General features: G+C 36.1%; 10 protein-coding genes across 17 annotated transcripts; 5 read left to right on the forward strand and 5 right to left on the reverse strand.

Moving 5' to 3' along the window:
- Positions 1-2,006: 2,006 nt before the first annotated feature.
- LOC18055996 (homogentisate phytyltransferase 1, chloroplastic) lies at positions 2,007-9,143 on the reverse strand. Of its 5 annotated transcripts, none has more exons than XM_024178047.1 (13): positions 8,804-9,142; positions 8,290-8,301; positions 7,143-7,432; positions 6,882-6,965; positions 6,717-6,791; positions 6,245-6,328; positions 5,900-5,989; positions 3,980-4,081; positions 3,494-3,589; positions 3,270-3,341; positions 3,079-3,174; positions 2,533-2,637; positions 2,007-2,321 (listed from the first exon to the last, which is right to left on the reverse strand). In XM_024178047.1, the coding sequence occupies exons 1-13, from the start codon at positions 8,853-8,855 to the stop codon at positions 2,280-2,282; spliced, it is 1,200 nt and encodes a 399-aa protein (XP_024033815.1). In that variant the 5' UTR covers positions 8,856-9,142; the 3' UTR covers positions 2,007-2,279. The 5 variants fall into 5 exon arrangements, with proteins under 5 accessions (XP_024033815.1, XP_006453332.1, XP_024033817.1 ...); XM_006453269.2 differs by having other exon boundaries at positions 8,290-8,337; XM_024178049.1 differs by lacking the exon at positions 3,494-3,589 and having other exon boundaries at positions 8,290-8,337; positions 8,804-9,143.
- A 3,308-nt stretch (positions 9,144-12,451) lies between these two features.
- LOC18055997 (pentatricopeptide repeat-containing protein At2g18940, chloroplastic) lies at positions 12,452-16,152 on the forward strand. The gene is made up of 2 exons (XM_006453273.2): positions 12,452-15,379; positions 15,793-16,152. Exon 1 carries the CDS (start codon positions 12,619-12,621, stop codon positions 15,091-15,093), a length of 2,475 nt encoding a protein of 824 aa, XP_006453336.1. The 5' UTR covers positions 12,452-12,618; the 3' UTR covers positions 15,094-15,379; positions 15,793-16,152.
- Positions 16,153-17,894: 1,742 nt separating this feature from the next.
- Positions 17,895-23,336, forward strand: LOC18055998 (adagio protein 1). The gene is made up of 2 exons (XM_006453274.2): positions 17,895-18,560; positions 21,291-23,336. The coding sequence occupies exons 1-2, from the start codon at positions 18,313-18,315 to the stop codon at positions 22,891-22,893; spliced, it is 1,851 nt and encodes a 616-aa protein (XP_006453337.1). The 5' UTR covers positions 17,895-18,312; the 3' UTR covers positions 22,894-23,336.
- Positions 23,337-25,095: 1,759 nt separating this feature from the next.
- LOC18055999 (formin BNI1) lies at positions 25,096-28,005 on the forward strand. The gene is made up of 4 exons (XM_006453275.2): positions 25,096-25,572; positions 25,954-26,051; positions 27,505-27,573; positions 27,653-28,005. Exons 1-3 carry the CDS (start codon positions 25,305-25,307, stop codon positions 27,556-27,558), a joined length of 420 nt encoding a protein of 139 aa, XP_006453338.1. The 5' UTR covers positions 25,096-25,304; the 3' UTR covers positions 27,559-27,573; positions 27,653-28,005.
- Positions 28,006-35,852: 7,847 nt separating this feature from the next.
- Positions 35,853-36,733, reverse strand: LOC18056001 (WEB family protein At2g17940). Its single transcript, XM_006453280.2, has 2 exons — positions 36,488-36,733; positions 35,853-36,320 (listed from the first exon to the last, which is right to left on the reverse strand). Exons 1-2 carry the CDS (start codon positions 36,629-36,631, stop codon positions 35,853-35,855), a joined length of 612 nt encoding a protein of 203 aa, XP_006453343.1. The 5' UTR covers positions 36,632-36,733.
- Positions 36,734-37,490: 757 nt separating this feature from the next.
- Positions 37,491-45,024, forward strand: LOC18056002 (WD repeat-containing protein 75). The gene is made up of 16 exons (XM_024177528.1): positions 37,491-37,836; positions 37,916-38,101; positions 38,332-38,529; positions 39,034-39,442; positions 39,685-39,803; positions 39,910-39,987; positions 40,510-40,650; positions 41,028-41,072; positions 41,182-41,348; positions 41,476-41,554; positions 41,636-41,715; positions 42,367-42,496; positions 43,067-43,199; positions 43,435-43,601; positions 44,113-44,311; positions 44,430-45,024. Exons 1-16 carry the CDS (start codon positions 37,717-37,719, stop codon positions 44,633-44,635), a joined length of 2,457 nt encoding a protein of 818 aa, XP_024033296.1. The 5' UTR covers positions 37,491-37,716; the 3' UTR covers positions 44,636-45,024.
- Positions 45,025-48,593: 3,569 nt separating this feature from the next.
- On the reverse strand, positions 48,594-51,920 carry LOC18056003 (probable receptor-like serine/threonine-protein kinase At5g57670). The gene is made up of 7 exons (XM_006453283.2): positions 51,596-51,920; positions 51,222-51,476; positions 50,964-51,121; positions 50,788-50,867; positions 50,554-50,689; positions 50,200-50,349; positions 48,594-48,917 (listed from the first exon to the last, which is right to left on the reverse strand). The coding sequence occupies exons 1-7, from the start codon at positions 51,804-51,806 to the stop codon at positions 48,747-48,749; spliced, it is 1,161 nt and encodes a 386-aa protein (XP_006453346.1). The 5' UTR covers positions 51,807-51,920; the 3' UTR covers positions 48,594-48,746.
- Positions 51,921-55,040: 3,120 nt separating this feature from the next.
- Positions 55,041-57,993, forward strand: LOC18056004 (U4/U6.U5 small nuclear ribonucleoprotein 27 kDa protein). The gene is made up of 2 exons (XM_006453286.2): positions 55,041-56,006; positions 57,755-57,993. Exon 1 carries the CDS (start codon positions 55,388-55,390, stop codon positions 55,967-55,969), a length of 582 nt encoding a protein of 193 aa, XP_006453349.1. The 5' UTR covers positions 55,041-55,387; the 3' UTR covers positions 55,970-56,006; positions 57,755-57,993.
- Positions 57,994-59,118: 1,125 nt separating this feature from the next.
- On the reverse strand, positions 59,119-62,512 carry LOC18055630 (ribulose bisphosphate carboxylase small chain clone 512). Of its 3 annotated transcripts, none has more exons than XM_006453291.2 (4): positions 60,494-62,512; positions 59,813-59,971; positions 59,616-59,747; positions 59,119-59,454 (listed from the first exon to the last, which is right to left on the reverse strand). In XM_006453291.2, the coding sequence occupies exons 1-4, from the start codon at positions 60,551-60,553 to the stop codon at positions 59,215-59,217; spliced, it is 591 nt and encodes a 196-aa protein (XP_006453354.2). In that variant the 5' UTR covers positions 60,554-62,512; the 3' UTR covers positions 59,119-59,214. The 3 variants fall into 3 exon arrangements, with proteins under 3 accessions (XP_006453354.2, XP_024048126.1, XP_006453352.1); XM_024192358.1 differs by lacking the exon at positions 60,494-62,512 and adding an exon at positions 60,413-60,438; XM_006453289.2 differs by lacking the exon at positions 60,494-62,512 and adding an exon at positions 60,201-60,368.
- Positions 62,513-62,937: 425 nt separating this feature from the next.
- On the reverse strand, positions 62,938-67,933 carry LOC18055632 (VIN3-like protein 2). 2 transcript variants are annotated; one of them, XM_006453295.2, is made up of 5 exons: positions 67,623-67,933; positions 67,372-67,494; positions 65,327-66,005; positions 64,624-64,934; positions 62,938-64,352 (listed from the first exon to the last, which is right to left on the reverse strand). In XM_006453295.2, exons 2-5 carry the CDS (start codon positions 67,391-67,393, stop codon positions 63,160-63,162), a joined length of 2,205 nt encoding a protein of 734 aa, XP_006453358.1. In that variant the 5' UTR covers positions 67,394-67,494; positions 67,623-67,933; the 3' UTR covers positions 62,938-63,159. The 2 variants fall into 2 exon arrangements, with proteins under 2 accessions (XP_006453358.1, XP_006453357.1); XM_006453294.2 differs by having other exon boundaries at positions 67,585-67,933.
- Between the last annotated feature and the right edge of the window lie 984 nt (positions 67,934-68,917).

A 68,917-nucleotide genomic window follows, 5' to 3' on the forward strand; every position in this document is an offset into this window, starting at 1 on the left:
AGTAAAAATATATTTTGAATTTTAAATATGATTTTACACATTTACCCTTTTATACTGATGCCATACGTATTTTTATACTAATGACAGGGGAGGTTGCTGTAATTATATCAATACATTCTATCTAAGTGTTAATACACTAAACCTCAGGGGAGGTCTCTAAAAATAACCCTTTTTAAAAACCTCCTTGAGGTAAAATTCAATTTTCTCTCGACTAATAATTAATTTTGAAAAGACAATCTTATCCCTGATGACTGTACGATCCTTGTGAACCGAAAGCTGGAGTGTTTAATCAAATGGTTTAATGTTCTTCACTTCATTTATTTTCATTTCTTGGTTATCCTGTTCTTATTTATTTATTTGAAATCCCACATCAAAGATTGGATCACTAAGTACCAAGGTGCGCCACCCCAAGCCCCTTCCTGTTTTGCAGTATTCATAAAACAAAGTCTAAAAAGGATGTTAATGAAATCAAAGAGAATAGCCCAATTGAACTTTTCCCAACATAATCGCATTACACCAGGCACAACCAATCCTTTTCAGACCATCACTTTCAACAATTTCAACCAAAAAAAACAAAAAAAAAATCCCCCATAACTATAATCTCTTCAAACTCTTCTTCCTAGCATCTATTTTCTTTCTGTCAGCCTGGACTTTTGCCAGCCCAACTTCTTTCTTTTGTGTAGTGGCGGAAGCGGGTGTTGTAGCAGACCCGCCGATTCCTCTCTCCACTGTTGGAACAGCAGCGGATGGCTGATCCTGATTATTTCCTCCTCTAGTGGCTGTTGCGGAAGGAGCTAGTGGTTGCGCCAATGGCAATGGTATTGCACCACCAGATGGTGTGTTGTTCTTCTGGTCCATGTTGGTGATAGTCTGGTCAACATTCAGTGCCGTTGTTGATTCAGAAATAACTCCTGACTTGAAATTTGGTTTTGGCTTTGCATGAATCCCAGTGCAAATCCTGCAGAAAACTTACAATCTTCAGTGAACCGCGTAAAACGAGACTTACTTGAGTGGGTTGAGACGCTTCTCGAAGACTTTCTTGGCTTCGTCGATGTCTTTGGAATCTTCCAAACATCTGTTATGACACTCAAGGAAGAGCAGTTTGCTGCCAAAGTTGCTATAAGGAAAAAAGACGACGCAAAGATAGCTTCGTATTTGAAATCAAGAAAAAGATTGGCCAAAGAGATGCTTAAGCTTGTCAGTGCAATTCGGTGTATCGGCCAATACCAGGTACCGCCACCAATGCTGGCGTCCGTTATAGATTCTGAGTTAGCCGGTGTCGTCACTGATGCTGTTCGAGTGAAATTTCTCCATCATCATCTGATTCTAGTACGCGATCAAGTGGCAGTCTTTTCTTTCTCAACGCCAAAAGGTGAAAAAAAAAATATTACAACCCATTACAGGCCAGCTAAGATTTTCGCGCCAAGGATCTTACTGTAACTAGGGATAATATTGTCTTTTTAAAATTAACTACCAGTCAAAAGAAAATTTTACTAACGACATAGGGTTATTTATAAATAAAATAATTTTGACCATCTACTTGCAACAACCTCAAACCTTAAGGGAGGTTTTTTAAAATTACACTTTCTGTGAGTGATGAGTTTATGCCGTTTTTTTTCTTTTATTAAATACGGCGCCCACTGCAAAATCTTTGAACACCCACACCCAGCTCCATTTTGCAAATAACGATATTTCTGGGGGTTATTACAATAATAGCCAACCTTCTAGCTTAAGCTTAACGCAAAAGTTATTTGCTGTACAAGTTTGTTGACCACCTAATTTTGTTGAAATATTCTCGCACAGCGTCTACCACAATCACTCGTCAAGGCATTAGGCAAGACCTTCTAGTATTAGTATTATTAACTTGATGGCAACTCAATTATTTCTCCACTCATATGATGTGAATGAAGTTCCAAATTGCAGAGTTCTTGTGCCAAGTGCTCTTTAAACTAGCATCCGCCGGCAATGGTGAATAATTGAATATGATAACTAATCAGAAGTATATATATTCTCAAACACCCGTAACATATATATGAAATCCAATTTTGGCCACAGATCATAATAATTTTATAATAGTTACTAAATGGCAGTTAGAATCTCATGATTTTCCCAACCGGGCTTATTTGAATTTCATGGTCAAGTATCGATAGCAGAAATGGAGATGATACAAGTTTGATCATGTCTCAGTTCTCATGTTTTCTCTTGGGATGAAACAGAGAATTCTAACTAATAAATGGGTAACCATTAGGGCCATTTCTCTGTGTCCTATTCTTCAATGCTCATCTTACAAATGGTATGAGCAAATACTCTGCGTAAAAGAGCTGCAAGAAGAAAAAACAAGCCATCTTAGATTCAACTGTGCGCGTGTATTCAACTTCAAATGTGAGAGAGATACAGACAAGGCTGTTGAGGGTTCAAAATGATATTAAGAAAGCAAAGAAAAATAATAGTTTCTCCAGCACACTGACATGCTAGATTGACACTGTTGGCCATTCCGAAGACCAAAAATGTGTGGCTAAGATAGATGGTTACCTTCCAGATGAACATATAACAGGAAGTTATTGCCGTTTTACTCCCTATATCAACTGATTTTGCGCGGTTCCATAGTATTAAGGCCAGAATACTATGACCCAAAACCTGAACAACAACACAGAGACAGCAAATCATGCCATAGCGCTTGTGGACTACTTACAAAACATGATGGAGTGAGCGTTTTTTAGCCCCATCATAGGGGTCGTTGCATTTACTTTTTTAATAATAACATAGGAATTTTAAAAGTCCTTATCTTTCCTTAAAAACAGAAGTAACTAAATATCTATCTAGCAAGTTAGTGTATGCCAAAATCTAAGGAGGAGCAAAACATGTTGGCTAAGATAACATTGTGAGTGAAAAACCTCTGCTGCTTATGGATGAAATGATATCATAATATCAAACTAAGTGAGTGAAATCTCACTGCCTATGAGGTAACAACACAAAATACACAGCGCGTAAATTGTATAGGCAAAAAAAGCTATCATTCAATGGAATAAAATTTAATGGACAGCAACTAATATGATCCAGAGTAAAACTAAAATATACTGTGATAAGTTTGCTCCAGGCAAAGGGAGACGTTGCTCCAACTAAAATTGCAACAGTATAAGCTACTTCCAGTAGAGAAATACAAGTCCAGAACACCTGCCAAGGTCAGTTAGGCAGAAAAGAATAATCAGGTAAAAGAAAGAATAACCTGTGGGACACTTGCATTCAGAAGATGAGTGAACTGAACTAACCCGCTTTTGACCCAAACGTACAGTAAAAGTTCGGATCCCAAATGTTTTGTCTCCTTCAAGATCAGGTACATCCTGTATAAAATCCATTTTGAGCCAAAAAAAAAAAATGCTGGGTCAAAAAAATTGTAGAAATTATCTTTCTGAACAATTTCAAGAAAAAGAAAAATTACCACAATATTTAAATTAATTTGACCTACATTTTCCCATATTAAAACATCACATACCTTAAATAATGCTATAACTACTGAAAAGAAGCTCATGAATGCTGTCGCAAAGATTAGAGGCTTTGAAAATACTGCTGGTCTTCTGTACACATGAGTCTGGAAATTGCCACTACATCAGTATCCAGGCACTCAAGGTATCAGACAATCCAAAAGGAATAACTCCAAGATTGACAGACATGCTAGTTGGATAATATTTGGGTCCCAGCCATCCATATCAAGTTAATTAATTTTTGAGGTCCCTGTTCGAGTTCTCAAACGCTTACATTGGAACAAGTCATCCACTGAGACCAACCCTGTTTCTGCATATTCTAATATGTGTGAGCCAGACACGCTGCAATTTTCTTTTTAAGTTTGTCTGTTTGACATCATTAACTATATCAGCTTTGTTATAGAGACATCCTGATTTGTCTCAGAAAAAAGGTCTATGAGCCATGTGGTCATACTGTGAGAGAGAGAGAGAGAGATGAGAGGCAGGATAATAACGACCTGCATGTGAAGATAGAAGGCAAGTTGGACAACCACTGCTCGAACTGCTAGGATGCACATCGCCGCAGCCACTGCAAACCTTTTCCATCTCAGTAGTGGCAACTGAAATAGCACGGAGTTTCAAAGACCATTAACTCTTGTAACCAACTCTGTAAGCTATCATCATGTATAACATGACACTAATTTTGAAGATGCTTAACTGTTAACTGCGATAATTGAAAGTTCCAAAAGACCGTCAAGTGATAAAACCATCTATCAGTATATTTAACCATCATATTTGGTTTTCTATGCATCTATCATGCAGAATTTAGGTAGGAACAAAACCCTCTGCCTAGCCTTCAGAGAAATCTACGTGTACCATCTGATATCATTCACCTAATAAGCACAAGTTGATGAGTAAAATACATCGACAATCATTCCCCTATTAACAGCTGCCTAGACTCTGTTTGAGTTATATAGAGACCAACCATTGGTGAATAGAAGGTACAATAGAGCAAAATCGATAGATGCTCTGATATGTTATGTTATGAACTTTGCATGTCTGTCACTAGTTTCTCTCCAATCAGCCTGTTTCGGGTCTATTTTTGCATATAAAATCCCTGTCTGGCATACTGGTGACTTTGCAATATATTATGCAGAGACATGTTTTGACACATACCTTGGATAATTTTTTTATTTTCTTATTTTCCTAAACCATTTTTTTCTTTTGATAAGTTCAAAACATATGTTTCATAAACAAACTTGCACTATGAAGATAGTAAGTGTTTTCCGTGTGCAAAAGACTGCGACCTTTTTATGCTTACGTTATTCAACAGGAAACATTTCAGCCATAGTTTTTAGAAGAATGAACTCAGGTACTCATAATTCAAAACATTAGAACTTCTTAAACCCCCAATCTCAGCAATCATCTAATACTGGCATGCATGTTCAACTCTGTCAAGCTCAATAAAAACTCACTCCCCAATAGTCCTTGATCTTAAAGTAGAAGCAATGTTTCTCCATTCGATTTTTCCAAGGGAATATAAGCAATCAATTGAACCCTCAAAAATATATGACGTGGGAAAAATTGATTGAGATACCAACACCGCATTTGATATTTGCATGAGAGTTCCAGCATAGTGTTTCATGGTCAACAGTAACACAGTACCAAGCCCAAAGGTCCAGTTTCCCTCAGTGACTGAGAAGAATATTGTTAACTTTTGCAACAGGAATTTACATATATGTTTTCAATACATCACTTTTAAATATCAAATTATGAAATTCAAAGAAGAAAAGGAATAACATGAATAACAATTATCTCAAAAGAGCCCTTTTCCTTTTCTAGTTTGTAAGTTTCTCACCTTCAAAATTAGTGAAGCTGAAGAAATGAGAAATCTGCCTAATCTCATGAGCTTGACACTTTACTGAGAGATCTAAAAAGGTTTCATCACCGAAATATCAATAATCAAGCCTCTAGAACCTTGCAAACAATCCTATTGTACTTCCACTTTAATAGATAGTATTTTCAGTAACTAATTACACAAGAGTGGAAATATTATTTGGGATGTTCCAGATCAAGCACTGAAAACAAATATGGAGTGGGCATTATATCTAAGATCCTTGCAGATTACTTTGGAGGCATGAAGCAATGCATTGCAACATTAAGTTCAAAAGCAATTTATACATATAGAGCATTATGAGTAACACATGCTCCTTTTAGGAGTTTCAGAATGATTTGTATGCTCATAAAACCAACTAACATAGTTCTCCTTTTAACATTTATTGCGAGAGATATTGGAAGCATGACAAAAATCATAAGAGCAGGATCAAGCATTGACCAATTGTATATAGACTGCACTGTAACACATAACGAGTTATGCTTTCCACAGCTAGTTGAGGAATGTAAAGAACTCAAATGTGAATAAAGCAATACCAACTCACATTGATTGAATACGCAGTTCCAAGCACAAAACTAGTAAAAAGAGCCCAAAATAATGGCCATGAACCAACAATCCACCCAAGCCAAAAGCTCTGTAAGTGAAGAGAGGAAATGATTAGAACACTAAAGAATCCAGATGCACTGCTTGAACATCCGATAAAAATAAAAATGCTAAACAGGACAAGATGTATTGTTTCTTTAATGGTAAGCTTAGTAAGCAAGTGATAGCAACATTAGGTAAATTTCCTTCTGCTGCTTGCATACTAGAATTATATCACTACATAAAAGTGCTGCAATATTCATTCATGTTTAAATTCAAGTTGATAATGTGAACTCTCCACTGATACCATGATGGAAAACGATGCAACAATTAGCACACCAGTCTTGAAGGAATATTCCCCTGATGCTAATGGAAGATATGGCTTGTTAACCTGCAATGAAACATCGTTCATTTATCATTAGATTATCCAGATACAATTATCTTGAACCCTTTACAAGGTAAAGAAAGTCAAAAGGAGCTCTTAAGAACAACTCAACACAAACAACTTCATTTCCGATGTCCCAACTACAAGCCAAAAGAGTATACTAGGAAGAATAGAGAATAGGTGGAACACCTAGATTGTTTGGTTGGTTCAATACAGGGTCAGATGAGATATTCAGAGAAATGATTCAACAAACAGATCCTCCCAGCAGTTGCATATATACCCTATCAGCTGCTAGTGCAATAACTTTCAGGTCTAAAAGGAGGCAGTCTGAAATTACATTTTCCTCGCAAAAAGATTCTTAAGATACTATGGAAAGGTTTATCCTTAGTAATACCTTGTCTATCTCAATGTCAGACAACTGATTTAGACCAACAATATAGATATTCATCATGAGTGCAGCTGCAATGGCCTGAAAAAGAAAGCAATTAATGTTTACAAATTGCATTTATCCAGTGCAACACAAAGCTCTTCAAATGATCAAAGATGCTTGGTGTATTACCTCCAAAACTCCTGTGAAGAATAGTGGAGAAATATCTGACACCTTTTCAACTGCAAGGAGAGCAACTGACACAATACTCAATGCCTGTTGAGAAAAAAGTAAGGTTAGCTTTAACTTTGTCCTTTCCCTATAGAAACCAAAAACACAAAAGCAAGAAGAACCAGTATAAGTCGGATTTGTGGATAAATACAAGTGGAATCTTGGAGATCAACCAATCACCCTTAACTCTAGTGAATCTATATCATTAAACAAAAACTTAACTGTGCCTATAACTGTGTGAGGCCTTGAAAACCTGTAAAAGGCATCTAATGCATTTATAACAGAGTTCAAAGGGCTCTTGGGTTTGTAATCGTCAGGCTGATTAGACTGCAGTGGGTGACCAGAGGCTGCATTTGCCAGATGCTTAATCTTTATTTTCTGATGGTATATGGATCTATCCTTTGCACCTCTAATGTGATGCTTCAAATGATACCGCTCTAATTTCACAACAGTAGTCCTATCTATGATATTCCATACTTTGCACCTTGAAACTTGGAGTCCTTTATAAAAACCTGTTATTTGAAGGACTAGAATTGAATCAGATACTAAGGATAAAGGGAGTGAAGAAAGAAATCATTTAATCCAATTCAATGTTAAATATAACAAGAAAATTTCATATTACATGCTTATATATGCATTTCTAGTAACAAACTGATGCTCAACTATTGCAGCAAGGAACTAGGATTAGCATGTTAGAGATTTTATTGAATAATTAACATCAAATATTATGGAACAGTTACTTGAATGTGACAGAAACAGTTTACCCATACAATTAAACTAAAGATTGATGAAATAATGAATAATCACGTGTGGGAAGCAACTTCAATCTTTTGGATGCATTGGTCTTATGTAGTTATGTTACTTATCACATATCTTAATGGCTTTGTAAGACTAGAAATGGGCCAGCTAGGATTGATATAATAAACATGTCCGCCAAATTAGCAAAGATGAAATGGGGTTATTGAGATTGATTGCAATCAACCTGCAAGCCCCAACAAAGTAGCACTTGGTAAATAAGCTTTCAGCTAATGAGCTGCACAGTTTTAGTTATCAGTTTTTCCAATGTTTAATTTGAGCTAATATACTAATTTATTGACAGCCAGAGTAGTTGGTAGTCGAATCTTAAAGCAGAACCTTAAGGGGTTAAGTCTCTGTACCACAAGTTTGACATTGGTAAATAATTGAATATGCTTATTACCCAACTTTTGGCATCATGAATATCATAATGACACTTTTGGGAAATGAAAAATAATCCAAACTTCAATTCCTTCTACGAAATTTTCCAAAGTACAGACTTCAACACAGAATTCTGCAATTATCTTTAATGTCCATGCAACTAATATTAGATGGTGAGAAGTGAAAAACTTACTTGGAAAATGACCTGCCATTAAATCTTTATTCCTCCAACAACTACTACCTTCGTAAATTTTGCCATGCATGAGGTGAAACATATAAAAATGTACATGAGCATTAATTTAACACTTTCCGAAGAACAGACCACACCCAAAAACCAGAAAGAATAAGACTTGAAATTGTACCCTATGGCACAAGATAAAATCTAAATGGTAGATATTTGAGACTGTCATGCTACTGCTTACTTTTAGCACATTTTGTTTTGCAGGTAATGTAATAGGCCCAACACCGTGATCCCAAAAAAGAAAATAAAACTCTAAATTACTCCCCTAAGCTTGTAAAATTTTTTTCATGATTTCATATATTGATTTCTGCAACATTTAAATAAAATTAAAAAAAATCTCATATTTCCTGCGTTGACTTGTAGCCAACATAAACTAACCAAGATGTTCAATAAACAAATTTTTTTTTTTAAAAAAAAAAATCCAGATAACAAGAGTCAAAATGAAGGTAAAAAAAACTAATCTTACCAGAGGAAACTAAAGCAGAACTGGGAGAGAACCCAACAAGCAAAGACTCCATTAGATTAATACGTGCCCTCTGCGTCAGCAAATAAGGAACACTTTGGTACGGTTCATGAACTGAAAGCTGAAAACTTTTGGGCTCCAATTTAACCTCTCTCTATACAAAGTTAGAAAAAAAGCTGCATTTTAATTGGAATAAACATTTTAAATCAAATTTGAAGTGGTATTTGAAGCTGCAAATGAGTCTACAGGGAGCCATTGGCCTGTAGTGGTGGCCCTGGGGAGCGCCCGTTGACCCACTAGAGTTACGTGTAACGGTGTACGCTTCGGATTCGCGATGTTAACTTTTTGTTGCTGTTCGGATCTATACTCACTTGGATCCTTGACGGGCATCCACGTCATTTCAAAATCTCTTTGCTTTCTAGTTTTTAATTTATCAAATTTTATATTTATTTATTTTTTAAATTAAATAAAACTATTTAAAAATCACTGACTCAAGTATTTTTTAGGGTGCACTTCACCAATAGTTAATGAATAACATAAATAAATAAAAAATTATTTATCACTACCATTAATTAAGTGTCCAACAAGAATTCAATTTAACATTGAATTTTAATTCCATACGTTAGTTGATTAAAAAACTCTTTAGTCAAGGGATATGCACTTTGTAATGTCCAGACGTCATTCGATCATTCGCAGTAGCAATAAATACGGATTTGTCGTATTATTTTACAATTAAAATATCAATAAGATTCTATCAAGATCAGAGTCAATTTCAATTCGCACTCAAAATTAAGTGGAGTACTCTCATCCAATTAAACGTCATAGAAGCAAATTATGGACAGTCATAGTAATTAGCAAATCCCTAATGATATTTTGGAAAGAGTTTTCTTGCTTACAGTGGTGCTTGGCACTTTGGTAGCCGTCCGTTATAAATACAAATGAGTAGTTACAAACATTAACAATTAAATAATAACAGGTACTTGCTGACAGTTGGCCGTGGGCACCCAACCATGCACTTTTGTTTTTTTTGAAAAAGATTTCTCTTATAACTTTAGCACAATTTCGTAGATTTGGCGGACGAGCAAAATGACAAAATAGGAACAACTAGACCCTTTTTTTTTTTTTTTTTTTTTTTAAGGAAAGTAAACCTTTCATTCCATCACAACACATCAATTACAGATTGCACCTCTGGTATAGGTTTTAGCGAGACAGGAGGTGTATTTTTTCTTAATGCAAACTTTGCTAGGGAGTGGGCATTAGCATTACAGTTTCTACACACATGCTGGACTGCAACTTTTTGAAAGTATTTCATCTGATTTCGAATTCCTGAGATAGTCCAAAAGATTTCTGTTCTGTTACCATTTGTGTTGTTAATTAGTTCGGCCACCTCCAAGCAATCTGTCTCTATGATCACCGAATGTAATGCTGCTTCTCTAGCGACTTTGATACTCCACTGAACTGCTTCAGCTTCAGCCCAGCTAACATTACCTGTTAATTGAACTTGATTAATTCCAGCAGCTACAGTATTGCTCCTGGAGTCTTTTATCACAACTCCAAACGCAGCCCTTTGGTCCCTCATGCTAACAACTGCATCTACATTGATTTTGAAGATGTTTTCTGGAGGAGGAGTCCACTTTTGATCCCAACCATGCACTTAAGGACGGTCAAATGGTCCGACCTGGCCCTTTTTTCGATTGACTCGATCATAATTTTTAAGGCTTTGGCTAAAATTTAAATTTAAATGCACTGAGGATATGAGTAAAAATTTAGATTGCGTCTCCATATAATTAATCTAGATTAGTGCCAATGTAACTCTAGTGATAAATCTACGTAGAGTTGTTATTGTAACATATTCCATATTTAAGGGAAAAAAAAGGGTGCTAAAATACTCCCGGTTATAGAAGCAAGACAAAAGTTATCATTGTAATGGAGCAGCACATGACTCGGCTAAAATGGCTTTAAAAGTTAATGATTATGTCCAGCGGGTGGGCACATGCCCGCCCCACTTGTTGTATCTTTTTTCTTAATTTAATGAAAGTATGCTTTCTTTTCAAAAAAAAAACTGGAGAGTCCTGGATGCCCTTGAAATTGAAACTTCTCGTTAAGAACGCAAATTGTGATTTTAAAGTGTTTGAAAGGACTAACTGGAAATGTTGGCCCATTCATTGCGGACCATTACTATCATATTTGCTCCAAAATAATTATGCAAATTCCATCAATTTTTTAAACTTAACAAATACTCAAGTTGCCACTTAGGATTTAATCTACTAGTGAACTACTACTCTCAAAATTAAAAAAAGATTAGTTAATTTATAAGTCTTTCTCCCTTGCGAAATGTGAGTGGAGTAAAGACATCTCTCGTCTGTGAGGGTCATATGTCTAAGCATATATTTCATAAAATTAATGTAATAATGTAAGTCCTAATTATATATCTGATTATAAATATCAATATCATGTATGCTCTATTAACAATTATAAATATGTGTAATACAGTAATTTGATGTGTAATCAGTATTAAAAAAAATACTCAACTTCGCTCAATTCCCCCATAGAACATGCATTACAGCGCATCAAAAGTTAACTAAATTCTTAATTTTATTCTATAATTCCATGCACGTCATTCACGAAACGCCAGTGGTTCTGCTTCTAAATTATAAAATACAATGAAAAATCAAATATAAATATAATATTAAGTTGTCAGGTCTCGGCCCAAAACCCTTCACGAGTTTTATTTCAGTTGGTCCGATCCGATTCGATCCGCTTGGCACATAAATAATTAAATAATTAAATATTAAATGAAATATACTACGTAAAATAATAATAATAACAGTAATAATATCTCCAAAAGCTTCTATAAATTTTACTTTTTAAATATTTATTTGCTTACCTATTTGGTAAATAAAAGAGTGAAAAAATATGTTATTTCCAAAAGACTCTTTAAATATAAATGAGTTAATATTATTTTAACTAAAATAACAATTTTTTTTAAAGTAAAAGTCAATAGTAATTAAAGTACCGCTTTCTTTTTCTCTAATAAAAAATAATAAAATATAAATTGAAGAGAGGGAAAGTAATTTTTTAAATTTGAAGAGAAAATGTCATTTCTTATTTAAAAAATTTTAATTGAAGTATTTTTTGAAACCTTAAATGCTGACGTGACTTTTTAAATAAGTAATAAAATTTTATTTGAAGAGTTTTTGGTGACGTTCTAATAATAATAATAATAATAATAATAATAGGAGGAGATAACGATGTAATTTTTTCTTTTTATTTACAAAATAGTGTTGTTTGAATGATTGTCTTATTTATTCAAATGATTTATTTTATTAATTCCATTAAAATTGTTATTTCGTATCCTCTATAGAACAAGAAATAAAATTTATAAAAACAACCTACGGAATCCCAAGATTTTTATTTAGGCCTACGTGGATGTATCATGCATGATTTATCCCTTAGGGACTTGAAAACCAGTATCATGGTGTGAACTTTGAGGTACATGTAGATATTGTTCACGCACCATAAATTTAATTAACTCAATTCAATGAGTGGAGTTTAATCTTTGTACCTAGATGGTAACAATTAAAAAAAAAAATCTATGAAAAGTGAAAATTATGTCCTCATTTTTTCCCAGCCCATTATTAAAATAAAATAAAAATACTTGTAGTTGGCGTCGTCTTCAATGAACACCAATCATCGAAGATAGATTTGTGTATCTCACCAAACCCAAAACAGTACACGGAGGAGCAATGTTCCCGTCTTGACTCTGAAACACAAACAGAGAAGACACCCACTCTTACTTACTTCACTGCAATCAAATTATGGAGGGAACAATCTTCCCAAACAGGCCGGTGCCTCCAATTCGAAAGAAACCATCAAAACCAAACCCACCACTCAAATTCAGCTCTGCAAAGCTCCCACCACCTCCGCCACAGTCACCCCCCTCAGTCCCTCTAGACTCCCTCATTCAACACCTCCATCATCTCTCTTCATCATCATCATCATCATCATCATCCCCTCTTCACATTGCTGCTGCTTCCACTGCCGCAAAGCGCGCCAATTCCGAGAAGCCCACTTCAGTTTTTGATGGAAAGGACGACAAGGGTAGTGTTTCAAATGACGGGTCGTTTGAGTTTTTGTCAAAAAGGGGTGAGTTGATTTTTAATTCTATTGTGGGTTATCCTTTGAATAGTTTGAATGAGTTCTTTGATAATTCACAGCATGAGTTGCTTGGAATTGATTTGGTTACTGTATTGAAAGCCTTAGATGTATCGGGTTATAGGGAAAGAGCGCTTTTGTTGTTTGAATGGCTTGCTGTGAATTCTAGTTTTGAAAATGGGAAATTGGATAAAGAAGTTATCCAGTTAATGGTTAGGATTCTGGGGAAAGAGTCACGGCATTCGATTGCTTCCAAACTACTTGATTTGATTCCCTTAGAGAAGTATTCACTTGATGTCAGGGCGTATACAAGTATTCTTCATGCCTACTCTAAGGCCGGGAAGTACGAAAAGGCTATAAGTTTGTTTGAGAAAGTGAAGGAGATGGGCCTGTCTCCTACATTGGTTACTTACAATGTAATGCTTGACGTTTATGGGAAGATGGGTCGGTCTTGGGATAGGATTTTGGGACTTTTAGATGAGATGAGAAGCAGGGGACTTGAATTTGATGAGTTTACTTGTAGTACGGTTATATCTGCATGTGGGAGAGAGGGCTTGTTGAATGAAGCGAAAGAGTTTTTTGCAGGATTGAAGTTGGAAGGGTATGTACCAGGGACTGTTACTTATAATTCATTGCTTCAGGTGTTTGGGAAAGCGGGGGTTTACTCTGAGGCATTGAGTATTTTGAAAGAAATGGAGGATAATAATTGCCCGCCTGACTCTGTGACATATAATGAGGTTGTGGGTGCTTACGTGAGGGCTGGATTCTATGAGGAAGGGGCTGCTTTAATAGACACAATGTCAAGTAAAGGATTAATGCCAAATGCTGTTACATATACTACTCTGATAGATGCTTATGGAAGAGCTGGGAAGGTGAACAAGGCTTTAAGGTTGTTTAACAAGATGAAGGAGTCGGGTTGTGCTCCAAATGTGTGTACCTACAATGCTGTTCTTGGGATGTTGGGTAAGAAAGGGAGGTCTGAGGAGATGATGAAGATACTCTGCGATATGAAATCCAGTGGATGTTCCCCAAATCGTATCACATGGAACACTATGCTTACAATGTGTGGTAATAAAGGTTTGGACAAGTACGTGAATCAAGTCTTTCGGGAAATGAAGAGCTGCGGTTTTGAACCTGATAGAGACACATTCAATACCTTGATTAGTGCTTATGGTCGCTGTGGCTCAGGAGTTGATGCTACAAAAATGTTTGAGGATATGATGAAGACAGGATTCACCCCATGTGTTACAACTTACAATGCATTTTTGAATGCTTTGGCTCGAAGAGGGGATTGGAAAGCAGCAGAATCTGTCATTCTGGACATGCAAAATAAGGGCTTCAAGCCCAGTGAAACCTCATACTCACTGATGCTCAACTGTTATGCAAAGGGTGGGAATCTGAAGGGGATAAGGAAGATTGAGAAGGAAATTTATGCTGGTCGTATCTTTCCTAGCTGGATGCTTTTGAGAACCCTCATTCTTGTAAACTTCAAATGCAGGGCTCTGCAGGGCATGGAGAGGGCATTTCAGGAATTGCAAAAGCATGGATACAAACCTGATTTGGTTATATTCAATTCTATGCTTTCAATTTGTGCCAAGAACAGCATGTATGACCGGGCTAATGAGATGCTGCACTCGATTCTCGAAAGTGGGATGCAACCTAATCTTGTCACCTACAATAACTTGATGGACATGTATGCCAGAGCCGGAAAATGTTGGAAAGCTGAAGAAATCCTCAAAGGAATCTTAAAGTCTGGTGGAACGCCAGATCTTGTTTCATACAACACTGTTATCAAAGGATTTTGCAGGCAAGGGCTAATGCAGGAGGCCATGAGAATGCTTTATGAAATGACAAATAGAGGCATTCGACCATGTATCTTTACCTACAATACTTTTGTATCTGGCTATGCAGGGCAGGGAATGTTTACAGAAATAGATGAAGTGATTAAGCATATGTTTCAGCACAATTGCAAACCAAATGAGCTAACTTACAAGATTGTGGTGGATGGTTATTGTAAAGCTAGAAAGTACAAGGAAGCCATGGACTTTTTGTCGAAAATTAAGGAGAGGGATGATTCTTTTAATGATGAATCTGTAAAAAGACTTACTTTCCGTGTTCGGGAGATCTTGGAATCTTAGTTTTATGAAATATCTCTATTACTTTGTCTTCATCTCTTCTTTGAGATATTCACGGGCATATGAATTCTGAAATACTGTTGAACTAACTCACTCATGTTGCTATAATCGAGAGCTCAAGAGAGCAATAATGCAGGTCTTTCTGCTGTGGCATGTCATGTCAGAGTTATTACGGAAGTCTATCCAGGCATGCTGAACCTTTCTGCAGTGGGTAAGTGAACTGATCTTAGCCATGGTTGCATGCTTCGCGTTCTTGCCATGTCAAATGTAACAAAACTTTCCTCTTTTGGTGAGTGTATAATTTTTTTTTTCTTTTTGATTGTTCTTGTTCTTTAAGGCTTTTTTTTTTTTGGCCACATAATTGTTTAATCGGTTACAGTTAGATGGGCACATACAAATTTGTCTCTGAGATATTCTCCAAGGATATTTTCTGATTCTTATGTCTGTCAAATTAAAATACCAGCCTAGTTATATTTTGAATCTGTATTTGAATAAGTAAAGCCTAAAAAGGCTAGGGTTAGCCAGAAACTTAGACTAGTAAGTAACTAGGAGTAGGTATGTGAGAATTGCTTTTGGTCGTTTTATTCAATACCTTCCTTCTTCACAATCCTATCATTTGCATCAGAGTTGTGTGGTCCTTGGGAGTGTGTATTGTGGTTATCCACCAAATGAGCCAAGCAAATTTCTCATTTGCTCCTACAGATACTCCACTACTTTGCAGAACTAGATACCTGAGGTAACAAAGGAAACTCTATCAAGTAGCTGCTTATCAAACTCTGTGAGGCAGCAATTTTCACGTTTCTCAGATAAAGATGATCCTTTACAATTTTGATTTTTACAACATCCAGATGAAACAAGGTACCAATAATGGAATCAATTCACAGGTACAATTCTGTCGTATTTGGCTCCAGTGCTTATCAAGATCTGCTAGTGTGAAGCAATATTGTACAGCAAACTGCTTGTTTCTTGAAGGAAGCAATTGAATGCAAGTGATGATGGAAGAAGTTATATTATAATTGTGATGAAAGGTATGTAGTTGGCCAAGTGTGCAGGGCCAACGGAAAGCGGATATATTTATTAGCTCCTTTTATCAAATAAATTCTTTTTTCTTTTTTAAATTCCCCTTGCAAAATCCTGTCAGTAAACTGCTTTTTCATGTTCCATCATCGTTCATGCTTAATAGGAAAGCTGCTTCTGCTCGCATAGGAAACTCATATACGACGCTTTCCTTTTGCCATTGAATTGCTACTTCATATTAATTACTAAATGGGATCATGTAAGGCCCAATAGCTAGGACTCTCTACTCACAACTATGAGGGTAGTGGTTTGAGCTTTCGCGACAAATATAGGGCAGTTTTCTCCCTTTTTGGGCATATTCCTTGAATATTTGAAAGGGTAAATTTAGGCAGTTTTATCTAAGAATTAATATAAATTAGTAGGGTAAGGTAAAAGTGAGTGAAGTAGATAAATTAGTAGGGTTTAAGAGGGTAGGGTAAAAGTGAGTGAAGTAGATATCTCTCGAATATTTGAGAGGGTAAATCTGGGTAGTCTCTTCTAAGAATTAATATAAATTAGTAGGGTAAGGTAAAAGTGAGTGAAGTAGACATCTCGAATATTTGAGAAGGTAAATTTGGGCAGTCATATCTAAGAATTAATGTAAATTAGTAAAATAAGATAAAAGTGAGTGAAGTAGATATTTCTCAAATATTTGAGAGGGTAAATTTAATGTTATTTAGTAGGATAAAAGTGAGTGAATTAGATATCTCTCGAATATTTGAGATGGTAAATTTAGACAGTTTTATATAAGAATTAATATAAATTAGTTCTAATAATTATCTGAGTATTAGTCTCATATAATTATAAAAAAAAAAAAAAGAGGATCATGTAACGTGAATGCTTTTAACTAATCTTGCTTAAAACAAAACGTGGAAGAGCAAAATGAAAAAGAAAAATTACTAGTACAGGAATTACGCAATTTAATGGGTCTCTATAGTCATGAGATGCAACATTTAATCGTTCACTTAAAATAGAAACCAAATATTCGAATGTGAAAAGGTCTTTGGCACTCGGATACACCTACGGAAAATAATGGAATCCAAAGCATATGATTTTGAACGGACAAACTCAAAATGACCCAATAATTTTCCCTTAAAACCGATGGATATTGAACACGTAGTAGTATTCGCTTGATGTGACGTATGAGGTACTCTCAATGCATTACACTCTTAACTATCAATTCCTAATCTTTTCATAATCAATTAAGAAACACAGAATACAAAACATTGATTATAATTCACTTATATATACTCGGATATAATGACACAACGTAACTCACATGGACCCATATTGAGATATATCTTGACTTAATGATACAACAGGGAAATATCTGATTTCGTCGTATTTAATTATATTTTCGTGAGTGTAGTTTGTGGGGAGCGTATATGAATTGACTCGAGCTGCCCATGTCATTGAATTTTGTGGTCACACAAAGTTGGAGAAGGGACGTGGCATTAGTGATTGTACTTGCCATACGACTAAATTGTACCCCGGAGGCAGCATGGACACACGTGAAGATATTTTAGCCCGTGTGGTAAACCGGACCGCTTTCGTATTAAAGGCGTATTTAAATTTCCCCCACGCAATTTGTACGTAAATTGGTGGATAGAATCACACTCTTATTAACAATAATGCAAATTAAAGAAAGGTATATGTCCACTTATGTCCACTTATTTGAACAAAAAAAATTCACTCATCACGCGCGCGTGTCTGCAACTATCCACTGGTTTTTTTAAAATGATTTAGAATGCTCTTTTATTATCTTAAAATCCAAGGTTTAACACAAAAGACCAGAAGACCCGAAAACCCAAACCCAAACCCAAGTCCAAAACGCAAAACCGGCTTGTAGATTTTTCTCATCCATCAAACGAGGCGGTGAGGGGGCGCAAGGCACACAAAAATTAACAAAAATTCTCTCTCTTTCCGGGGGAAAAAAAAAAAGAAAAAGGAAAAGAGAACTCAAATACTGTCTCTGCGCAAGTCCTTACTCCTTAGCTAAACTCTCCCGAACATTACTCACCCCACGTTTCTTTGCTCACCCCTTTTCTTTTTTTTGCTTACCAGTTTTCCTATTTAACCCCTAGGTATAGGGTTTGCTATTTCCCCATTTCTCAAATGGGTTGAATTTTTTTTTTTTAATTTCTTCTTGTAATTTTGGGTTAATTCATGGAGTGGGATAGTAATTCTGATTTTAGCGAAGACGAGGATGAGGAATTGACGACGATTAACGACGACGACGATGCTGCTTTTGGTGGTGGCCCGCTACCTTTCCCTGTCGGGAACTTGCTCCAATCGGCGCCCTGTGGGTTCGTTGTTACCGATGCTCTTGAACCCGACCATCCCATTATTTATGTCAATTCTGTCTTTGAGTCCATCACTGGGTATCGTGCTGAAGATGTTCTGGGTCGTAATTGGTCAGTACTCAGAACTCACATGTTTTTTCATTTTAATTTTACCTTTCGTTTTTGTTAGTTATTTATATAATTCATAACATAAGCTTGGACTTTGAACTAAACGGGTATCTTTATATTGCTATTTGATTATGTTTGTTAAATTAAGGTAGCTAAATGAGGAGTTTTCATTTTTTTTCTTTTCTTTGAGCTAATTGTTTGAACAAACTAGTTGAATTGTATCCATTTGATAATTCGGCTAGCTTTCGGTTGGTTAATTTCTTCTTGGAGGTGCATCTTGGAATCTTTCTCTAAATTAAGGGGTTAGGATGAACACAACTGAGTTTGAGCACGAGATATAGACCTTTCTGTTTATTTCTTGTCAGAAAAGTTCTGTAGGCAATGGGACTTGAACTAGGAGATACATAATTAGTTTAAAAAGTTACGGCTAGAGAGCCTGTGTTGATGCTCTTTGTTGTTTCTTAACCTAGGCTTCAGTTGGAAACCAATATATCATATATGCTTGTTGATGATTTTACCCCTGTACGTTTGGGAAAACTTAGTAGACGTCTTCATTGATTTAGCATGGCTTTCATCTTAGGGTTAGTTAATTCCTATAAGAGTGTGCTAATGTTTCTTGTCTTTCTGACATTTATCAATGTTAAGTGGATAGAGATGATACCTAAACCTTTTAGATCATTGACATAGATTGAGGAGCTGATTGTAGAACCTTGAGGCAGAATTCGGGCTTGTGTTAAAGACAAACCTTTTTATGGTCATGCACTCATGCTCGTAGGAAAAATGCATGTGACAGATGGAGAAAGATAACCGAAGAGCACATAAGAAACAGGGAGAGAGTTGAAATAAGGTCTCTGCTCTTTCAGTAGATGATCTTTTCTTAGGGGATGATACTTCTGCTGTGGAATATTAGTATCCTCAATTTTTCATCTGCAAGTCACATCTGTTGTAATTGCAAGTACAACCCAATTTCGTAAATGTTTTCCCAACTGCTATCAACTCTCTCTATTTACAAAAAGATGAGGAGGGAAGGAAGCCTTTGTTGACAGCTTGTTCACGCTTTCATAAAACTCTATTCAAGTAATGCATCCCTTTCTGTTTCTTATCATTAGTTGTTGTCCAAACAGCTAATAAGATGAGAGATCTTGGGGCAGAAACTAATGATGGGATGTACGATAGCCCATGTCGAGTAAATTGGCCCAGTGATAATTTTAATTTATTTTTTCCTTTTTGAATATAGTCATCGTTTTATTTGACACTTCAACTTTGTTAACATTCCAATTTTCAGGTAAAAATTTTCCCTGTAGATGATATCTTGTAAATGTGTAAATTTGGCATAAGCTGTATGAATATAAAGCCTTGGAATGTGGGTTTATAGAGATTTCCTTCCCTCAACCCCCATCGGCTGTATGGAATGATATAGAATTCCAATAGTACCATCAAATAAAATGTTGCACGTATATGGAATCTTGAAATTTGGCTCATAGAGGTTTCAGGTTTGCTTTTATGTCAAGAGGTGGAGGTACTCGATGAAAAATTTCCCAAATTTATTATTATTTTTTTTTTTTGTGGAATTTTGAGATTTGGTGTCAGTTAAATGAAGAAAATGTATCATTTTGTGACTTCTCTTGTGTGTATGTGCGTGTGTGTGTGCCTGCGTGCACGTGCATGTATGGTATTATTTAGGTAGTCAGAAATTTCCTAATTGAAGGTTTTCATTCATTAACTCTTCATCTGTGATCTTGAGGCATGTCATTGAATTTCAAATATCTTAATTATTTTATTGCAAATTTTGGCATGAAATGTGATCCTTCACTGGTTGTGTTTACTGCTTTTGTGTTCCAGTAACAGTTTTTTGACAGATACCTCCACTGATCAACTAATATGCATATTTGGATTCTTTCTCAATGGATCTAGTTTAATTTATTCTCTTATTGTCGTTCATATTTCCAAAAGTTATTAAGTGTTTCTACAATCATTAAATGAACTTGTTTTATTTGGTTGACTATCTATCTAAAAATATATTGATTGTTGATATTGGTCAACAATCCATACAATTGACATTTGATGGATCAATAGATTTACCGGTGACTGATACTAATTAGTGTATTTTTCAAGTACGAAATTCTAGTGAACTAAATTTCTTGGGAACTTATTTGGATTGTCTTTGGAGGAGCACTGATAGGTGATGTACTACATTGAGAAATGAATTAATGTTTATATTTTCCTTTATGAATAGAAATTTTGATTTTGTTGTCAATGTATTATTTAGTGAGATTCTTAATAGATATTCTTGCAGAGGAATGGATATTATGTACAACATTTTGATGGATTACATCGAAAATTTTGTTTTATTTTTGTATGCCTTAAAGCTAAGACTGTGATTTTGCGGAATTGACTTGTTAGGGCTGCTATGACCTTTTTTTCCCTTGCTTTCCATTGGTTGAACTTGCCTGTTTTTAAATATGGATTGAATGGTTTCTATTTGGTCATTAGCCACCCTATATGATGTTTTTACACTTTGTTGTAAATCTTTGATATCATTTTCAGTTCTTTGTGTTTTTGTCCACTCTTTTGGGATCAATTTAACAGAGTATGTTTGCTTTCTCTCCTCTTACTTGCAATTCTTGATTGCTGATTATTTATGATCTTGATTGTTCTTGGGTCATCATTTGATTAGATACTGATTGGTGATTTTTTTCCCCCTTGTTTGGTTGTGAAATTGTGGCATCACAGCCGTTTCCTGCAATGTAGAGGGCCATTTGCAAAGAGAAGACATCCATTGGTGGATTCCTCAGTAGTTTCAGAAATTAGGAGATGTCTTGAGGAGGGTATTGAATTCCAAGGCGAGTTGTTGAACTTCCGGAAAGATGGATCCCCTCTGATGAATAGATTGCGACTGTCTCCTATATATGGAGATGACGAAACAATAACTCATGTCATTGGAATCCAGTTCTTTACAGAAGCTAATGTTGATCTAGGTCCAGTGCCGGGATATCCTGTTAAGGAGTTTCTAAAATCATCTGAACAGCAGCGATCCTTTTTTTCTGGCAACCGTACTTTCCCAGTAGGAGACCGAAATGTTTGTCGTGAAGTTTGTGGGATATTTCAACTGAGTGATGAGGTTATATCCCTTAAAATACTTTCGTGGCTATCACCAAGGGATATTGCATCAGTTGGTTCTGTCTGCAGGCGATTTTATGAGCTCACAAAGAATGAGGATCTTTGGAGAATGGTTTGCCAGAATGCCTGGGGTAGTGAAACAACTCGTGTTTTAGAGACTGTGCCTGGTGCAAAGAGACTGGGCTGGGGTCGGCTGGCGAGGGAGTTAACTACTCTTGAAGCTGCAACATGGAGGAAGCTAACAGTTGGGGGCACTGTTGAACCTTCACGGTGCAACTTTAGTGCTTGTGCAGTTGGGAATAGAGTGGTTCTTTTTGGTGGAGAAGGGGTAAATATGCAACCTATGAATGACACTTTTGTACTGGACCTGAATTCTAGCAACCCAGAGTGGCAGCATGTCCATGTGAGCTCTCCTCCACCAGGTCGTTGGGGTCATACTCTTTCTTGTGTAAATGGTTCTCATTTGGTGGTGTTTGGAGGCTGTGGAAGGCAAGGCTTACTCAATGATGTCTTTGTTTTGGATTTGGATGCCAAGCCTCCAACCTGGCGTGAAATTTCTGGATTGGCTCCCCCGCTTCCAAGATCATGGCACAGCTCTTGCACTCTTGATGGTACCAAATTGATAGTTTCTGGTGGTTGTGCAGATTCTGGAGTTCTTTTAAGTGACACATTTCTGCTTGATCTCTCAATGGAGAAACCTGTTTGGAGAGAGATACCTGTAACATGGACCCCACCTTCTCGTTTGGGCCATACACTCTCAGTCTATGGTGGTAGGAAGATACTAATGTTTGGGGGTTTGGCTAAGAGCGGTCCCCTTCGCTTTCGTTCTAGTGATGTGTTTACAATGGATCTAAGTGAGGAGGAACCTTGTTGGAGGTGTGTAACTGGAAGTGGAATGCCTGGTGCTGGAAACCCAGGGGGCATAGCTCCTCCTCCTAGGCTCGATCATGTAGCTGTGAGCCTTCCGGGTGGAAGAATTCTTATCTTTGGTGGGTCAGTGGCTGGTCTTCACTCAGCGACCCAGCTTTACCTCCTGGACCCTACTGAGGAGAAGCCTACATGGAGAATACTGAATGTACCTGGACGACCTCCAAGATTTGCCTGGGGACACAGTACTTGTGTTGTTGGGGGTACAAGGACTATAGTCCTTGGAGGTCAAACTGGGGAGGAGTGGATGCTAAGCGAGCTTCATGAGCTATCATTGGTTAGTAAGTAATATGTTCTGACAGACAATATGGAGTGGCAGGCTGCTGTGAAAGGGATCACAAAGAGTCTGCAACTGGAAAATATGATAATTCTGAGGCAATTCAGTCCATGGAGAATAGTGGTCAGTTACTGAAAAACTCTTGACAACTATTAATCAGGACGCCTTTGTGTTAGGTGGTTGTTCATAACGAATTCTTGTACAAGGTTGTTCTGGCCCGGGATGAACTTTTCAATGAGTGACTTGAAACCATGTTTAATTTTTTGTAAGGTTTTGCGTGATCCTGCACATCTCTGCTCACAATCTACTCTCTTGCTAGGTTAGTTGTATTTGTTAGACAGCTAGGTATTTATCCGTAGGTTTAGTTTCTGGCTATGCTCACCTGCTACATTCATTCAGCATCTGTAATTTAAACCCATAAAAAAGGCAAAAAGAGTTGCATGTTTATAGTATTATTGCTAATGTTTGAATCTGTTATTTATGGCCACTCTTTAAGTGTGAGTGTGCCGCATCTGGAGGGGTTATATATGTACATATATAAATATAAATAAGTTGTATATCTTGCCTTCAAATTTCTGAAAGTCCTTCCTGTTGTGGTAGATTACATGCCACTAATTTCTATTTTTTTGGAGTTCAACTATATGGTTTTTATTTTGTTGGGATTTGCTTGACTATGGAATGGGTGATGTATTGGCCAAGGAACTGGGACTCTTGGTTTGCAACCTAGAGCATACTGCTTGGGAATGTAAAACTTGCAACCTTAATCTATACTTCTAAGTTTACACTTCGCAAGATTTCTTCTACACTGCAAGTTCTACATTTGTACTTTTTTTTAAATTCTAGGTTGTGGAAGTCACGACCTAGTATCCTTGGTATACACAACATACGTTCACTACGAAGGTCCCTTTTGTTTTTTAGGGATGAAGCTACAGTTGTGGTCAGAGAATGTAATTTCCTTTTTCACTATTTTCGGGGAGTGGTGACAGCAAAAGTAACATGATTATTGAAGAGAAGGCATCTTATGTCTTTTTGTGCTTACATGGATAAGACTATAAGAGACCTGGTAAACTTGCATTTTGATTAATCTCTTTGTTTGCTTCTTCTTCTGTTTTTCACTCGTCTTTGATGTGAAATCATGAATAGCCGGGCAAGAGACGGGGTGGGCTGCTATTGGACTTCATTTATATATCAAAAAGATAAAGAGAGAGGATAGTTATGTAGCTGGGGATGCCAATTCACTTTTAGCTTTATGCTTCTTGTCAAAACGGCAAAGCCAAAAAAAGTGAGATTCTGGAAACAACGAGGACTCCAATGTCTAAAGCAACAATTTGCTTTTAGCTTAAGTAGGTTTTAAGGCTTTGGTTCAACTCAATGAGGTCGCGTTTCTTGGCACCATATGCATTTTCTCATCACAGACAGTATCTACGCTAGAAATACGTTGACAAATCATAGCCGCCACAGTAACTGTATCATTATGGTTCGGTTATCAAATTGTATCATTATGGTCCTGTTATCGAGATTGACCTGATTGTTTTGTTGGTTCTTGAATCTTAATCTTACTCTTAATAAAGAATATAAATATATTTTCAGAAAAGTAGATAGAGAACAATTGTATGAGAAGCTGGCGATTTTATTGCTGTAGTAGTAGTATACGCCTGTACGGTGTGTTTTATTTAATACAAAATATGCCATTTTCTCTAATTTTAAGAAAATAGAAAAAGAAAACTCTCATAAGCTAAATTTTAACCAGAACCGCCCGCAGACACCGAAATATTATAATACCGAATAGTCTGGTCAAATAACGGCAATAATAATATACTATTTACAGAAAATAAAATAAAAAAAATCTTAACGAGACCCTCTAAGATTTCCCGTAATTATTAATATCAAGAAGTGTAAAGATATAGTTAAAAAAAAAAAGTTATCTATCTTTACTTGATATTAACAGAAATTAGAATATTGATGCTATCTTCAAATCTTCGTTCGATTTTGTCCAAAATTCTTAAAAATTGTTAGATTTTGGAACTAATATAATAGTACTTGAATTTTAACCCTCTTTTTTATGCATTTTAGGTCCCTATGTTTTACTAAATGTAAATATAGCTGGAAATTGGAATGTTTCATAAGGGGCTTAAATAATATTTTTGTTTTTTTTTTATAGTATTACAAAGATTGTGGGGGGTTTCAATAGAATTAACACCTAGAGACAACGACAAAGATCGAAGGATAAGCAACAGCTTGGGGCTGCGTGCAAAACTGTTCACTTCAGTCTCGACTCTTGAGCTGAGACTTCACTGCACTCGCTGTCTCTGTTTCTCACTTTACATTCTCTTTGGCTCTTTTACTTTCCCAAATCTCTCTTCTTCTTCATTCTTTCACTCTTTAGACAACTTTCTCACTTATTTTCTCTACAATTTTCCACAATGCCAATCAACAAGGACCCCGCCACGCCGCCCCCAATGATCGGCAAAATCGGGCCCTACACTGTCTTCATGACCCCACCTTCCACCCCAAAACCCCCCAACGATCCCGTCTTTAACTCCCCTCACAAGAAAGTGGTGGCTCCGCCTCCTCCCGTGCAGCCTCCACCCCATCAGTTTGAGAAATCTGTTGCTGCTGCTGCTGCTGGTGATATTCACTCTGGCTCTGTTTCTGGGTTCTTCAGAAATGCTGTCACCAAAGTCCAAAACGGTATACTGTTTTAAATCGCCGTTATTATTGAGTTTATGTAATTTATTCTCCATGTGGGCGTTTCTGTTGTCTGGGTTACTTTGTGTTTTTTTTTTTTGGGGGGGGGGGGGGGGGAGGGAATCATTAGAAATGGAAATTTTTTTGGTATCTTACTTAATTGTGGGTTTCAGTTTTGGTTTTGCTGTTTGGTTTCTGAAGAAGTGGAGGAAATTTTGTGGAACTGGAAATTGAGATCTTTGATATAGAACAGGAAAATGACCAAGTTATGGATATTTTGTTTTGTGATTTTTCTTCATTTTCTCTGCTACTCGAAGGAGCTTTGTTAAATATTTTGGTTTTTTGTTTCTGTAACTAATCAAGTGTAATTGGGAAATTTTGCAGCTCATTCAAGTTTGGATGATCATTTGGCACGCTGGTTTGGATTAAATCAGTCAAAGTATCAGTGGGCATTGGATGATTATTATGAGAGCAAAGGATTGGTGAGCTTGATTGAATGGAATGGCAAAAATGTTCTGTTGTTGTTTTTCAGCTTTCTACAATGTTAATTTTCATTGAAGTATTCCTTCTATTTGTTTGTTCTGTTTTTCATTTTTAGTCTTCAGGATTTCTGTTCATGTTGGTTAGTAATCAGAGATCAAATAATGCCTGATTATTTTATGTCTTTAGGTACTTTAAACGTCATTATTAATAGTACGTTTGGTGAATAAAGTATGTATAAATGGACATCTGATCAAGGAACTTGTGAAGTAGCTTTGAAGCAATCAGTTTCATGATTATACTTATTACTATGGCTTTTGCTTCATCATTGGTGATTGAAACTCATTTCTTTTGCTTTAGTCTACTTTGAATTCAGTTTTATTCTTTAGCATGCTCTTAGAACATTAAAATTTTCAATTTGTTATTAGTCTTTAATTATAGAATACTTAAATAGAATTTGCTCAATCTCCTGGGGAAAGCTGGTTAAATTATGTAGATCTTTTCATTCCCCATTCAAGAATTTTTGCATTTTCGCTCCTATGGTTATATTACAGACTTTGATAAATATTATGAGGACCTTAATGAAAATGTGTTATATGTGCAAAAATGCACCATTAGTACTGGAAGAATCTGCACGTCTAAAGGTCTTGGCAGTTATGTTACTGCAATTTTGCAAGTTGCATGTGACTTTCTTCTTCAAACTTGTTTGCAGCAACAGGCACCCTAGCGATAGATAATGTCCAATTCCAAAATTGAGAACTTTTTTCTCCCTCTTTTGCGCGATGATAGATTATAGTACACTTAGTCTTTTAGAAAAGGGTCAGAAACTTGTTCTTTGACATGGAACTTGTAGCTTTATATGTATTGTAATGGCAGCAAAAGAGCTGGATCTTGGGTGGTCTTGGGTTGGACATGGGAGGTTGGTTTTGGTGGAGAATTGAGGATATTTCCCTGCAAATATGGAGCCAGATCGACTGCAAGGAATACAAATCGAAACGGTTGTCTATGTTGGTTAAAAAATCAGTATAAAATGATTATGTGCTGATTATAAAAAATTGCCTGGTCACTGTTTTCCACATGTCAGGACAAGGTTTTACTGCAGTTATAGTCTGCTCTAAAGAAGTCAGATCAGGTCTAGTGATTTGCCTGGCGCAAAATGATGAAGGAGATAAGAAGGAAAGGAAAAAAGGAAAAGAAAAAGTTCATTGTTTCTTCTAAACATCTGTTGAAATTGCCATTATCTCCTCAAGTGTTTACAAAGATGTGGGTACTTACTATTAGTTGCTTTGTTCTTACCACAAAGAAAATGCTGCAGTGTGGTAAAATAATTTATGGGCTTAAAATTTCAATCCTTGTTTGGGAATGTTCTTTCTTCATTAACTCATTTGATTTGTTATTTCTTCTTGATGCTTGTGACTTTTTTAACTTTATATTTTGAAAATTCTCTTACGGCAGGAAAAGGAAGTTGCCAAAGCTAAAGAAATGTCAAGCAAAGTACAGAGTGTTTAGCATGCTTATTGGCTGGTAATGTAGTGTATGGATATTTTATTCTACCAGAGATTATTGTTGATTATTTCAGTGACTATAAATCGTTGACATGCAGAAATTATATCAAGTGCGGACGTGAGCTGAGTCTTCTTTGTATACTATATTTATAATGGCTAATTTATGGGACATCATTAACTGATCTGGATGCACGAAGGGACCTTGTCCAGACATCTGGGGATCAGATTGATTGCAATTTCTACCAACTGCAGCAGTTAACCGAATTTGGTTGTGTACTAGGCTATGAGCTATGTAATTTCATTACAGTTTAAATTTGAATGTCATGGTTTTGTTCTTGTACTCGATTGATCTGCAATCTGATTCAGGGTACTGTAAGGGGATGTATTTCGTGTAATTTTTGTATTTTTTCTTTTGTTTCTTCTCAGTAAAAGCAATAGTTTGCGACAAACAATATTCCTTTTTTTTTTTTTTTCCATTTCTGTTGATTTTATTATCAGTTTGGTTGCAAAATGAAGCTGATGTTTATAATGGTACAGGGAAGGCAATAATTATGGATAGAAAATATATTAGTAGCGTTAGAATTTTGTTTACCGGAGAATTATTTGCCTTGCACGCCGTTTATGGTATTTTGATGGGTGATGTCCGGCCGTCCCTGGTCAGTTTCAACTTCATGTAAGCGCGTTCGGTTATGTTTTTAACTCTTGTTTGTTTAGTTTTCTTTTTCAATCTTCCAGCGCCTTATCGAATAGACAAGCCTGATTAAGAATTTATTGATTATTATTATAGTTTCTTAAATTTAGATTCTATTAAGTATCCAAATCCTTCAGCTGGGATCATATTTTCGTCACTTTCCCTTGTGTTTCGGCATAACCAAGCTTTTCTTCTTGTTACTTCTAAACATTGAATCTAGGGATGACAATGGGTGCTGTCTGCAACAAATTTTTTATTATTAAATATGTACTTGTATAATAATTATCAAATTTGCATCCGTCGTAGATTTTGACAATTATTAAATATGCAATAGTACTTTTTTGCGGATTCTCACATTTAAAATCATAAATATTTAATATGTAAGTTTATATTAATAACTTAAAATTTCATGTAACATATTCAATTCTAAATTTAGTTAATGAAAATAAAAAATTAAAATTTTAACATCAATCCAACACAATTCCTCAAATTTAAGTATGAAATATATAAATTCATTAAAAAAACAAATGCCATGAAAAATTCATAGGTGTGCGGCTACGGCTTATCGGTAAAAGGAAAATAGGTGTGCGACTACTGCTCATTAGATGAAAGAGAAATAATTTTTAATGCTAGGTTTTACTGTTACACAGGTGAAAAAAAAATAGTTTGAGTTTCTTTTAAGTTAGGTTATGCAGTAATATGTTTACACTTTATATTTATTTAATTTATAAATTTTTAGATTTAATTATTTTTTTATTATATTTTTACAATAAAAATATTTGGGACAAAAAAATGCAGATTTGACGGATATCCATACAGATATCTATCGGATATTTAGTTAATACCACACCCACCCACAACATTGTATGATTTCAATTTCTAATACCAAACCCGACTGCAACCCCCAAAATTACCAACAATAGGCGGGTTTGGGCGGATTTTCGGATAGCATTGTTATCCCTAATTTTGAATTGCATCCGGTGATCAAATGCTGGGTACTGGGACATCTTTCTTCATAATCTTTTTCTGTAAGCTATTCCTTTAATGGCTTCTGTGTTTTAGTTAATTTCTTTCATTAACATAAAATTTCTGTGCGTGTAAAATTTTAAGATCTTGAAACTGCAGTGCTCCTGAGAATATAGCTGAGCATTGACAGATGTTCCAAAAGAGCAAGGGCAAGATGTAGTTCAAATCCTCAGGATCCTCTTCCAGGACAACTTCAATTGAGAGGGCCTTGAATGAGACAGGGCAGCCTGTCCAATTTTCTTCTCAGCAACTGAGAATTGCTATAGACAATTTCTCACATTTGTTTGGTTCCGGTGGTTTTTTGTGCAGTTTACAGAGGTAATCTCCTTGGCTTATTGGTGGCCGTAAAAGTTTTAAATGGGAGCCAGACAAGAAAAGTCAGGATCATTTTTTAGCAGAATTGAGAACTATAGGAAGAACCAACGACATTAATATTGTTAAGCTTTATGGTTTTTGCTTTGACAGAGATTGGAGAGCTTTTGTATATGTGTTTAGAGAAAATAGTTCCCTGGATCGCCTTTAATTTCAGAAAGACAATAAAAGCATAGATTGGGATACAATGCATATCATTGCAATTGGCACAGCTGAAGGGATTGTCTCTTTGCATGATGGTTGCCAGCAGCAGATAATCCATTACAACATCAAGCCTGAAAACATTCTCCTGGATGTCAAGTTCTGTCCCAAGACTGCTGATTTTGGACTTGCTAAGCTTTGCAACAGGGAAAGATGCATATGACATTAATGAACGGCAGGGACTCCAGGCTATGCAGCACCAGAAACGTGGATGTCATTTCCTGTAACTCACAAATGTGACGTTCGCAGCTTTGGAATGCTGTTGTTTGAGATATTGGGAAGGAGAAGAATGCGAACCTGCCAGAAAGCCAGGAGTGGTTTCCCAAGTGGGTTCAAGTGGGTTTGGAAGAAACTTGAAAAGGGTGAGTTTCAGGATTTGATAATTGTTTGTGGAATGGAGAAGAACAATAAGGAGAAAGCCGAAAGGATGGCATTGGTTGCTTTGTGGCGTGTTCAGTATAAACCGGAGGCAATGCCTTCAATGACAGTGGTAAAATGTTAGGAGGAGGAGTGGTTATACCAACTCCAAAGAACCGATTTTCACACTTGATGATGAGGTCTCCTCCCCCGATGACTCTCACTCTTGAAAAAATTGAGATCGAAATACCTACTTCATGAGGAAAACTTGATTGTTTCAATGTCAGAAGATGTAAGATGCGTTGAATCTTCATTAACTTTTACAGTGGTATTGTTTCAAGAATAGATTTCCTATTGCATTTCTTAAATTCAATGTATATGTTGAAGTATGTCTTATTTCTCCTTGTAATTTACAAATTCCTGCCTAAGGTATTTCCCAGAATCTCAGTTGTCTTTGAAGTATTGTTCTTTATGATGAATACAGATTGCAGCAATTTTCTTTTTGGTATATCCTTAGAATCAATGCACTTGAAGCTGATACGGAATGTGAACATTTACTTTCATTTATATATAATATGATTTTATTAGATGAACATAAGTATGCTAAATATACCAAGAAGTTTTTTTTAACTTGTACATTTCGGATAGGATAAGGAAGCAACGGCCCCAGTTATACTGTCATTATTTGTTATTATTCTAGTCAATGGCCAAAATTGTTTGTCCATTTCCAGCCGGCCATGTCGAGTTGAAGTATAGTCAGGGTACAAAGGAGAAGATTACCACAGAATTGGAATGATCGCCCACAGAATGAAAATGACTGCAGAGCCCTGTGTTTTGAATTAGTTCTCAATTTCGTCGCAACTTCGTTGTTCTCTAGTTCCTGACAATTCTCCAACTTAGCGTCCTGCTAAGTTTATGTTACATGGTTCTCTTGCATCTATGCTAAATGTTTCATCAGCAATGTCAAAGTGATGGAGATCGAAGCATCGCACCAGCTAAAACACTTCTCCTTTCCGTCATTGGATGTAAGATTTTTCTATTCAATTAAATTTGATTTAGTTGATATGAATGAAGCTAGTGATGAATAATTTTTCCCAATAAAGTCTAAAGAAAGATTTGAAAGCTTATAATCTGGAATTTCAGATCATATCTTATGAACAGGTGATATTTCAGGTTTTAATTGTGGATTGTTGATATTTTCAACTAGGGTGCAATAAAACTACGATATTGTTTACTGTTTTATTTACAATTTTGCAGTGGTCCTTGTTATAAAGATTCTCTTTTTGGTGGCAATATGGCTGAGAAGATTACGACATAGTGGCAGCAATGTTACTCCGGACACACAGTCTCTCACAATCGATAAATTCCTCAATGCTATGGAATTAGACAATCCTATCAGGTTTACTTCTCAGCAACTGTCGATTGCAACTGACAATTTCACCCACTTGCTCGTCTCAGGAGGCTCTGGAGCTTTGTACAAACTACAAAGGGATTTTTGGCAGCAGAACCAGTGTGTCAGTGAAGATTTTACATGGAAACTGGGATTAAGAACAGTTCATCAGAAGGGTCCATCATTTTGATCTGGTTTCGGCCTACGGTTCTGCTCTGAAAGAGACCTGAGAGCCCTTGTTTATGAGTACATGGTAAATGGCTCACTTGAAAATTACTTGTTTTGCAAGAAAACATCTTAGCATTTGAAAAACTTCATGAAATATCAGTTAGTACAGCCAAAGGGATTGCATACTTGCATGAAGAGTGCCAACAGAAGATTGTACATTACGGCATAAAAGCCAAAAAAAACATTCTTTTGGATGAAAATTTCTTGCCGAAAGTGGCTGATTTCAGTTTGCCCAAAGCTCTCTCAAAGAGGAAAATACCCATATAACAATGACAGGAAGGAGTCGGAGCCCGGGTTATGCAGCTCCTGAACTCTTGATGGCATATCCTGTGACCCGAAAGTGTGATGTTTACAGTTTTGGAATGCTGCTTTTGGAAGTCGTAGGCTGGAGAAGAAACATGGATAAAGATACTTTCAGAAACCAAAGAATGGTTTCCTAAATGGGTCCGGAAAAAAAGATAGGAGAACTGAAAAAGATGATTGCAGTTGGGTTTGAAGAGAATGATTCAGGTAGCTCTTTGGTTCATTCAGAATAGGCCTGAACTGAGGCCTATAATGAGTGTTGCGGTGAAAATGCTGGAAGGTGGAGTAGAAATTCCTGCACTTTTATACCCATTTAAGCACCTTTTGATGGGATCTCCTGGAACTCATAATTTACAAGCTGCTTCTGCAACATTGACTGGAAGCACTTTTACATGGTCTTCCTTCATATGTACGAGTCCTATAATGAGGAAATATGATATTCAGATGGCCCACGGATAAATGAATAGGCTGAAGGACTGAACTTCATATGTCCCCCCCCCCCCCCCCCCCGTCATTTTCTTCTCTTCGATGGTACATACATAAATGTAAATCAAATGCATCACCAAACTCTTATGCCATCGCAAGAAATCTATTAGTAGTCGAACCTGTAACTGGGTATGATCCCTGGAATAAAATGGAGTGGGATTACCATTTCAACTCCGTTCATTCCATTCGCAAAGTTGAATTGGGGAGATTGCCATAATAAATTGAAGAACAGTATCAAGAGATGAATACAAATTACAAAGAAACTGCTGTCGACTTATATGAACATGGTTGGAATGGTGGTTGGCCATTTCTGTACTTAAGAGTCTCTCTCAAATCATTTACAAAGCTGAATGTGGCGACTGCAATAATAAGTCTAAGAACACTTTTCAAGAGATGAACACAAATAAAAGTGATCTTCACTTGTTATTGCTTCGCCACATTCAAATAAAATGAATTTGGGTTTAAATTTAGTTTGTTTATGTGTTTATGCTGCACTCTTGGTGTTTGGTTACCAATAAAACAGAGAACACTCAACTGGAGAAGTGACAGAATACGAAAGAATCTCTGGATGCTGCTATAAAAAAAATGAAAGGAAACACAAATTTATATATACATACTTGACGCTTACAACTACCATAATAAATACAATTAATTCACTTTCTCACAACTACCTTAATAAATCAATATTTACCACTTGCACCTACTATTTTATTAATTACCAAGATAAACAAAGTACCTTTTTTTTTTTCGTTTTTAAATTGTAACAGTCTATCGTTGATATAATACGATTTGGTAGTTATGCCATCAATTAGTAAGTGTAAAGTGAGTCAAGTGCCTTGTCTATGAGAGAACAACAATTCCTCCCCACCCCCCCACCCCCTTACTTGTCCTAGCCTTAGACTACGCTGTCAATTAGTAAGTCCTTTTTCCTGCTGGTAACAAGTGGTGTTCAATGGTACAATTGTCTTTGAGGTCACGTTTTGCTTAATAAAAACACATTGCATCAATTTGCTTCTAGATTAATGTATTGAGAATTTGTTTCAAGTACTCAGGTCTCAGGACAATCTTACCTTAATTTGCTTCTTAGTATTTGTCTTTTCTTGGCCGGCCTGTCACCACTTATGAAACAACTACAGAGCTCTATATTCTGAAACAATATTCATAAGTTCTCTCTTTAGTCGCTCTCTTTTTCAAATGAATAGAACTCCCAGAACAAAAAATTATAAATTATAAAGTCTACAAAAATATTTAAAAGCTTATGCGAAGGTGATATATTTCAAATGAATAGTTTTCAATCCTCTTTTCTTATCAAGTTTTAATTATGTTTCTGGCACTAATTATTTATGGATTTTTTTTATCCTTTTATTTATTAGGTTTTTCTACAAGGCAGAGTAGTGAATTATGAGTATCTTTTTGACATTGCTTTTTTGATATTTGCACTTGTAGTGTTTTAATCTGCTTATAACACGTAAGACAAATGAAAACACTTCCCAGGACCTTTGATAAAGAACGACTTCAAGATGCACAAATGAAGAGTGAACCCAGATAAGTAACAATGTAACCCAAGAACTAGAAAGAATAGAGAATCAAGAAACTAACAATCACAGAGAACACAAGAACCAATTACGTGGTTCAGTTGCACCAATTGCTACAACCTACATCCACGGGAAAAGTTTTCTGCAGAGCTTTTATTAATCAACAATGGAGGATCTTTTCAACAGAGATTGGTTTACAAGATTTCAGAGAACTCTTAACCCCTTCCCTGATCTCTCTCTCTCTGATATGAACTCACAAGCTTAACCCACAACCGTGCCTTCAGCCTGTTCTTATAGCTACGAGAGCAACTAATCAGCTAAACCCAGATCGTACAGATTGCTTACACGCTGCATAACAACCTTAACGAACTGAGATGAGTTGCTTCATGCTTGTGTCACGTGCATCACTTATAACCTTCCTTTAAACGACAAGGCTGAACTGCCGTTTCAAGCTTTAAGGTCAAGTGACTACACACGTGATTATCTCGTGGCTTTTAAGTGCTCTTCCAATTGCCAAAACGTCATCGTCTAGTTCTGATGAGTTTGATTCACCAGCAACCTCACAGCAATGATCTTGATTATACAGTTTTTGATGTTAGTAGTAATAGGTCTCATGGAAAAACCACGGAATCGTGGCAGCACTAGATTTATCACACGAACTATAGATAGGAGAATTGAAAGAGGTGATTATTTCACTTGGGATGGAAGAGAATGATAAAGAAAAAGCTGAGAGAATGATTAAGGTAGCTCTTTCGTGTGTTCAGGATAAGCCTGAAATAAGGCCGTTGACGAGTGTTGTGGTGAATGTTGGAAGGTGGAATAGAAATTCCTGCTCCTTCCTATTCCCTTTTTAAGCACCTTTTGATTGGATCCTCTGGCACTCATGATTTACAAGCTGCTTCTGCAACTTGGATTGGAAGCACTTTCTGATTTAAGTGCTTCCAAGGTTTCAGGGTTTTCCTTCATCTGTGAAGAGAAATTATGAGATTGAAATGGCTTCCAAATAAATAAATAGGCTAAAGATGATTTCCTCGCTTAGTCAAGGTGGATTAGGGGTGTGTATATATATAAAGTCTAAAGAGCCTCATTTCTGACTTTGAATATGTATTAATGTTTGTATTTCTCTTTTTGGGCTGCATGATGTATGAAAACAAGCAAAGAAAATGTAACTTTTCACATCAATGCCTTTACAATTAAGAAGCAATGAATGGGCATATGGAGGAGCTTACCTTATACTCCAAACAAATATAGAAAGAGTATTGATTTCATTACTCATCATTAAAGAGTTCGAAGTTGACATATCCAACTCAACCAAATGAGTGCATATTGTACATAATTTTTCTTATGCATGGTATGGATATCCCAAGAGTACACAATTTAGATGGCAACAACTTATAAGCAATTACACAGTGCTGGAATCACTAATTCCTTTTTAACATTTCTTGTGGCTTTTCAACCTCCTAAATACGTGTTACAAAACTGAATTCTGATAATTTGACTAGCTTTATTTCAATATCTCGTACATTACAACCAATGATTGTTCTCATATGTGCGCGTAGGCTTGAAAAATTTAAAGAAAAACTAATATAAGGATATCGATACATACATGATAATAGTTTATTGAAATGATGATAATACTTTGTAACCTCTTTGAAAGAAGTGGTAAAAACCGAAGACAGCAAGAAAAAAAGAATACTGGTATATACACCTCAAATAAGAGAATCGGCTTCTTGACCACTTTTCTTGGAGGAGAAGAGCCATCCTATTAGAGGGATCAGTGTCTTGATCTTCCTAATCTTCTTGGTAAACGGCTTTCCCTCTGCCATTTTCTCTTTGCTTACGACCACTTCTTCAGCTAGCAGCTTTGAAGGAGGACTTGCAAATTTTACGTATCTTTTCCCCTTGTCCATTTTGCATGCAATTTCAACAAACTTAAGCTCTTCAATCTCAGGATCATTAACAGGCTGCTTCCCGTAAGCTTTGGCCACCAGCAGTTGTTTCATCTCTTTCTTTGTTTCTTCAAGTTCTTTTTTGAGATTTTGTATGCACTTTGACATCAAGTTGATTTCTTCTCTTGCTCTTTTGAGGCTTTGCTTTGTCTGTTCAAGCTCTTGTGTTAAGGCTCCGGTTGTGGATTGTGAATTTTCATTCTTACTTGCTGCTGCTTCTGCTTGCATCTATCAATCATGCAATGCATCCACAATTATATAATTATATTTAACAAGTGGATTTCCGGATGCATATGATAGCAGTATATAAACGATATAATTAATAGAATGCATGCGTTGCATCCCTCAAATAAATACACACGCACAAGCACAAGAAGGGAGGGGAAATAAGAGACCTCTTTGAGCCTGTGGCCATATATTTCTCCAACCAAGACTCTTTCACCAAACAACATCACAGCTTCTTTAACCGATCTGAAAGGCTGCCGTGTGTCAATCTCCGCTCGTCCGACGACCAACATTCCACCTTCTTCTTTCTCCATGCTAGCTTAATTAGCTTTAGGCCTAAAGCCCTTGTAGATATTAATAAAAATTAGTCACCAACTCTGTCAAGAGAATATGAAGAAAGAGCTATAAACTAATCAAATAATCGATATTGGCCCGGATAAATGCAAATGGAGACTATGTTTAACTTCTAATACAAGTTTCAAATGTGAGTTAGATATAAAAGAACCGGCCGACGGTACATTATAACTTATTTTATGGAGGTGGAGTGATATAATTTGCTTACTTAAAGGAATATTTAGTAATTATTATACAGTAAATAAAATCATGGGTTGCCGGTTTGCTTTTTTGTTTCGTCGCGTCCACTTCACTGGAATTTTGTTAATTAACTAAAAGTTGGCCATATCGTTAGACCATCTTTTCTTGATTTGTCAACTTCTGTGTCCACTGACTATACATGACATTGAATTGAAATCTTTTTGCTTTCGGTTTGATTAAGACTTTGCTCCTTCAGAATGGGCCTAATGGAGTTATTGTACGCATCTAATTAAACGGGCCACACAATTGGAGCCCATGCCTACATCCTATTGAGTTTGAATCATTTACCAGCTCATTTACTAGCGCCGTAAGCACGATGTTGATCATGACAGACAGAACAAACTGAAAAAATAATAATAATAATAATGTACATGCTCTCCATTGGAGGTCTAAATGTTCAATAAGACAAACTTTTACTTGATGAAAATAATATAGATTTGGTCATATTGAGAATACTTAAAAAGTTAAGTCAGCACATAAAAAAATGTAAAAGTTTAGGGATCTAGATGATAAATACTCCAAAATTATCCTACATGCGAGACGACGCCGTTGAACTCGTTGAATTTCTTCCCTCTTCTCTCCAAGGAAAACCCTATTTGTTGTCAGCTCTAAAACCCTAGTAGTAGTCCCGTTCCGAGCTTCGAGCCATCAAAGTATCCAAAACAAATTTATAATCTCTAAATTAAAAGCAATTAAAATACATATTCTAATTGAAAGAAAACCTAGAAGCCGGAGTTTCATCTTTGCAGTCGCTCGAAGCTCAGGCCTTTGCAGAACCGCTGAGTATCCGGCGGTCAATTCTAAAATGATTAGAGGAGGCAGAAGCTACGTGTCGTCACCTCCCGCATTCTCCAACGACGTCAAGCGACTTCTCGTCTGCACTAGCAATACCGTCTCTATCTTCAGCACATCCACCGGCTTACAAGTACTTTAATTTCGTTATTTGTTGATATAATTGTTTTCAAGGACTAGTTCTTATTGTAAATTTTTATTTTTGGGGTTAGATTTCGTCACTAGAGGGTCACAAGGCGCCTGTGACGACGGTGATAGTGGTACCGGCGTCGACTCCTGCGACTAAGATACTTTCTTATTGTTGGACTGCTTCGCTCGATGGGACGATTAAATATTGGGATTTTTCGGTGCCAGAGTTGTTGAAGACCATTGATGTTAAATTTTCGATTTTCTCTATGGTAAGCGGGGAGGGGGGATTTGGCAGTCTATTGAATTGTCAAATTTTTTGTTTGAAGTAACAAAATCTGCTTTTTCGAGAAGCACTCGATAGCCCCGGTTTTTTTTTTTTCCATCTAGAAACTGCTTTGGAGTGCTTTTGCTGAAAATATTTTCTATGAAATTATTCTATAAAGCATCCCTAATGTTATTTCAAGTGAGTGCTGATTATTGTTATTGTTTTGATTATCAGGTGATTCCGTCTTTATTACGCCAACCAGCTCAGAGCGACGAGAAGCCACCTAAACTTTTTGCTTATTTGTCTGTTGAAGATACAAGGGAAACAACAAAATCCCATAAAAAGGAGCCCAGGCCCAATACTATGAACGGACGAATCTGCAAGTGTAACTTGACCGAGTCTCGTCTTGCTGGTGGAGTAACTTTGGCTGAGGTGCAAATTGTTGTTGAAAGTTCTTTATAATATTCTTGTTCATGAGTTATAGTTATTACAACACTACTAGATATGTGGTTAGATCTGTTTATATTATATGGGCTAATTTGTTATCACAAAATAACTCTACTTGCATTAGTGTTCCTTCATTAGGGGTGCCTAACTTCAACTTCCAGATATTTCCCTTGGTGTTAGTTAAAGTTTGTAAAAGAGATTAAGCAATAATAAACTTGGGAAGTTGACGTGAATATTAACTGTGTCGATAATATAATAGTGTTGATGGAATTTTTATTTTCAGAAAGGAAAAATATATTGTTTGAAAGGTCATGGTGGTCCAGATGAGATGAAATTTGCTGAAACCTTGTGAAGAAGGAATTGCCAACCTTAACTGACCTACTATTATGAATGTTAGTTGAAGTGATTGCTAGTGGTATTTTGTATGTACATATTATGCAAACTTTTTCCAAGAGTTAGAGTTGATATGTTTTCATCCTTCTACGGCAGATGAAAGAACCTCAGGTCATAACCATTAGTTCATCAGGAAAATATTTTGGCATCCGGAAACAGCGCAAGCTTTTAATATGGAAGGTTCCTGATGTAGAAGCCGAGCGTGTGGTGATGAGGAAGATAACCCTACATCATACAAAGAAGTTGACAGTCCTTGCCTTCCATCCAACTCAAAGAATTGTAGCCGCAGGTGATGTGACAGGAAGAATTTTAATCTGGAGAGGATTTGGTGATAGAACATTTGCTACAAATGACAAAAAAATGAATTTAAATTTGATGAATAATGAGGAAGAAAGGCCTGGGGTGAGGGACAATGATGATGCAGATTTATGCACTACATGGCATTGGCACCCTTCTGAAGTCAGTGTTCTCATTTTTTCTTCTGATGGAGCATATTTGTATTCAGGTAAAAGAAACAGTTACTATTAAAACATAAAGCTTATCTTTTTGAGATGAAGTTGGCCTTGCCTTCTGTGCAGCGTAATTGCATAATATGCTAGCTCAACAGTAATTGTGTAGACCAGCGTATATATTAGATAGTTGCAAAACTAATATATATTATATATGTTGCAAAACAAAAAGGTTCATTTATTTGTGTTTCAAGTATTTTTCCTTTTTTTATGACTCTCAAGTTCTGTTAGCATTTAGGTGGAAAGGAAGGAGTTCTTGTGGTCTGGCAGCTTGACACAGGGAAGAAGAAATTTTTGCCTCGAATTGGGTCTCCACTTCTATATTTTACAGAATCTCCAGATCCTTCTCTGTCCTCTGTAAGTAGCATTTGTGTGCAAGAACTTGAAAATGTGTTTCATTCATTTTTCTCTGTTGTACAGAACCTAAAATTTATCAAATTTTTACTAACATAAGGTTCTTCAGATATCATGTGCAGATAATCAGGTTCATCTGCTAAAGATGCCTTCAATGGAGAGACTAAGGTCCATTTCAGGGATTAAGGTTTGTTCTGAGCTTGTTGAAGATATGCTTGAAAAAATATCTCTTTAGTTTTAACATCTTGAGATGATTTAAAATTATGTTGGTTTAGGCTGATTCATAATGAAATTTTTGACATCCTCGTGGCTCATGCACAACAACGTGCTGAAAGCACATTGTTGACTGCCAGCCTTGGCCTGTGAGGCATATGTTTGATGAGAATTTCTACCAAATATCTTTTTGCTTGAGTTGATCTGTGACTGCCTGCCGATGAGTCAAGCCTTATAACAACTTTCTAGGAGTATTACCGGTTCAGTCTCAGCAGTGATTCATGAACTCCGTACATATAGTAATGTTTTGTTTATGCTACGTTCTAAAACATATTATATGTAGTTATGCTGTGAAAATGCAACTTTCATTTTTCTACAGCTTTCAATGCTTTCCGCTTGTGCTTTTCTTGCAATGTGTATTCATGTTTTATTTTTCTGTTTGACATAGAAAATAAAACCTCTTGCTTTCTAAACAATTATATTCTGCATTTTTCAGCTTCCTTGTCCATTGCCTGAGGAGTATAAAGGCTTATGTCGTGACATTGCCTTCAATCATGATGGTGGGTTGGTTGCCTTGCGGGCAGAGAATTATTGCATCCAGTTTTACAGTCTGCTTGATGATCGTGGGATTTCTGAGGTGGGCATTTGAAGTTGTTACTTGATATGTAATTTAATAATTTCACAACGACATCCTGTACTTTATGCTTTGGGGGCTTTTGTCCAATATTTAATATGTTTATAGTTAAGAAAACTATTCATGGTGCTTGTTTTGGGGATGGCTTCTCTGCTTTGGTTATTGGTATGGATATTTTCATTTGCTAGTAATTGGGAATAGGTTGATTTTTCCTGGGGTTTTGTTTTTAACTTTTATGCAATCAAATGCATTGTGGAACCATCTTGATTACAGCATTTAGCATTCACAAAAATATACTTAATTAGGACTTAAATTTACCATACATAATGATTCTGTCTATCAAATGCTAGTTAGTGAAGCTTCTGGATGTCCCATTTCAGGTTCAAGTTTGTGAGAGAAACCATCAACCTGGAGATGATGTCACGGTAGTTCATTTTTAATCTTATTGTTATTGTATTTATTTGTATCTTATAACATTCAATTACTGAAATATTATCAAATAAACTATAGTTGATTTCTTCATGATGTTTACAGGTAGTAGTAACTTTAGTTGCTCTCTCCCAAGATGGTTCTTTGATGAGTACCGTAGATATAAAGCTTGCTGAGGAGGGCATAGGAAGCCTTGTTTGTCTTAAATTCTGGGTATCTGAGACTCAAAATAAAGAATTCACGCTGTCTACAATTGTTTACGAACCTCACAGGTGTGGCCCTTGCTTAATTACTGAGGAACTCAATGAGAAATATTTGAAATGTTCTGTAGGTAGTTATAGCATGTTTTTTAACCTTTGTGTCTGGCAGCGATGATTAATCTAATTTGTTGTTGTATAGGGATGCAGGCATTTCTGCAGTTGCTTTTCATCCTAATCGTCGTGCAGCTGTTAGCTCTTCTTATGGTGGGGACTTCAAGGTGATCTTGGTGGCTGGAATTTTAGTCTTGAGTTCCTTATTTTCTCAGATAGTTTACTCAGTTATTTTTCTGATGTGTCAGGTTTGGATTTGCAATGATGAATTGCAGCAGAAAGATCTCCAGAGTTCTGGCTGGAGTTGCCATGCTGTTGGCTCATATAAGTATGATTTTGCTTTATTTTCTTTTGCAGTGGTTGTTGGTATACTTTCCTTGTCAGAAAATTGATTTTCAACATTAGGTAATGATACAGGTACAAAATTTTTGTACAAACTGATGTGGCATAGCATAATTGGCTGAATTTTATTCACATTATTTATTAATATTATTTTATATTTTAATTCAATCAATCATGTTATGCCGCGTTAGTTTGCACCAAAAAAAATTGTAAATAGTCTGCTAAGAGACAGACAATATGGTACTTAAAAATAACCAGAAAAAATGAATTTAAAAATAAAAGTAGAAGGAAAACATTTCTATGTATGAATTGCTTTTTTTTTGGGGGGGGGGGGGGGGGGAGAAGTACCCTTCAAATTGGCTTGAGAATGTCATCTTTCTTAGTATCTTTTGTGGTAAGTTGAGAATTATGGTCATTTTGAATTGTGCTAAGATTTTTTCCCTTCAATTTTGATGAAATGCTCCTACGGAACCTGCTTGAATTGTGCTAAAATTTAACATGAAAAAGGGAGCTCTTCAAAATGGAATACCACAATATTAACATGTTTATCTAAATTTTATTTTGCATGATGCCTGTAACTTGGGGATTGACACTTGCGGCTTTTGGTCATTCTGATTAATTTAATTTCACCTTGTAGAAAAAAGGCGATGACAGCAGCCGCATTTTCTGCCGATGGTTCTGTTCTCGCTGTTGCAGCAGAAACTGTAATTACATTATGGGACCCTGATAGGAATGTTCTTGTTGCTGTAATTGGAGAGACTCTCATGGTGATTTTTTAAATCGAGCCCATCTCTTTTCCTTTTCTAATTTTTTAATTACTTCATAGCCTACCCTACCCCTTTCTGAAGCATAAACACAAGTTTATTACCCTGGTCAAAGTCGGAATGAAGAGAATTCGGTTTGTAGACATCTAGTTCTATTGCAAGAGATCTAACTAGGTTAACCCCTTGGAGACAAAGTGGGTTGATGGAGTCATGCTAGTAGTCGGATGCTGAAAATTTAATAACAGCAGGTTGCTTCTGATTTCCTTATCTGGTTCTATGGAACTGTGTGATGGAGCACGACCTAAATATTGTGCACAAAACTATTAAGTGAGATTAAAAATAAAGGAATACAAAAATTACAACTTCAAAGTGCATAAACTAATAGCTTCTAAGTTAATAGCACAAAGGGACTATGGAATAAGAACCACTTGAGTACCTGCATATTAGGTAACATAATGTGGCTTTCCACCATGGCTACTGCAATAATGAATGAATTGTTTTTTTTTCCTTTTTCTTCTCTTTCTTATTTGCATTGTTAATTTCATAACTTGACTATTTTATTCAATCTTACAGCCAATTATGAACATGTCATTTGTTGGAAGTTCAGAGTATCTTGTGGCTACATCTTGGGGTTCAAAACCACAACTCTCTGTTTGGAATATGTCAAAACTGTCTATATCTTGGTCATACTTGCTTCATGTAGAAGGTGAAACCGCTCATCCCCCCCTTTCTCTCCAATCTTGTGGGTGTTGTTATGGTGCTGTTCTTAATATTATCGATTAAAAATAGAGATCCATATACTAGATTAAAAGTGTGTTTGACTGTATTCTTAAATGAAAATTCCTTCCTTTTGCTCGTAGACCATTCTTAAGTGTCATGGTTCAAATTTGATGCTATGCTTTCAAGGTATTTGACTTAGTGTTATGTAAAATATTGTGCAGCTGTAGCCTGTGCAGTAGATATGTCATCTTTTGCAGCCCTTGCGCTTCTTCCTGAATCGTCTAATTGCAAGGAGGCCAACGGAACAACATTTCAAGGAAGAGATGGGGTAATCTTACTTTTCAATGCAGTGGATCCTGTTCCAGTGGCAAGCTGGTCTGCCAGGAAGGTATGACACGTCTCTAGCCCCTGATATTTTTGGAATCAACTAAAGTCAATTTCTCCTTCTAATAAAATTGATCATATATCATTTAACATAAACGATTGCATTGCATTTTAATGTTTTATTTTCCTGATAGTCTTTTGTGAGATGTACTGAGTGTATCTTTAAAGTGTACCAATATATTGATAAGTTAATTGGCGACAAATGCATGATGGAAATGAATATGAAGAAGAGAAGAATGAGCAAACTTGTGATGTTCTCTATAATCATTTAAGCAAGCAGCCATATGTGGCTCTTTTATGCAAGCCGAGTGGAGTTTAATATCCTGCAATAAAATTGTAAAGTTCCAGATGAGCCTCTTCCATTCTTGTATATTTGCTTAAAGCAAAAAAAAAAAAACCTGATTAATAGATGAAGAAAATAACATGTGCAGAAGTGTGGATGCACAGATAACTCATGATTATGTTGACCTAAGCGGAATGATGTTTTAATCTTTTCATTTACTCTTTTATTACAGGCCAAGGGAGGGGCCCTTGCTTTTCTTAAAGCTAACCCATCATTTACATACGAGAATATCTCAGATGGAAAAGCACCTCAAACATTGCTTGCATACGTAAATGGGGATCATGAGTATGTCCTCTTTGACCCATATGGCAAAGAAGTACATGAGCTTAGCAAAATCCACTGGGGGGATCGTCTGACACATGAAGAAAAAGGTACGTCTTTCTGTTGTACTTTATTTTACACGTAATAAACTTTAAGCTCCTTGAATTGGTCTTTGTTCTCTTCCCTTTTCTGTTTCTTATGTTTTTATTTCTTTTATTTTCGTAACAGGGCAATTTGGCTACGCATCTATTTACGGTGAACTACCAGAGTTTAAGCTGAAGAGAAACCAGGACTTATGGGCCCCATCTGTCCCATCTGAGAAACCTTGGGAGACCATATTCAGTGGATCATCTCATAACCTTCCTCCTCTAACCAAATTGTGTTCGGCATTTTTGGAGTCATTGTTGGAGAAGAGGACTGCTGCTCTGGAGTGAGAATTAAACACAAATGTTCTTTATGCTAATCCTGCGTGACGCGCCAGGAGACCCACTATTCATTCAACACATGTAAGAAGACAAAGAAGCTGCATGGTTTGATTGCAACCACCGAGTTATCAGGCCCTAAAAGGGAAAAACTAGATGCATTTGATCTCAAATTGGCGATTTTGAGATGGCAGCTGTATTCAAATCAAAGAGAGCCTGCATTATGGCTTCTGAAATTTTGGTAGGGATCATTTTCTTCCACTTACAATGTTCAGGAGGTAGGTCTATTCGCTAAGGAAAAATTTTGTATTTACGCTTTAGTATCTTGCAATAGTATGTGCGAAAAAGCTTTGTACCAACTCTTGAAACTTATTGACAAAGTTGCTTCTGAAGGGGACGTAGATTCATCTTTGTATTGGATACTTTCTGAATTACATTGAATTTTTTGTAAAGCAGGCTCAAAGTGCGTTGCCTTGCACAAGAGCCATGCATGTCTCAACTCCCATAGAGAATTGAAATATTGTTCTAAGGGCACCAATCCGCAAGTTGACCCGACCTAGGCCCTAGAGCTCTATTTCTATGCAAAAACCATTCCATTCAACTGATGATTATTAGCTTGCTTCGCACTCTCATGTTATAATCCAAAAACAGACTTTTGCATAAACAAAACGAAACCTTGCTAGTTGTCCAGAAAGAGGTAGATTTATTGAAAACCAAACACAACAACAGTCCTGATAGTATGCTGCTGTGCGTGCATGATAAACTATTACTTTGCAATCGAATCTGTTGCATTCAACTTTAAAAAAAAAACCATTAACATTTTGTGGTCAAAGAGAGAGTGGTTTACCCTGCATTATATTAACCGCCCATCTGCTGCAGCCCTGTTGTATTTGCCCAAATGCATGCCTGTTCAAATATTATCAATTCTATCTCCTAGCGTGATTAGCTTAAATTAGGTTTATTTTATATTTAATATCACCACAGGAAGAGGATAGCCTTTCTGTTCTTATTATGAAAGTCAACACTTCCCCCTCTTGTACGTGTACTTCTTGTTTGTTGCCTAGTGGTCCTGAAGAGAATTATATTTAGATCTCATTTTAGCACGAGAGTTCGTAGGTCAGAAGTTTTGACTTCGATATCAGACGAGATAAAATATTATCACCATTCCCATAACTGTTAGCTAAACTGCTCTAAGAGTATTAAAAAGACTTTTTTTATAAAAAAAAAGCCTTTAACCCTCTCATTTTACCCAAAATTAAATTTATTGTTCTTCTAATTAAATCCACCATAAAAAGCTCTACTAACCAAGATATCCATTCTGAAACTTTTTAGAGTTTCACTGATAAATAAAGACTCAACAATAATATTATTATTTAAAAAAAAAGGTCTCAATAGAGTGATGAAAATATATCTCTTAATAAATTTTTAGTAACTACTGGTTACCTGATTAAATTATTGCTCAGCTAGAAAGCTGTCCAAAATAGAATCTCAGTTCTTAAACCTAATATGCAATGGCGCTAAATTTCATTGGCATCTGCCTAAAACATAAGGGAGTCGGTAAGGAGCTACCTACCTCCAATTCATGCTTCTGCAAGTGCTCTGCTTCTAAAACATTCCATGATTTTTTTTCTTATTAAAAATTCCAATTTTTTTTTTAAATTTAAAAAAAAAAAGCTTTAGATTATGCAAACATCTTTAATTTATTCCAATCAACTTACGAAAACCCAAATTTCCTAAAACATAGTGCAGTAGTTACAAAACTTATCAGTACAATTAACTATTCTTAATTATGTAATCTTCTTCTTCTTCCTTTTTAAATTTTGTTTTTTAATATGCTAGGCCTTCTGGAAATGCCACGCCTTTGTCATTGTCGTTGCACTACCAGTTCCCTCAAAAAGTCTATTTTATAAGTTAAAACAAACTTCAACCCATTAATTAATTATAAAAGAAAGCACTTTTTAATTAATTATTAATACTTAAATAAATAGGATTTTATTTTTTTAAAAGTGTCTCATACTGTTCAACTAACACACATTATGTGACCCGATATAATACGTAGTTTTGTTCATCATTTTGAAGCATCCATATATATATATATATATATATATATATATATTTGCCGACCCACACTATAATTACGCAAAGGCAAGACTACCTGTTCATCAACGGCCACGTGTTATTTGCACAATGTAATGTATGTATAAATAAAAGTCATATTGCAGCATCACAATTTATGTTGTTGATAAATATAGTATAAATATAGAATCCTTGTCGAAGAACTTTGTCTTGGCTAATAATAATATAATAACAATTATAAAATAGGACAGTGAGTCTGTAAGTGTTACTCAATTTGAAATTTTGTATGATTGAACAATAGTTAAATATTGGTTTTTTGGATTAAAATAATGGAAAAAAAAAAACCAATTATCATCTTATCAATAAATGTGAAGCATAAGCCACTTGGTTTTTGGCCCCGTGGTGAACCACTACTCTCAAAGTTAAGCAGAACTATGAGTGTAGTGGTTCGAGTCTCTATACGCTCAACCTCTTTTAATTAAGAAAAAAAATTAAGTGGAGTTAATTTGTAAGTCTTTCTCCCTTGCGAATTATAAGTAGAGCAGAGACATTCTCCTCTGTAAGGGTCATATGTCTAAACATGTACTTTATAGAATTAATGTAATAATATAAGTCTCAGCTATATATCTGATTATAAATATCAGTGCAATATTTGTTCTAATAACAGTTGTAAATATTTGTGTAATACAGTAATATAATGTGTAATCAATATTAAAAAAATGTGAAGATATTTGGAGCAGAACCAAAACACAACCGGCAGAAACAGCTTCACAATGTGACTATCAATACCGATTTTCAAAAAGATCCTGGGACAGTTTCTTTTTCAGTCTCAAATTAATTAAGTAGAATAAATTACTCAATTATTTTGAGGTTTTGATTAGTAACAGTTTGAAAATTAGATTTCAAATTCGGATTCATGTGAAATTTAAATTACATGGCTGCTGCAGCTTGCCGACTATGTGGTCACATCACATCAATTAGAGCACGCCCCAACGACGAGTATTAATAATCAACTTCATTTTCATGTTTCATTCTCCATCCAGCATTATCAAACATCACATTATTAAACTTTTAATGTCGGGGCGTTAGTTGTTTTCATATGACGATGGCTTCCGTGCCAAATTTTGCTTGAACAATCACCATTGTTCTTTTATCACCATAAAAGAATTATGAAAATTGTTTTGAGAGAATTCTTTTTTTCATAGTTAACACTTATTATTTAGAAATTTATTAAGACCTATTTAGATCGAGTCTATTTTTTATTCCGACTCTTAATTTTAATTTCGTCCTCTCTATGATCAATTTTTACTGTAACTTTTTTCTATAGTTAACACTGACTAGTTAGAGATCTATTATTAAGACCTCCGCTGAGGGATAAATTTTCTCCGGCAAATATATTAATAGAAGCACATCAGAAACTTGAACATCCAATGTGAGAATAAGATGAGGAGGTAACAGCCGACCACGGAATTTTGAATAGCCAATAAAATTACTTGAATCAATATACCCAATTTTGTTATAAAAAAAAAAATTATGCGCTCTGGAACTTTGCCATCATCTTAAATTGTTCATAATAGACACCTGTTAGTATTGGACCCGCACTCTATCAATGCTGCATTGCCGATATATCACAAGATTATCGATTATTTAATCAATACCCGAAACTACTTTTTGCCCCGCCTGCATTTCACATTTTCCCATCATCTGCAACAAACACATATTTTGGTTTTGATGAGTTGTCCGAAGCCAATGGGGTTTATATCATATTATACGGAGTCTAATCAGCAATCATATTCACAGCTTCAATGAGCAAAACTTGATCTTATATATATATATATATAGAGAGAGAGAGAGAGAGAGAGAGAGAGAGAGACTTTGATTAATTAGAGTGAAAATTAAGTTGTGCTGATTTAATTAATTACATACAAGTAATAATAATCTTGTGATCATATTCTATATTTACACGTCGACAAAACGGGGCGATTGGGATTAGGATTATGATTATGATCTTGATTTGCTTAATCACCTCACTGACCAAAGCATAGCTCTAAGAACTGCCAGTGGAGATTGAATCTTGAGGAGAAACTGAGAAGGAACTGTCACATTCGTATTCGAGATCATCAAATCCCCAGAACTCTTCTTGATCTTCTTCTTCTTCCTCCGGCATTTTCCACCTCTCTTTATCTATCTGATCACCTTCGAGCATTACTTCCAATACCTAGTCAAATAGCACGAAAGATTATTAATCAGACACAACTAACAGCTGCTTTATTACTTGCTTTTTCAACTTAATTAAGAGAGCAAAACATGATATGGGACAAAAATGTTCATAAGAAGAGAAACACGAGGCCCACCAGCTTAATTAATTACATGTTTTGATCAGCACTTTTCTGGGTAGACTTGTATATCAGCACATGCAGTGGGTGACATAGTGCCTTCTTAAATGTCCATTTGACATTTTAAAAAAACAAAAATGCGACACAATTTTAATTGCAGTTGCTTCAGCTGTTGCATGAATCACAGCTTTCCAACTAATTAAATATCATCAAGACAACATCTTGTATATGGATAATCATGATATTAGAATAGTGAGTCAAATTTAGGACCCCATTTCACTATCATTTTGATGATTAATCATATTCTGATCTTCTAATCACATGAGAGCACCAAATTTTACTGTCAACTTTTTTGCTTAAGCCTTAAAGATTTAGGTTAGGTAGGCTTGAAAATCCTCTGAATATTTACACGAATTGAACCACCACCAACCTGAAAAAAAAGACTAAATCTAAGTTTGCATGTAGCAGTCCCCCGTCCTAATTAACCGGTGAAAATGATATGCAAAAGTCGTAAAACAGGCAATCTACCAAATCAAGTACATATCAGCTGAGAAGATTCAATATTATATCGGGAAATTTGGTGATTATAAATTCCAAAAATTGATGCCGTATGCATGCATATATGCTGTTAATTAGTCACGCAGCCAGTCAACTAAAAGGCATCGATTGTATTCATCATTTACACGACACATAAATTATTATGATATAATGAGCCTTATCATCAAAATTTGAAAAATACACACAAGGGTGGTTTGTTTGTTTTAATTCACTATTTCAGAAGGAAAGCAATACATTTTAATCATCCTAAAAAGGGCCACTTGTACAATATCGTCAATGAATCTGTCGTTAAACTCTTTTAAGTTCATTATCGAAAATGTTTTTAAAAGGTGGGAAATGAAGTGAAAAAAAAAATTAAGTAAATACAATGTACACAATAAATTATGGGTAGTTACATGTCCTATACAACAATAAAATCATTCCATAAATATGAGATAGTATATGTTTGTTACTCATCTATCTCTGTTTTCAATGTTGTAATAACTTGAAACCTAGTCATCAACAACAAAATGGGCACAAAGAAGCTACTTCTTCAATGGACCATGAATATGAATTATTGGTGAATGATATGCACAATTGAAATGGAGCTGAGCTGTTGTGGCCTACCTCACTCATGGTAGGGCGCCACGTTGGAGACGCCCGAATGCAGAGAGATGCTGCAAATGCAAGTCTATTCAGCTGCGTAACATCGTAGGCCCCTTGAAGCCTTGGATCTACCAGCTTTTCAATTTCCCCTTGGTTCAATATTGGTTTAGCCTGCTTGATTTATAAGTTAAACAATTAATAATTGAAACCAACAAGTACACTGTACAAAATTACGAAGTCTTTATTGTTTCGCTCAGCACTAGAAGCTACCAACGTGAGACTGCCTAATGAACAGGGTGACTGATGACATTTTCTTAAGCAAAGTAAAACAAGTTGCAAATAATATATATATATATAAAATGATTGGCAGTATACCCAGCTGTGCAAGCTTTGGTGTGACCCATCAACTGGTTTCCGCCCTGAAATGATTTCGAGTAGAAAGACTCCGAATGCAAACACATCCGTCTTCTCATCCACAATTCCATGCATAAAGTACTCGGGAGCCAAGTGCCTGCAAAAGGGGAAAAAAAGTTAATTAATTTCTATCCATTACAATCACATTTAGAGATAGTCCAATTCTCAATTTTGTGTGGAGAGTTTTTAAAATACCCAAATGTGCCTTCAATTGGAGCAATTGAGTGATGAGTCCACTGGGATGGAAGCCATTTTGCCAATCCAAAATCAGATATCTGGAAACAAAAATGATCAAAGAACACTTGAATCAACAACAATTTGATGAAAACAAAAAAGAGGGAAAATAAAAAAATATGATTCCAGAAACAAACCTGTGGTTCAAAATCTGCGGTGAGCAGAATATTTGAAGACTTGATGTCTCGATGAATAATCCTTCTTTGACATCCCTTGTGCAAATAATGCAAGCCTCTAGCAGTACCAACTGCAATCTTATGCCTTACTTTCCATTCAACTGCTGGCGAATTCACATCTGCAGTCGGGCACCATTCAAATGACTAACAAACTCCAAACTGAGAGGGGAAACATTAAAAAAGATGATAGAAATGAAACATCAAATACAAGTTTTGTACCATGGAAAAGTGAAGCAACAGAGCCTCTAGAGGAGAATTGGAAAATGAGATAAAGGCCATTGTCAACACAACATCCCAAAAGTGACAACACATTTGGGTGACAAACATGGCCAATTGTTCCAATCTCAGTTAAAAATTCCTTCTCTTTTCTATCATCAGTAACAACTTTTGTTAATCTCTTCACTGCAATCTCCTCGCCATCTTGTAACACTCCTTTATAAACCTCAGCATATCCTCCTCTGCCCACTAAATTCTCTACAAAAAAAGAAAAAAAGAAAAACGAAATCCCAGATACCAAAATCAAAACTTTAACGGAACAATGGAACAAAAACAAGCCAAAGACATTAACTTTGTTGAAAGATTGTGAAGCAAACCGGAGCTGAAAGCATTTGTAGCAATGGATATTTCTTCAAATGAGAAGCACCTCCAAGTTGGCTTTGTAGTCTCTGATTCGCAAGCAACAACAACATTCTCTAAGCTTTCTTCAGTGAAACCATTTGGACTTACAGCTGCATTATCCCCATCAAAGCTGCGCCGTTTTAAAGAGAACAAACGCTTCAAGCTATTGGTTCTAATGTACTTCATTGCAACAGTAACAAACTGTGTTTCATGCAGAGGACAAGAACAGAAACTATAAGTGATCAGAGACTGGTCTCTCTTCTCTTATAGGTGTTTTTTTTTCTGTAAGAGAGACGTTTTGCGTTTGCTGATTGGTCTGAGGAAATTACTGTTTATCATAAAGTTTTATATTTATTTATACAAGAGAATAATTAATTGCTGTGGCCTGTGTGCGTCTCATTAGTCTCATTTTGATATAAAAGAAGGAAGAGGTGGCATAGGCTGGCTCCTGTTTTGTCTATTTATGGATTTTGACACTCAAGAATAGTGACAAAAGTTGATCTAACGGCTGGTTGAGCTCATTTGTTTCATATTGAATTTGATTGGAGAAATTTTGGGGAATTGGAGTTTTGGCTAATTGGCTTAGGTGTAAAAATCTGTTTTGAATCTAATAATAATGTTTTTGAAGGTAACATATGGGTTAGAGATTATCTGATCAATCACTAATATTTCTTCTTCCTTTTTTTTTTTTTTTCTCAGGAAAATGATAAGTGCTTTTATGCAATAATATTTTGTTCTACACACACACACACATATATCTCAAGTTTCAGGTAGTTTGTTAAAAATATTAAAGATTAAAAATAAAATGCTTTCAATTGCCAAAGCATTTAAAATCATCAACAAGTTCACATATATTTTTAGAAATCAAGCTTCATCCATTGGAAGATCAATAATTTTGCTTCTCTGAAAGTAAACGAATTAACCAAGTGGCAATATTTGAATGGTTCTGGTACATAATGAAAACAAAACATTTTGTCGCAACACAGATCAACTAAATCTCCAGCTTCAAGTATTTTCTACTCCTTTTTTCTAAGTTCATTGAGTATAAGCTTTTTCTTCTTGTTTATTTCCTGTTTCAACAACCTTTTTTTTCCCCCTCCTTGACAAAAATTATAAAAAAAAAAATCAAATTTAAATGCTTTAGATCTTATGATAGCTGGCTATCTTGATTTTAATTTTACGACACACACCATATACATATATTATTTTGTGTCGCTATGATATATACATATGTACTTTTCAACTTATCAAGTACTGAAGTTTATGATAACTTTCTTTTATATTAAAAAAATATATTGATACAAAATTTAAAAAAAAAAAACGAGTAGTATATATATATTTTGATTGTGGACTATTTCACAAATTTTATATATGTTATACGAGATGCACAATTTTGGGGGAGGGAAAATGAAGGGAAAAGTCCAGTTGCTATTTTATAATCTAAGAATATACTGATTCCGGCATTGTTAAACTGTGTGCTAGATTAACAAAATAATTAAAGATTAATGTTGATTTTTGTTACATTCAATTTCTTTCACAATTCAATCACATTTTAAAAAAAAGGAAAAAAAAAGTGGTAAAATGCATGCATCAAGAGAATTTTTCCTGGTCAATGCACAGGAGTTAATAGACTTTAACGAAAATCGACAAAGATTGAACTTAATTTGCAAAGCTCGCTAGCCCGTGCCTTGTGCAACTAAAATACGTTAATTAAATACAAATTCATCTATACTTGTACAGGGATAATTTCTGGCTAGCCAACCCAGGACCACTGAAACGTTTATAAAGATATATATATATATATAAAGAAAACGTTGTCACCTTTTTGGCTCACCAAAATTAATAAACAAAGCAATATCTTCAAAAATGAAAGATTAAACAATGAAAGCGATGCGTTACTGTTCTTCACGGGCTCTGCAGTGGCACCCTTTTTTTTTTTTACTTCACCGAGGACATCTTAATTTGGAATCTTTGCAGTTGCAGGTGATCGATGAAGTGCACCAGTGCCCACTCGGTCAAATTGTAGCTAGCTGATTGATAAATACCCATTTCGTATATCTCATTAATTAGCTTTCACAGTGAGCGTTGGCGTGCATTGATGCTCATGTTTTGCTCTTTCTGGTGCTTTGTTTATTAATTTACATGGCATACAGTAGACTCACGCTGTTCTCAAAATCTTTATGTGCATGCAGCATTGTGCTTGAAGAAGCTGAAGGCTCTAGGGTTTTTATTAGTTTTCCAGTTTTTGCCGCTTTTGCGAATATATTTATCGGTGCGTGTGAGCATGCAAAAAACGATTGACTGCGAGCTCGGGACCCGACAGACAACAGTCTAAAAAGAGGAAAACTTATATACGGCAGTCCTACCATCTCAGCCCGATGAGGTGGTAGGACTGGCCTATGATACTCTATCACTTAACAGGTCTGTAGATTCTAACGTTAGGATAAAAATGAATGGATCCAGTCCACGTTGAGGCCTATCAAAATTTAATATTCAAAAATTGTGAGTCCAACAAAACTACTCCTCATCCAAGTCCACAGTGGGCTGATCATTCAAAAATTTAGTGTCTAAACCATTTGATCATAAATATATGAAAGTTAATTTTCAGGCTTAGGGTTGGGCTTGGGCTTGGATCTTCGATTTTGTAGCCCAGCAGAGCACATTTGGGCTGGTTGATTTGTTTCGGAGGGAATGCCGAACGGTAATAACACTCTTCCTCGTGGAACCGCAATGAAACAAATTTAAAAGAGATGACGGATTTGATTCGAAAGCATGGTTTTTCTTCTTGTAGCTTCATCGGTTGTGCATTACGAATTTACCGTAAATACAATATAAATCCTATTTCAAAATTGTGAAAAATAGAGTTGTTGTTTGATTGGATTTGTAATTCTTTAAGCCTCACATTACACATTATAAACAGAGGAGAACCAAAAAGTCTTTATAAGACATTGGTTCTTTTAGCCAGATTATTATTATTATTATTTGGGTAAAAAATGCTTCGTCCTTGTGTAAAATCCAAAATCAAGTTTGCGGTGCTGAAGAATGCGCAAGTGATAATATCTACACAAGAATAAGAGAGAAAATTATTACGTATGCCTTCTCGTATCAGGGACGAGATAAGAAAATAATTTATTATTCAATTTAGGCTCAGAGTTAAGTTTTGATTATGAAATTATGCAAATAAATACACAAAAGTACATGGGCATTCATAATATTTTAGGGAGCAAACCACATACAATCTCATCGGAATAAAAATACTTTAGTTATCTCGTTATTGCACATTCAGTAGATTTTGCGCAATCGATAGCGTATTTAATTGAGAACTCATTCCCTGGCTACGAGGAAGCGAGCTTCAGTCTCTATAAAATGGGAGCAGATTCCTCTTTCGCAGAGGAGTAATAAATTTGAGTTGCGCCCATAATAGATAGAAATCACGTCAATTGATTTCTTAGATTACTTGTCCGTTAATTTACCTAATTCTAATTGCGATGTTCCTTTCGGAATATTCTTGATCTATCCAACCGTTTTTAACCAAAATCACAGGGACCATGACGTAATTTACTTCAGGAAGACTTAAAGTCAATTAGTAGTAAAAACAATAAAAAAAAAAAACACAGTGCCACACAAAGTGACAAGACAAGGGTTTAAGTTAACGCAAGGCTCGAATCTCTGCAACCCAGCGGTCGATAATTCGATTTCGCCCGCTCGTTTCCCTGCAATTCACTGTCCGTCCAAGATCATACTTCACTGCCATCTCGCCACTCTCGATGGGGGACCGCGACCGACCTCGTGATCGCGACCGGGACCGAGACCGCGACCGCGACCGCGACAGAGAAAGACGGCGAGAAAAAGAAGACCGCGATCGCGACAGAGACAGAGATAGAGACAGAGACAGGGAAAGAAGCCGAAGCAAACGATCCCGTTCTCGAACGCCGGACCGTTCGCGCTCTCGCCACAAGCGGTCTCCCGAGCGGTCTCACCGTTCACACCGCCATCGAACGGAATCTCCTGAACCGCCGCGCAAGCGGCACCGCCATTCCACTGAGGAGAGAGCAGTATCGGATTCCGTCGATGAAATCGCGAAAGAGCAGCAGCAGAAGAAGGATAACGGAAGTAATAACGATAATAATAATGAGATAAATAATGCGAATTTGGATAATGGTGATGAGGATGAGATTGAGATGATGAAGAAATTGGGGATTCCAGTTGGGTTTGATTCGACCAAAGGGAAGCCGGTGCCGGGCGCTGACGTGAGTGGAGTTAGGGCTGTGACGAAGAGGCAGCCGAGGCAGTATATGAATAGGAGAGGTGGGTTTAATCGGCCCTTGCCCCCAGAGCGGAACCGCTAGTAGGTGCTTCCTAGCTTTAAGGATTGTGAATTGCGAGGTGGGTGGTTTGTTTTTCTGGTTTCTTATTTAAGCTTTTTCTTTGGCTTGTTTTGGTTTTGCAATGTCTTATCTTATGTAGTATTTTTTAGTGATTGTTCCAGGTTTTGATATTGATTCAAATTTGGATTTTGGTCGACTTGTTTAAGAATGTACTTTGCTTAGTTTGTGTTGTTGGTGATTGTATGGTCTTTGATATGCAATGCTTGATAATTAGGAATTTTTGTCTATTAAGTTTAAGAAGTTCCATCCATTTACTTAGCAGATCGCTCCCTTCTTTCCTGTTTCATTTGAAGTGGTTTTGACATAATTTGAGTGTTCTCGTAAGTTTGTGTTAAGAATCTACTAGTTCAGTATTTGGACAAAATTCCGTGAACAGTTCAGATGACTTAAAAGCTTTTAGAAAGAAAAAGTGGGTAAATTGGAAGTATAATAAGCAGTATGTGAAGATAGTGAGTTTTCAAGGAACCTACTTTGTTTTTAGCAGTTGATGAACGTGATGGACTTGAAATCCAGCCTTGGTTAAAATCAAGTCCATGTATGTCCTACAGTGTAAGTAATCATCAATATCTGCATTTGTTATAAAAAAGCATTCACTGCTTGCACAAATATTACAAGCACCCATCACTACCTTCTGTTTAGGTAGAGAAGCAGATATGGGACTATACATGTTTAAGTTGATTTGGTTTTCGTGAAAATTTTGAACTGAACTGATTGTAATAGATATCATGAGAAACAACTAAAACTGTGTGAAACTGATGATCAACATGGGAGTCTTTTGATTCAGGGCTCTATCTTTGTTGGCTTCAGTCCATTTGCATGTTGGTTTTTGATTTGTCCTTTGTTGCAAGAACAGTGGAGTTGTGGATCCTTACTAGCCTGCATTGTTCACCGTATGGGTAACCCTTGAATGTGTTTGTGGAGTTCTTTGCCCTCTTTTTTTTCCTCTTTCATGGGTTGTATACCTACTGAATTTCAAATGTTATTGTTGACACTTGATGTTAAAGTTTGTTGCTTTGACATTGGTATTGTAGGATATGATCTTTAGTGTGTATATAAATACTAACAGATGCCCCAATTTTAGCCAGAAAATAATTGAACCCCAAATTCTATGTTGATTTGAGTTGTTAATTGCCTGTTGTACAGCATATATATTTGTGATCATGTCTTTTATGTATATAGTAAAACCTCTCTATAGTAATACTTTATATTAATCTCCATGTATTCATAAAAAACTCTAGTCCTAATTTGGGCTAGTTATAAATACGAATAAACTCCACATTGTAATAAGTTATAATTTTTCAAGATCCGATCTTAAGAAACTGGCATTAGCATAGTAATAATTATCTGTATATTGCAAAATATATATGTTTTGTTACATTAAAGGTTGCTTGAATATTCCGAACACTACATTATTATATATACTAATTTTTTGAAACTGTGTCCATCTCTTCTATCAACATCTATAAAAGGATTTGACATTAATTATTAATTTAGTGTATACATTACCTATATCTTACTTGTACTAAGGATAATTTTAGAACAATATTTTTTAACTACACCTCTATTGTGTTATAACCTCCTCGCAGTAATAAAATTAGTCGGTCCCAGCATTATCATTGTAGAGAAGTTTTACTGTATATTAATGAGGAATGGATTGCATCAGAGGATGGATGAGACTGTCATTATCTTTTTATTTTGCTTAGTTAAGTTCATATGTCCTGATTATCAATTTTGCGTTTTATTCAGGTGGGTTGTGCATTCTAGCACAAGTTGAATTGGTTGATGACTTGCACGCAGAAACCTGGCTGCAGAAGGACCAAATGAATGACCTTTTACAACATCTTTTTAAGTAATTCTTATTGTGCATCTGATTCTCCTATGTGACATTTGAGACAGATCTTTCATTTTTATACTGGTATGTTCAAGCTATTTTTACTAATACTGATTTTTTTATGGTTGAGCAATGCATGATCCTAGCTTTTGAATTTCTTGAGTTACGGTTTTTGGCATATTTTTCTAGCCATAATACTGCTATTTTAGGTTTTGGATCTTTGTATTTCATTTGTACAGATGAATTTTGATGTTGTCTTACAATAGGAGATTTACTCTATGGGTGTGCTTAAACTAGTAGCTCTCTTTGTCATATATTCTGTACATTGGGCATACTTCATAGTTCACCATCTCCCGACTTAACAACTGTCTGCATGAAGCTGATACATAGTTGGAAGAAAAAGAGCAGAAAAGGTAGATTACAATTCTCCTACCAGTTATAGGCTGTGGATGTTTCTGTAATGCAAGTATTAATCACCAGGGATGAAGATTTAACACCTATGTCTACAGGGCTTCATCAGTGCTCTTATGATGCGCTATCTTTTTTCTAAAGGTCAAAGAGTCAAAGCCTACCTCCTGTAGCATTCAAGTTGCCGGAGCATCCATTGCTAGCTGTTCAACTCGGATTTGGTGTGTCCAAAGGGTAGTAAGATATATCTTAATTGAGATTAAATGTAACCCAGGTGTATTACTGATCAAAGAACATAATAACATTACTATTCGATGAAGATGGAGGACATTACGACTTGGGCAGGGTCGGATTTAGCTGTGGAACCGAAACAAACCTTTGGCAGGAGAGTTGGATTCTTTTTGTTGATTTTAAGTTGAACTCGTAACATGTATAAGAAGGATTGGAAACTTAAAACCTCATTTTAATGTTTTAAGGGATTTTTAATCTGTCAAACTAATTAGCGTACGTCTTAAAATGTGTTGCCTATGCCCCCTTAATTCCAATTATACACAAGGGGTCAAAAGAAATATTAGGTAAAAGTATATCTAATTAAGCTCATTGTCTAAAGTGGTAAAAGTAATACCTAACAAGACTATTAAAAATAGAAAAATACTAGGAATGCACTGGAGCTGATAGCACAACCATACAAGAGAAAACAATAACTTCGAAAGTAAACTGAATGCCAGTGAAAGCCAGCATAGGATGCAATGATGCATATAGAGTCAAAACTGCTACAAGAAAAGTTATAATAAAACGTCTGGTGTTTCCAACCAGCTGCGCCGAAAGAAGAACCTTTAAACTCTGTGCTAATCACATGATGTCACACAGATTATGATCAAGTATTTATTATTTAAAACGAAAAGCATCTCCATAATCAAACAAGCTGCATTATAGAATTCAACCAAACAAAGTGAGAGAAGTGCTTTTAGGTGCTAGTGGTGGTGGTAGGTTTCTGGATGAGAAAGGACATGCACTGACCCTGTTTCTGATTGTTAAATGCCAAGCAGCGAATATAAGCATTTGGGTATGCTTTTTTGCACTCTTGTATTTCATTCAGGATTTGAGATGAATCATTGCATCCAAACATTGGCAACTTCCACATTGTCCAATACCTCCCATCATAATACCCTGGCATTCTGCTATTCTCCCTGTGCACATATCCCACCTGACAATTCAAGCAATAATTAATCTGAGATTAATTTCTTTTAATCGTATCAACTAATCTGCCCTAACTTTTAATTGATCTTAGGACTTTCTTCCGATCCCATACATAAAATATATATTTATACACACACACACACACACTTTGATGAACTGTGAATTTACCTCATCAAATTCAAGGCAAGGGATCCATCCCTTTTTGAGCATGTAGTCAATCTCCTTTGCAATTGAATCATCCGAGAGCGATGGCAGGTAGGAGAGGGCCTCAAACTTTTTGTTATTGATTGGATTCCATGTCTGTTAAAAATAATGCACAATAAGCACATCGCACAAAACCCAGAAAGAGAAGCTAAAAACTTTACCTTCATGCATCGAGTTTTTGAACCGTTTGAGACTGTTTTGCTGCTCCATGCAATGGAATCCTTAACTGGAAGCAAAGCTTTCGATGTGGGTTTTAGGCCAAGATAGCCAGAACCAGCAACTGGAGCTGTAAAGATGCTTGCAGACATCTTCTTCGGGCACTGTTTCAAGAAACAAGATAGTTAAAAGAGAGAGGCGACACTTAAGACCGAGATAGCAAAAGAGTAATAATTAATTATTTTAGTTCTCAAGGCAATGGAAACCGTTCAAGTAAAGGACAAAAGGAGTTAGCCTAGGTGTTTGTGAAGTGCTGTATGGTTTGTTAAGGGATTAGGGAAGATCAAAGCTCGAAAGAGAAGAGGATTTGTATAAGGAAAGTGGAGTGTTTACAGCTTTGGTTTCATCACCACCCTTTCTACTCTCCGCTCGATAACTTTCTTTGAGAAAAGTTTTAGGTGAGATCATCCCGCGTGTCAACTTGAGACTATCTTATTATTAAATCACTCTAATACAAATACATTTTGTGTATGCACGACAATAAGTATTAGTATGTTACTGTATGATCATATGATCATATAATGGTGTGATGAGAACAGAATCACCTCAGACTTGTTCTTTTATTGGTTGAGATATGCTTATAGGACCCACCAACCAAATGGTGCCAACATAAGACTGATGCTTACCTGGTTGAAGACATCACTGGAACCGCTTGAATTGAATACAAGGGATGAATCTTTGTCCATTCTCGGTGCTTGAATATTTATTTAATATGGTTGAACGTGGACGTGGCGTCTCTACTCTCACAGCCTCCTTTGCATGCATGTGAAATTGTCTTCATTGGCTTTCAGATGCCACGTTGAATTGCATAGTGTACCATTTGGTATCAATAGGACAAACCCAGTAACTTCAATGAAGCAACTTTCTAGCCCTTTAGCTGTTTAGCATGATTTTGTCTCCAAATCGAATCAAAGGGAATCCATCCAACGGAGACATCCACAAAGCAAGATACTATCACTATGATTACTTTATTAATCAACTAGGTACCGAACAGCCAAAAAAACAACGCCTGTGGATATTGTTATCCTGGAACCTATTAACCATCAACAACCTTGTAGTATATACTAGTCTTCATGAGACTTCAATTCCATCAAGGAGACTTATGAAGAAGACCACTGTGAATTGGCAGGTCTGGATTCTATCCAGTCATCTTCAACAATCCCAAGGAAACGCCCGGTCAAAAAGTCACTTTAGTAGCAACAGTTTTAAGCAAATTATTTTCAGCTCTAGGTTCTGCATACTACAACCACATCAAATCTGGCAAGCAGCTTGCCATGCGTCTATCTGCCCATCAATGTAATACCAAAGATTTTGAGGTTGTATGCCCATCAATGTAACACCAAATATTTTGATTTTGCCATACGCAGTAAGAACCCCAACAAAAGTCACAGCATTTGGTCTAGGCCCCCTCTTTTCAATCGACATGAAAAGCTCAACGCCCATTCCATTCTTCCCGTTCTTAGCCAGCCCTAATATCATTGCACTCTAAGTCGTTGCATCTCTAGGTGGCATCATGTTAAATATTTCTTCACTCGCATTTTGCATAGAGATCAATCAACCCAGTACTACCATTTCATTCTTCCCGTTCTTAGCCAGCCCTAATATCATTGCACTCTAAGTCGTTGCATCTCTAGGTGGCATCATGTTAAATATTTCTTCACTCGCATTTTGCATAGAGATCAATCAACCCAGTACTACCATTTCATTAATGATGCACCAATTTCCCTTCGTCAAATGCACCTATTACAGCACAAGCATTAGAAAAGGGGCCCATTAATCATCACATTTTCCAAACTCCTCAACTCGTGAAACAACTCAATTGACTCATTAAAACAGTAATTTTTAACACGACCAGATACCATTGCACTACAAGAAACATCGTTTCTCTCCGACATTTAATCAAACAGCTCTCGCGCTTCAAAAAGCAGACAACTAGTACAATACTCAAAAATTATAATAGCCCAACAAACCGCATTTTTATTCAAACTTTGTTCAAAAACTTTATTTGCAATATACATTAAACCATACTTTGAGTACATACCTACAAGCGAACCAGTAACATAAAAATCACAAACATGTCCATATTGAACTAGATGACCATAAACATAATCGAGCAAAGATAAAGAGACACATGCTATCAGCAAAACTGTGAAAGTACGTGCATTTAGTTCGATACCAAGACTTCTCATGTTAGTGTAGGTTAAGACTTAAGATACCCATTTCAGGTTTCAAGTTTTGCAAGAAACCCATTATCATGGTATCGTGATCAAAGATATTGGGTGTTAAAATTTGATCGAATATGGACTCTTCCTGCTGCAAGTCACCGTGTGGTACACGGTAGTGCACAAAAAGCTAAGATTTTGCGGCTCGTGGATGCGAAACGAGAGAGACCATTTGTGATTGTGTGAGCATGAATTTGCTTTAGTTCGTTCATGCTTCTGCATCTTTACAGTAGAACAATAATTGGAGGATTGTCAAGAATTTGCTCATCAGGCGCAAGCTGGAACAGTTAATGGTGTTGCCTGAGCCAAAGCCCTAGCCTTGGTTCCACGCTTATAGACGCTACTGGCATACAATTTCTGTTTTTTATTTTTTATAATCTACGATAATTATTTCCTTGTCTAAATAGATTTGTTATGACGCAGTTCGGAAATTTAACTTGGATAAGCACACCGACGGTGAAGTACTTTTCAACAAAGCTTTCGCACTCTAATAAGTTGACCTACTTATAGAAACAACCTGAAAATCTAAAAGAAAATGAAGCTTCGCCTGATTCAATCAATAAGAAAAGCCTCTACTGATAATGGCTTGGCATTGACCATTGATGAAAAAGATGGCAATGAATGTACTTACAGTCTAATATATATACACATGCCTAAAAAATCGAGTTCGGTCCAAGAAGAAATAAGTACTTCGTCAATTTGACCCCGTAGGATTTGAATATTCCTACCACTATTGAATTTGTCAAAAATATTCACATATTGCATTGACCTACCGAGCTTAGCATCAAAAGGAATAAAAAAACTGAGGAGTCGTCAGCGATTCCAATTTCGCAATTGGAACTTATAAATGAATAGGACTGAACTCTTGTATTGTAGGCGGAAATAAATTCTAACATTCTTACATCATCACAAGAATGGCAGTGCTAATGATAAAAGTAAATTATAATGATGATGATGATGATGAAGATGATAGTTAATGTTAAGGGATCTAAAGAATTATGCCATGCAAACCCTAACTGGGTTATGCTTAGAATTCATTGGATGATATGGCAGGACCTGGGACAGAACAATCAATGCCAGAGTTTCATGCAGAACCCAGCCGGCACAACTGATGATCTCCTGCTAGAGATACAATCTGAAAAGGTATCCATAAGCTGCTCTGCAAGCGATGCCGGATCTTCAACAAATGTATCGACAAAAACCTTCACAATCCTAACCTCTTGTGGGGTTGCTCGTAAGCTGTACCAAGTCAAGAATTTCTGCCGAAAGTTCCTCTCAATATGTCCCTCACACTCTAGCCATCTGATGACCTTCACACAATGCTCAAAATCCATATCCGAAAGGCCGTTTGCTGTGCAATCCTCATCCCGACTTTCGCTGCTTCTCTTCTTTGACGTGCTACCATCTTGAGGCTCATCTCGATTTCCAGTACCATTTTCCATATCCTTACTGTTCAATTTGGATCTCCCATTCCTTGCTTGAGCATCTTTAAGTATTTCTATTTTGCATGGAGTAATGGGCAATCCAGCTTCCAAGCTTCTCATATATGGCACACATTCCATGCCAGTTGGCACTGGGGTATCTACCCCATTATCAGTGCTCATCTCCTCAATGATTCGGCCCTCTGGCGGGTGCTTGCTCTCAAGCTTCTGGACATGAGAATCAGGCATGGAGCCATCTATGTTATTGGCACGCTCCTCGTCTAACAAGGAAACCGCATCCGCTGGGGTTGTTCCTCGGCCCAGAACAGTGCAGTCAATAGCATCATCACATAAATTAGTGGAAGCTATTTTATCAGTCTCCTTGCTGTATGTATAATAATTGTTAACATGAGCATCATTTGGGTCCCTGTCTGGAGTGACATTATTGGTCTCATCTTCCACTGAAGATGGATTAGAAAGGCTGCTACAGTTTGTTGCTGGGCTTTGACTTCGTTCTATTACTGAGCAGTTTGTCACTTCATCCCTGCTACTGCCCGTTGAGAACCAAATTTCACACCTTCCCAACTCTGTCGTACCATTAGAGGAAACAACTTTGAACTGATACTCAGTAGCCGGACAAAGTCCCGTTACAACAAACCTAGTATTAGGTGCAAAGAGAGTACAAGTAGGTCTAGCTGGAAAACCCTCATGGGCCCTCCGATGCCATAAAGTGTAACTAATAATATTCCCGGGAGAAGGATCTTCAGAACCCAACACCACAGTAAGGGATGTTGCGCGAACATCTTCAAACTTAACCATGTTGGGAACAATCACATTTGATCCTGCGAAAACAGAGGTCTTCAAGATCATCATTTGACAAAAAAGAAAGTGATAATTAAAGACTATTCTGTTAGCAGCAGCAACTTCATGGCTTCTCCATCATTGCACAATTAAGCAGAGCTACACACAAAACAAGGATCAATAACTAACACTCCAGCTTTTGATATGATTATACCTGTGGTCATGGTTGTCACAAAGAACCCCTTTATCCAGGCTCAGAGGAAGAACAATGATGGTGATTTTGGTGCGATTATAATAAGCAATAAAGATTACCTTGTACTGAAGGATTGGGCAAGATGGTGTTGGAAATCATTTTGTCCAATGACTCCACAGCACAAGCACAGAGTTTCTGAACTTCTGGTCCTGAAGAAAGTCTGTTGACTATACCCCTTCCCATCTTTACTGGTAAACCAGTTAATGGACCCACTTCATCTTCAAGCATTTTAACAGCATCATCCACAATCTTGGAGAGATTTTTGTACTTTTCAGTCGCATTTACAAGTTTTTGGCCCAATGAGAGACGATAACACAGTATATCAACTCGTCTGGTATTCTTTGCCACCACCAATTGTTTTTTCCAGCATCTAAATAAATTAAAGCACCAGCCAGATTAAATATTTGAGACTGAGGAGTTGAAAAAGAAATAGAATAAAGGAGGTATAATAGAAAAGAAACAGGCAACTACAAGAAACTACAAACTAGCGAATGCAACAACATATAATTATCATCGTTGCAACTTGTCCCTTTTTTTTTTTCTTAATTTCTTTTCCAGGTTCCACATACTCAAAGTTCTGAATCTTCAAATGAATTATTTGTACGTAAATAGTGCCAGCAGTAAGTACCATAATGTACTTTGATAAATATCAATTATTCATAATCACAAAAGGATCACACAGCATGAGAGAAAACCTTTGAACTAAGACAATCTATCAAAGAACAATAAGAAGAAATAGAGATAACATACAGAAACATTTACCCGAGTAAGTCATTCACTTTTCTACATGAAATACAATAGAAGCTCCCATCAAGTCCAGAATAGCATCTGTCTTTTCCAATGCCAGATCTTTCATTTTTCAATGCACACTCCAGATGACATGACATACCACAGGAATCACCTCCAAATGGAGGCTCTGAGCTGCAAGTTAACCACAGACTAGGATCCTTGTTGTCATCATACTTACGACAGATGCAGCATGAACATCTCTTGCAAAACACATCTTCTTTTCTTAAGGTAGCTCTACAAGCTGAATTTTTGCAATATATAGCATTGACTAAATCACTGCCACTATTGTTCATCGCAGCATCAGTCACTGGAACAGGCAGTCGAGCAGGGTTATCATTTTTCCTCTGCCTCTTGGACGGTCTCTGGGAAGATGCTGGAGAAGACTGTGGCTCAATATCTGTTTTGGCCTCACGCTCCCCAGATTTCTTCTCAGATACAAGTTTCAGAAGATTTTCTATAATTTTTAACTTAGTCAAGCCAGTATATTTCCTTTCTTTTCCCAACTCTGCACAGAGGATCTGTAGAATCTCCTGACGAGTCCATGATCGCAGCGTCTCAGAGGCACTGTGCGATTGCTTAGATAATTGATACACTAGTTCTCTCTTTTCTTCCATACTCAACTTACTGCATTTTGATGGGTCGAGTGCAACTCCTATAGCCATGGAAAGGGAAACCATATAGAAATAAGTAGAAGCTAGAACAACAAACATAACCTTGTCAAAAGTCCCCAGAACATTTTAAGAAAGAAAAAAGACATCGTGACTGATGACTAATAAGGAACAAACACACAATCAAATAATATGAAAGTTGGCATAAAATCCTCAAAATTCTAGATTTAACAAAATCGGTGCTTCTAATTTGACTCAGCAGGCAGTGAAAGTGAGATGATTTCATGTTTTCAAGCCCTGAGATAAGAGCTGAATATAGATGGTTATAGGTGGTTAACATATGAGACCGGATATCGCTCCAGTCCAAGATGCTCGATAACACGTGTCACAATAATAATCCCATAGTGAAAACTAAGAAGGAAATTTTACTGAAAGGTTGAAAAACTCTATGAGGTTTCAGCATTATTTGTAGGAGACTATTTAAAACCTACTTGGAGGTTGACTCAAACACAAAAACTAATAAAATAAGAATTATCATACTAAAACAAGGAAAATACAGTAAAATTCAAAGAATCCTAAACTTGTCCTGCATCATAAAATCTTTCCAATTAAATTGAGGTCTTTGACCTCATATACAATCGTAGGTGAGGATGCTTAACCAAATAAAAATGCATGTTGCATCCATGTTACATCAGCACCACCCAGTTACGATACTCATTTGAATGACTCACGCTAAATTACCCATTAATTCAACCAAAATAAATATCAAACAAAACTAATTCAACTTCAACTAAGACATGTAAGCTAAGGGTTGACTTGCATAAACAAAGACATCCCAAGTTCATCCAATAATCTATAACTTTTACAGGCGGCCCCAATATAATTCATGAAAATGTCCACTCATTGTTGATTTGTGGGATTAACAAAACTACATTATAATAAAGGCTACTTCATTAATATGAATACGGTACAAATCCACATAATGCTGAAATAAAATATGCAGAAAATAGGCAACAGTAGATCGTAAAGTCAAATTTATGCAGCTAACCATTACAAAAAATTTACCCACCAAAATATACTTTTACTATCAATCTTTAAAATGATAAATTGCATAAACACATTAGGATCTGCAATTCAACATCAAACAACAAACAAAAATGTATTGCATGGAGCAACTGAACATTAAAAAGGGGGAAAGTTTTTAGTTAATACCCAAAAACAACCAAAACATCAAGATCACAAGTAACATAACATTGCAACAATTTGACTATCATGCAGAATACAAACCCATAAAAAATTTAAGCTTTGTCCCTTCATCCCATCAAACATCAAAAACCTAGATGAGTTTTAATTAAAGAAAATGATCTTTTTGACATAAATAAAATATTTTTTAAAAAAAAGTACGGCTACCCTCAAGAGAAGAAGAATCCATAGACAAAGTTGCTGAATAATAACAACCGAGGCTAAGGCTGAGGCTGATGCTGAGGCAGAGGCTACCACATTACCATCAAAATCCAAACTTTTCATCAAATCCTGCAAGTAGAAACGAGACCCATTAAACCCAAAAAAAAAGGAACCCAAAAAGGAAGGAGAAAAGGAATAAAAGAATAGAATAAGAAATACCGAAAGAGAAAGGATGAAGGCGGGATTGAAATTCTTACAAGATAACAAGAGAATCCATGGAGATGAGAGTCTCTCTTCGAAAAATAAAAATAAATAAAAATATTAAAATTTAATGCAAATATTTAATAATAGTGATAATATTGTAAGCAAATGGTTTTGTGTTGTATTTGTTTGTGTTTTAATTGATGGGTCCTCTCCTCCCCTCTCATCTTGTTGTCTGTGGGCTGTGCCTTTGAGGACCCGAAGCAGTAGTGAAAGGAGATTCGAGGACGACTTATTCAATCTCTTCTATTTCAACAATGTTGTAATGACGCCTTAAAGGCAGAGAGATAAATAATGACATTATTTTTTCTTTTTTCTTTTTTCTTTTTTCTTTTTTCTTTTTCACACACACATATATATAAAATAAAAAATAATAATTAATTAATAACAAAAGCTACCAGCTGCTGCATGTAATTGTTGCATTCGTCAACTTCTCTTCTCACTTTCTCCCTTCACGTTACCAATTAACTACAACTAGAAATTGCTCTGCTTCCCCTTTCCCTTTTACATTTTTTTTTGGTTGGTGTGATTTGTCTGTTTTTTTTTTCCTTCTTTGTAATGTCAAAAATGAAGAAAATAGTGTGAATAGTGCAAAATTATTTTCAAGAAAGTTACACTGCAAGTTTAAATACTTACGGAAATATTGTCTTTAAATGAAGTTCGATTTATCAATGAGTTTTTAGTCCAGTGAGAGAACTCACATTTACAATGTTAAGAATAAGGGTTCAAGGCTTCAAGCTTCCATAAAAATATTATAGGGGTTAGTTTTACTCATTTCTCGATTATCAAATAATTGAGTGGAACCACTTTACTCCTTACGAAATGTGAGTAAAGTGGACACCTTTCGACTGTTAGAAAAAATTTAAAAAATTTGGGCCGCACTTCAGAAAAATACATGCCACGATAAAGTCCTAATTGTATAATCTATTTATAAATATTAATTGTATAGTCATTTTTTAAGGTCCTAATTGTATAATCATTTTTTCTACTATAGGAAAGAGTGTGAGAACAAATAAATAATAACAATAATAATAATAATAATAAATGGAACGGTGCTTAATCTCACCAGCCCGTATGTTAATGGATCATTGCGGAACCAATGAGAAGAGAGCAAAGAGGGGCATAAATGTCAGTTCACAAATAAAATCGTACACATGCATGAGTGTTAGAGAACAAAAAGGGTAGGAGATATTAAAACATATGCTTGTCTAAAAGTTTGGTCATTTTTAATTAATTGTAAAATGATAATGCTCCCCATGCCTAAGTATTAACTTATCGTTGTCTTTCATTT

This window comes from Citrus clementina, unplaced genomic scaffold (assembly GCF_000493195.1).
Source record: "Citrus clementina cultivar Clemenules unplaced genomic scaffold, Citrus_clementina_v1.0 scaffold_1, whole genome shotgun sequence".
Classification (NCBI taxonomy): Eukaryota; Viridiplantae; Streptophyta; class Magnoliopsida; order Sapindales; family Rutaceae; genus Citrus; species Citrus x clementina.

Bases quoted from the DNA above. Each gene is read 5' to 3' on its own strand.
- LOC18055996 (XM_006453269.2), bottom strand. From the start codon at position 8,855: ATGGAGTCTTTGCTTGTTGGGTTCTCTCCCAGTTCTGCTTTAGTTTCC. The intron at 5,990-6,244 runs GTATCAGTGGAG...CTTCACTTACAG, and splicing joins TTGCATCGTTTTCCATCATG to AGCTTTTGGCTTGGGTGGAT. The intron at 3,175-3,269 runs GTTAGTTCAGTT...TGACCTTGGCAG, and splicing joins TACGTTTGGGTCAAAAGCGG to GTGTTCTGGACTTGTATTTC.
- LOC18055997 (XM_006453273.2), top strand. From the start codon at position 12,619: ATGGAGGGAACAATCTTCCCAAACAGGCCGGTGCCTCCAATTCGAAAG.
- LOC18055998 (XM_006453274.2), top strand. From the start codon at position 18,313: ATGGAGTGGGATAGTAATTCTGATTTTAGCGAAGACGAGGATGAGGAA. The intron at 18,561-21,290 runs GTCAGTACTCAG...GTGGCATCACAG, and splicing joins GATGTTCTGGGTCGTAATTG to CCGTTTCCTGCAATGTAGAG.
- LOC18055999 (XM_006453275.2), top strand. From the start codon at position 25,305: ATGCCAATCAACAAGGACCCCGCCACGCCGCCCCCAATGATCGGCAAA. The intron at 25,573-25,953 runs GTATACTGTTTT...GAAATTTTGCAG, and splicing joins TGTCACCAAAGTCCAAAACG to CTCATTCAAGTTTGGATGAT. The intron at 26,052-27,504 runs GTGAGCTTGATT...CTCTTACGGCAG, and splicing joins ATTATGAGAGCAAAGGATTG to GAAAAGGAAGTTGCCAAAGC.
- LOC18056001 (XM_006453280.2), bottom strand. From the start codon at position 36,631: ATGGAGAAAGAAGAAGGTGGAATGTTGGTCGTCGGACGAGCGGAGATT. The intron at 36,321-36,487 runs GTCTCTTATTTC...CATGATTGATAG, and splicing joins ATGGCCACAGGCTCAAAGAG to ATGCAAGCAGAAGCAGCAGC.
- LOC18056002 (XM_024177528.1), top strand. From the start codon at position 37,717: ATGATTAGAGGAGGCAGAAGCTACGTGTCGTCACCTCCCGCATTCTCC. The intron at 40,651-41,027 runs GTGGGCATTTGA...GTCCCATTTCAG, and splicing joins ATGATCGTGGGATTTCTGAG to GTTCAAGTTTGTGAGAGAAA. The intron at 43,602-44,112 runs GTATGACACGTC...CTTTTATTACAG, and splicing joins CAAGCTGGTCTGCCAGGAAG to GCCAAGGGAGGGGCCCTTGC.
- LOC18056003 (XM_006453283.2), bottom strand. From the start codon at position 51,806: ATGAAGTACATTAGAACCAATAGCTTGAAGCGTTTGTTCTCTTTAAAA. The intron at 51,122-51,221 runs GTACAAAACTTG...GCCCGACTGCAG, and splicing joins TGTTGCTTCACTTTTCCATG to ATGTGAATTCGCCAGCAGTT. The intron at 50,350-50,553 runs GTATACTGCCAA...TAAATCAAGCAG, and splicing joins ACCAAAGCTTGCACAGCTGG to GCTAAACCAATATTGAACCA.
- LOC18056004 (XM_006453286.2), top strand. From the start codon at position 55,388: ATGGGGGACCGCGACCGACCTCGTGATCGCGACCGGGACCGAGACCGC.
- LOC18055630 (XM_006453289.2), bottom strand. From the start codon at position 60,275: ATGATCTCACCTAAAACTTTTCTCAAAGAAAGTTATCGAGCGGAGAGT. The intron at 59,972-60,200 runs GTAAACACTCCA...TTCTTGAAACAG, and splicing joins GTGGTGATGAAACCAAAGCT to TGCCCGAAGAAGATGTCTGC. The intron at 59,455-59,615 runs GTAAATTCACAG...TTGAATTGTCAG, and splicing joins CTTGCCTTGAATTTGATGAG to GTGGGATATGTGCACAGGGA.
- LOC18055632 (XM_006453295.2), bottom strand. From the start codon at position 67,393: ATGGATTCTTCTTCTCTTGAGG. The intron at 66,006-67,371 runs GTAGCCGTACTT...CCATGGCTATAG, and splicing joins GGATTCTTCTTCTCTTGAGG to GAGTTGCACTCGACCCATCA. The intron at 64,353-64,623 runs GTAATCTTTATT...CTGTTTTCGCAG, and splicing joins GCCCAATCCTTCAGTACAAG to GATCAAATGTGATTGTTCCC.